The following is a 70,237-nucleotide window of genomic DNA, read 5'->3' as shown; positions in this document are numbered from 1 at the left end:
TTTGGTTTGGTTTGTTTCTTTTCATGGTCTCGGTTTCTATGATTCTGAATAGCCTACTTAAGAGAGATATGCATATCGTTTCTTTTAGAAGAATTCAAAGCTTGAGGCTTGGGAGTCATTGATCATATCAGGTCTGGACTGTGTTGTAATGGCAGAAAGCCAAGGGGGGAAATATTCTGTGTTTGTTGAAATCTGGAGTAGGTCCATCTGGAAAAGTAGGTCAGAGGGAAATTATGATTACTTCTGTAGAGGAGTAGCTCTATGCCACGTGCACGAATAAGGAGGGAACAACATCTGTGGCAAGTGCTGGATGTGCTGTGTTTTCCTTCTTTGCTAACTGAAAGAGATTATGGGTGCATGTGGTGCATGCCAGCAAAAATGCAGCATAAGTTATGTCCATGTGATTGAAGAGTAATCCTGGGTACAGTGGGAGTAGATTAATATTTCTTGAATTACTACATTGGGTATCACTGGCAGGGGTCAGAAGGAAAAAGCTAAAACCCTTGTGGCTGACTGACAACTTATGACACATGGCAAAAAAAATCTGGAAAACACTCAACTTATCGAATAGGTGTTAGACTCCCAGGAAGACACCTTGCAGGAACTTGTCTGGCAAAATGTAACAGTCCCTGATGGGACTTCTTGCAAGAAGGTGAGCAATAGCTGCTGGTAACTCCATGAAAAAAAGACAGATAAAGCCAACAGCACAATGATAATAGGACAGCATGCTACAATTTTGCTGTACTTGGTAGACATGAATGCTGATCTTTTCCACTGGAGAAGCAGCCAGGAAGACCCCAAATCGACAACATAAGAAGAATGTAGGAAAAATATTGTTTAAACTTGGTGGATGGAACACATAAGGTGTCAAAGAATTTAAAGAAATATTTCTCTGCTTGTCTCTGAAAGCTAGGGTTTGAGAAACAAGAATAATTAAAAAAATTGCAATTCTTGATGATAAAAAGAATTTTTATATAACTGACAATGCTGAAATGTCAGAATGATTCTCATGACTGGAATGTTGAGGATTCACATAACCTGTGTAAGAAGGAAGGCATGTTATAATTCCATGAAATTTGAAGTTCTGACAAGCATTTCACAATGACCACAACATTAAAAGAATGTTAAAAATTCTCCTGAAAGAAACTTAGTATTTTTGCTTATATTTGAAGAAGTTAACATATGCCAGAGAGAGATACAGCTCTGAATTCCACTGGGACACCTATAGACATATATAGGCCTTGAATATACTCAACAACAGATCCCCTTACACCACAACCAAATCTATCTCATTCAGTTAGGAGAAACAAGCAAGCAAGCAAGCAAACAAACAAACAAAACCAAACCCCAAACAAGAATCGATTTAAAACATTTTGCCTAATAACTAGTTCTCATCCAACTGCCAAAGAAGAAAACCATCTTTACAGGTATAGGTTTTCCCCTTCCTCTTTGAGTCTTTGTCATTTTCCTTACAAATATTCTGGAAAATTTATTCCTTTCACATATCAATAGGATACAAGTGAGTATCAAAACCAAGTCTTTAATGGTTTTATTCAATAATATTTTCCCAATATCAGCTTCTAAAGATGAAGATCAGTTAGCATATGTGGGCAGGAAACATTAACAATACCACTGTACTTGTATCCATTCAGAACCCCAAACAAACCCCCCAAATTCGTTAATGGTAATTATGTAAACAGAAAATAAATGATTTCCATGGTACATAAATATCTTAACTAAAGTGGTATCCACTGACAGCTGAGTTCAGAGCTTTTTAAAATGATAATAAAATTTGTATGAACTTATTAAAACTCATAGATTTCTTTTTACTATCTTTTATATCCAAATGAAGATAGTATAATTCTTTATTTTAGGCACACAATAAAACTGTATCAAAATCTTCCTTTCCATAGCGTGTACCTATATACATGTATCTTCACTTTTCCTGCAAGTCCCTTGAATTAAATTCTGAATTATGTGGGCATTTACCCACAGCTAAAATTACTTTTCATCTCTGGGCTGTTTTGCTGAAAATCTGAATATTAAACCCTTCATCCTCACTCCAAGATACTAATCAGAACATGTGTCAAAGAAACTGAGAAAAATTTCTACAGGGTTGATCAATCTTTTCAGTAACTCAGTTCTTCAATATTTCAATTTGACAATGTGCATATTTATGAGAATTCCACCATATTCCTAATTTCTATGTGGGTTTAAGGTTTGATTCTTAACATTTTTTAAATTCTGTAAAGTTACACATTGTTATTACTGTCAGCTCTCCTTTAGGCATCCTTGAGATTCAAGATTTCTCCTTATTAGTTGAAATTATAAAATGAACACTCTGCCAAGTGATTTTTACTGATAACAACACACTTGGGAAATTCTGAACCTCTGTGAGTATAACTGAACAAATGTAAGCAGTGCTGGTCTAAGCAGTAACCTCTAACCTCTAACCTTTTACATTTTTTTCTTGCCCCTCAGTTGTGTTCTTAAATGTTTCTGGATGAGTACACAGACCCATGTTAGGAAATGGATACATCTGGAAAATAGTCTAAGAAAAAAAAGGATGCAATTCTTCACCTGGATGAGGTTCCTGGTCTTGTTCATTGTGCATTTCCACAAACTATTGTCCTGACATCTGTCAGAAATCAGTCATGGGCAAGGACAGCATAAAGCAGCACTGCCAGCAGATGAAAAGTTTGTCAACTGGCACCCTTGAACACTTACACAACCTGCTGAGAAGACCAGGTTAGATCTCTTCATAAAGCTTATGTAAACCTTCTGGTTATGCTTAGGCAGTTCCTTCAACCGTCTTACATGGCTGTAAAATCCCCCTGTCTCTAAATCTGAGCACAGGCCAATGATCAGCATGCATAAACACCCCAGCTCTTCAAGACAGCCTTTTTCACTTCCATGGTTCTCAATTTAGCACTTAACTGTGTCTGTTGAAATAAGCTACCAGTCTGCATGTGTGATAAGTCAACAGAACACAGTCATAAAGTCTCATTTCTTGAGTGATGATTTCTTTACTATTTTTGATTTCAAAGAGTGCTGGAAAATAGCAGCGTCCTCTTTCCTTTCCCTGTTAAAGCTAACTTTGATTGAACCTCAGATCTTCATAACAAAGTCCAAGGCATTCACTACATGTATGTTTCTGAAAAGAATTGGTGATCAGAGGGCAGCACTGTCCCTGACTCATTAAAAAAGTGAAAAGTATATATTTTGAGGATGTATTATATATTTGGAAACCACCTTCTCTGTCATTCTTGAGACTTAGGTGCTATGGAAGATGCCTCCAAGTCAGTTTTATCACTCAAAATGTATTTTTCCTTCAAAAAATTTCCTACACAACTGCCATCTGTGCTAAGTTATATGTATTTAAGTCAAAAGGCAAAAGAAACTACTTTTGTCTTTCCATCTATGCCAGCTCCTTTGTCTGCAAACAATGAGCTTTGCTATTTGAATAAAAATATTTTCCTGATATTCAGATCTCTAGTTGAAATCACAGAATGAACTTAACACACATTCCATTTTTTATAATTTATAGGTAATTTTCTTTTCTTGTTACTCCTTGAAGGAAAAATATTAAAGTACAAACTGTATTCAATTTTCATCTAAAAACCTGACATAGGTGGAAACTGTCATCATGCCCTACTTTCTTTGCAACTCTGCCCCTACTCCCTGCTTCTCCATAGTAAAAGGAAGCTTGATCAGATTTCTTCTATTTGGTAGTTTCTACCTCTGTAAATACTGTTTCCTTGCATTAATGTATTTAGAACATTTACAGTTCTTCTCAAGATCCCAAACCTTCACATTCTAATTTGTAACTCCTTATCCAGTATACTCCAATTCCCCTGATGTCTCACATGTGAATCATGCAGTCTGACATTGTTTTTGATACAATTTTCTAAGCAATTTAGACATGCAGAGATTGCGTACAAAGAAGTGATAGAAATGATAGTGTATGTACTTTTACTGTGTGCTGCACAAAGTGACAGAGAACCTGGTATTCCTTCAGAATGCTAAGTACTTAATATTAGATAAACTGGATGTTTATTATAAGCTTTTTATCAGTAAAAATTCAGTTTCTCCTAAAAAATGACTGATACCTTGAAAGAAACCTTTTCTGCATTATGGCCATTCTAGATGACATATCTTGGACACCTGCATTCCTGTTAATTGTTTGGAAATTAATTTAATTTCCCATTATCTACCTTCTCTGGATGCATCTTTATTATACATAAAGATTTATCCAGACACAAGCATTCAGCCCAAAAACTCATGTTTGTATACCCTAAAGCTAAATTATTTTAAGGCAAATTTGTTCTACTACACTAAAAAATACCCAACTTAATGTATACAATGAAGTGTAGATGCAAAGCTACGCATACTACTCCAACCAAGACTTTTTATAGGCCGGCTTCAATGTTTCTTCCTGATTGTCAACATGCTCTAAACGTAGCTTCCCCTATAACACTTCAAATTATTGTTCCAAATTACTTAAATAGAATGGCCCATAAAGCTCAGCGTCCCAGCCCAAATGTCTCCAGTGAATTAAAAGCCGTCCCCACAGTAGCAATCAAAAGTCTCCCGTGCCTACTCATCACAGGAAGCAAAGTCATCCATGATGAATTCTATCAAGCTATAGCAATCAGAAGCTTCTTTCTCATCATTCAGCTGTACTTCTGTTAAAATTCCTGTCAGTTATATAAAAGCCTCTCTCCCCCTCTCCAGGGTGTAGGTGTATCAAAATTCAGATTAAAACAAAACACATTCAGTTCTTTAATATTTGTCTCTCCAGTTCCATGGCTGAAGGCAACCTCCCTCTGTGTTTTCTCAATCATTCCATCTTCTTTTAGATTTCTGTAAAACGTTTTTTCCTCTCCTGCTTCACAGAGACAAGCACAGAGCAGAGGAACCCAAGTACTTCTGTTAAGTGCTTCAGGTCCTTACCTCACAGGACATTGTGGTAGGACCTTACTTGGATTGTTAGAGATAAGTGTTCAATGCTTATCAATAATGTAAAGTAACATACGCAGGTATCCCCAGAAATGTCAAGGCAGTGGAAAGAATTCAGAAGTTTATTTAGAAGGCCAGAACACGAGAAACTTACAAATACCTGACAGTGCTATTTAAGCACCAGGCCCAGAGAGAAAAAGGCAAGTTCCCGCCCTCTCCAGGGCCTTTTTATCCTCTCTGTTTCTCCCCTACCTTCCTAAGGCCTCTGTACATGTCTGTTAGGGTTACCTCTCTCCGACGTAGCAGAAAGAGAGAACACAGCTCTCTCCGCAACATCCCCTGGACTGCAGAGAGGAAAAAAACCATCTAATTCTCCTGAGAAGGCACGTTTCAGGCTTCCTAGGCAAAAACAAGTTTCTAGCTTTCCTGTTACAAATTCTTCCGAAAGCACAACTATTCCTACAATACGAATTATCATGTACTTCAGGGATTTACCTCTAACATTAATGTAGTGTCTTTGCTACACTTGTATAAAGTTCCAGACTCACGTCACAAAACCAGATTTGAAGCAGGTTTCTGGCCAGGCAAATGATTCTTCTTCAAGAGAAAAGATGTGTTGTTGGCTGAAGCACTGTGCTTTCTCTATTCCTCTCTTACTTCCTCCTCTTCTCCTTAAGCATGGTGACTAAGGTGTGTTTGTTGATGACTGATGCCAGGGAAACAGAAGAAGATGGCGTGACTCCTGTGTGTTCTCTGTTCAATTTGCCTGCTTGTTGATTTCATGTTTTCCTTCATTTTAATGACACAACTGTGCCTGTATGATTTAGAGGACTAAATATGCTTCCGCTGAAGTGTTTTGTGCTGATTTACTTGTAAGCTTTGGAACTTTTTCTCCAGTTGTTAGCCTAAGGACGCAATCCCTAAGGCCTAGACCTTGAATCCTGCATGTCCTGTCTACTTCATGCCCCAGCTGATGGTTGGGCAGCCTATTCTTAGATCTCCTCTAGCTAAACTCTTGCAATACAATTATCAGTAATGGGTTTCACCTGTCCTTGAGCCTGCTGCAGAGTGACATAGGAAGCTTCAACTTTCTCATATAACTCAGCCCTCCTGGGGGGAAAAAGGTATAAGAAAAGCCAAATGGTCTAATTAGTCTCAGACTCACAGTCTGGAAAGGACAGACAGCAGCCTTCTGCACTGCAGGAAGCAAGAAGGATCTTTCTCCGTCTCCTCAGGGGCCCATACTTTTCCCAAAGGAGCAGAGTTAAAAAAAAGAGACAGAAAAAGAAATAAAGGACAAAGAAAGACAGCTCAATTTCCTCTTTTGTACTTTTTATTTTCTCCTCAGAAGTTGAGATTTGGTCCTCTTGGCTCTTCTCCTTCTAGTAGTGCAACAATTCAGCAATCGCGTAACAGCTGCAACAGGATCCAGAGACTGGAAGGACCATAAATGCTAGTCTCCCAGCGTAGGAGAAATAGTCACTAGTGCCTAGCTTCTGGAGAAGTCTGGCTATGATCCCACCATTTCAGAGAATGAGATCAAGGCTGGAGCAAGCAGAGAAAATTCAAGTTTTTTTCCTGCAGCCAGTTTGGAAAACCTATTCTTCATACCCTACATTCCTTTCAGAAGAAAAATATAAACAATGTCTATAAATGCTATGTAGGCACTGTCACTCTGTTTGAAAAATCTTGGACTCTGATATATATGATTAGTAGCATTCTCATTCTTCAAGTAATTCCAAATGCCTCTGTGGATGCTTCTTGTGAAATTAGGAGCCAGTCTCACTGAGTAAGAAAATCAGAATATGTTGCAAAATAGAAGTGATAATAAAACTTCCTTTCATAGTCTATAATTAAGGTATGGTTACACTAGAGAAAGCTGAAGATCCTGAAAGATTCATGGAAACTCAGTCCCGTCTTTCTCATTATATACATGAATGGTATATTTCCCCTCCCAGTTTTTGTCTTTTTAGTGAAAAGACTTGGCTTAAATTATTTACTGCAGACTGAAAACAGAAATAAATGCTCAACATAGCAGAAAACTTAATGCTGTATCTTACAAAATATGAGTAAAGAGATGGTAAATATAGCCAAAATGGTCATACGTATATCAAACACACTGGAATGTCAGAGGGTTATGAAAGATTGGTAAGTAGGTACTTGGAAGGGTCAACCTTTAGTAATAAAACTTCTTCAGAAAAACAACTCATCCTTACACTCAGAATCACACATATTAGGAAAGAGAAGAATTAAAGAGGACAATTGAAAAAAAATTTTAAATGCCTGGTTCGTGACAGAACTACATCTTGCAGCTGGGCATCTTTCCTCTAATTAAAATTGAACACAGAACAGTTTGTAATACATTAGCATCATCTGCTGGATAGTACAGGGAATACAGTTTGGAAACTGCAATACTAAGTATGATACATACCATTATTGTATTAGGCAAGCCATCCAGAATAGGTAGAACAGTTCAGACTCCTTCTTTTTTAGAACATTTCACATTTTCTTTAGTTTCTGGGACTTTTTGTCTGGTAAAACATGGGATTTAAATGGGGATTTTCTGCCTAAATAGTTCTAGCTTCATGCAGCAGAAAGTACTGTAGGAACAGGAGATGTTCTAAAGTAGCAATATGTAATTTAATTATAAATGTAACATTTACTAAAAGGGCTTATTTATTTTAGCTGTAGAACAATTTGAACATTTGAAACCCCGAAAAATAATTTACAGTCAGAAGGCAGCAGTCCAAGTCACCTTATGGAGGTAAAAGGAATTTGAGTTGTGCCAGAAAAACATAAAGCACGGTCGGAAGTAGAAGTCTTGAATGTCCTGGCTCTAAGGGGTGTCAGACATTAATTTGACAGATTCAAAGAGGGATGCACCTGATATGCATGGAAAAGACTTGTCAAAATAACACTAGCAGAACTCTACAGTGACTGTTTTAAATCTCTCTGAAAAGATGTTGAGAAACATGAACAGCTATAATGACACAGATCAGTTACTAGTTTAGTTACAGGCTACATTTTCTTTGCTAGGGCAATGCTGTGTTCTCACAGAAGGCGCTGTGCCTTGCAGCAGGGTAGCCGTGCAGTGGGCTGAACAAGAGTCACCACCCTGTGGTGCTGCCAGCCCCACTGGAGCACAGCAGAGCCTGCACGAGCTGAGCCTGCTGCAACATGAGGGTCTTCTGATATTACTGAGGAGCCAATGGAGCCTTGGTACTGCTGATTCTTGTAAGAAGAACTCTCATTCTTAGGATTTTTCATAAACCACCTGTCTAAAAATCAGGAAATTCTGAGGGTTGGGGCATTTCCTTCTTCCTCATGGACAGACAGTTGCTCAGAACTGAGAAGCTTTTCTTTTGACTTCTCCTTATGCCCATATTGTGATGGCTTATGGGTGTTCAGACAGCAGAAAAATGTAATTTCAGGAACACAGGGTTGTTATCATAGAACAGATGAGGACCTCTGTAGTCTACTATCCTCTGTGACAGAAGAAAATTAGTATTGCTATATTTTATACTGAGATCGTGTCTAGTATGTCCTACACAGTGTAAAAAAACCCTATAAAGTAAGTGTTTCTTTGAAATACTCTACTTTCTAAACACAGAAAAAAGGAAATCCATAAATACTGGAAAGCAAAATGACATCTTACGAAGTCATAAACTTGCATTATATAACACTGCACCACAGCCCCAGCTACTGATCAGCTGCATCTTGAGATGAAGCACTGTGGTCCTTTTAAATGCCTTTAATATATATATTGTATATATATATATACATATACATATATATGTATATATATATATAATAATGCCTTTACATATACATAAACAAATGCATAGCCTTTTTCTGCTTCTTACAGCAGGAAGTTTGAATATATGCTGTAATAAATGATTTTTTGGTATGGTTTTAACTTTTATTTCTAATAATGTTTTCTTATATTTTATGGTTTATTTGTATTTATGTATGCTGTTATTAACAGCTAAAACTATAAACTGTAGGAGTTTAGAATGATGGGTATCCAAATTCTGGTCCCCTATTAAGTTTAACAGAGATTCTTGTAAGCCTCCCCAGCCTTGATTGACTTAAAGAATTGCTCTTCTTCAGCACCTTTTCCACTCCTTCTATTTATGCCTTCCTTCCAAAATTCATAGCAGCTTCACAGAGCTGTTTATATACAGCAATATAGCAGGCAGACAGTCCCAGTCCTAAAACACTTATAGCCTGTGAAGTCCCAGCCCTAAGGGAAAAGGGATCACCCAGGATTCCTAGATGCTTGTGGTGGAAAGGAACTACTAAAGTCAGAGATCCGCAAAAAACCTACAAGGTTTTATTAGTAAATTACACACTTGGCATGGAAATTGGTGTGTTAGTCCCTGACCTACTATATAAGCACTTGGCAGTGGGTTTTGGATAAAAGGGTAAAACGAAAAGGAAGGAAGGAAGGAAGAAAGGAAGACAGGAAGGAAAAAGAAGAAAAAGAAAAAGAAAAAGAAAGGGAAAAAGGAAGTGGAAAAAGAAAAAGAAAGAGAAAAAAAGAAAAAGAAAAAGAAAAAGAAAAAAGAAAAAAAAAGAAGAAAAAGAAAAAGAAAAAAAAAGAAAATAAAAGAGAGATCAACAGTCCTGATTCTAGCATTGATCTGGCCGATGGGATGTCCAGGATCCTGGGGCACGCACCTGGGCTTGGCGGGGGGTACCTTTTTGTAGATAGGTTTTCCCCTCCTTGAAGAGGTTTCTTGCTTTCTACACAAATTACTTATCATGCGCAGTCCGTTCTTTCAGATCTTTCTGGGAATGGGTCAGAGGGCTTTGGGAGTCTTTGGTGGTCTTGATCGCCCCCTACAGTCCATGTCCACTTCTTGGTCTTGCACTTGCGCTGTACTGTGTTGTGTTTATCTCCAGGATCTACAAGAAGGATGTTAGTCCCAGAAAAGTGCTACCCTATCTCCATCTGGCCCTTCTTCTCCAGCCACATCTTGTTCTTCCTCATGGTGCGTTATTTCCAACAATCCTTGTCTGTTATTACCAATGATCCTTGGTTGGCTCCACAGCCAAGCCAGGCTATCAGTGTTTGAAACGTACACATTATCCCCTTATCTTTTGGGATTCTACAGACTGCTTTTGACAATGCAGACTGGCAATACTGAAGGGAGCTCAACAAACAATTGGTTAGATGCGAAGAGTAAGGAAGGTCAAGTAATAATAGCATGAGCAAGTTCTGGTGATTGTCTGTGGTTCTATGAAGTTTTCTAGTTGCCTAAGTATACTTAGATGCTACTGTTTCACATAAGGTGTGTCCTCATTTCAGATGGAGTAGAGTTAATTTTCTTTCTGGTAGATGGTGCAGTGCCATGTTTTGGATTTATTATGAGAATAATGTTGATAACACACTGATGTTATTACTTAGTTGTTGCTAAGCAGCGCTTACTCTAAGTTAAGGACTTTTCAGTTTCCCAGGCTCTGTCAGTGAGGAACTGCACAAGAAGCTGGGAGACAGCACAGCCAGCTGACTCGCACGAAGGAAGATTTCATATCATGGAATGCCATGACCAGTATATAAACTGGGGGAGTTGTCTTGGGTCCTGAAAATTGCTGCTCAGGGACGGGCTGGGCATCAGTCAGTAGGTGATGTGCAGTTGTATTGAGGATCACTTGTTTCTCCTTTTTCCATCCCTCTCTCTCTCTTTTAAAATTATTATTATTACAATTTGTACTATTATAATATTTCATTTCATTTCAATTCACTGTTCTTGTCTCAGCCCCAGAGGTTTATCTTTTCTTTTTGATTCCCTTCCCACCAGGGTGGGTGGTGCAGTGAGGTGAAGTGAGGGACTGGTGTGTGGCAGTTAGTTGCTGGCTGGGATTAAACCATGACAGGTGACAGAGGTGAGTTGCAAAAAAGGAGCTAAAGGAGATATTCTCTACTTTTTCCATAACCCATCTATCATGTATCAAGGTCAGTGTAACAAAACACCAAGATACCAGTAGTACAAGTTGTGAAATAAAATAACAGAAGCTGGAGATGATGAAATAATAAGCTCTGAGCACATGTGGCCCAGGAGCAGAGGCTCTAGCTCTAGTGGAAAAGAGAAAGACTCATATGACAAGTTCTGACATTTGGTCAAAGAATAGGAAGCTAGATCTTAGAGATATTATGATGGTAAACAGAGCATGTCATTTTGCATGTCAGAGCCACACAAAAATCATGGTGTCTGTGTAAATCATAACTGTATATCAGCCTCACTGAATCAGTGTGATTGAGAGTGAAGAAACTTTTAAGTCGCAATCATCTCAGGTTGTGAGCAAGCCACAGGGAGGCCAAAGAAAGGACTGCATGGAAGGAGGTCGGTGAGAACATGGGAGATTTTTGAGTCCCTGAGCTGAAAACATGTCACGAAGAGAAGAGGTGGTGTTATGAAAAAGAATCATTTTGGATAATAGCTGCAAAAGAAGGAAAGGAGAAAAATTATTCATGTGGTTCAGACTGTGAACTAGCAGGAAGAATCATTAGAGAAGTAAATTAAGGTGAACAAGAAATGGAAAGATTTCAAGAAGCAGGGAACAGCGGACTTAAAGACTCAAGATAAGATGAATGGGGTAGGAGTCAAGATCCCAAGATTTCCTTAGCACAGTTGATCATTTGAGGCTAAAACACAAGGGCTCCCCTTAAGCACCAGCTGACACCTCTCTCTTTTCTGAGGGCAAAACCTTACTGTTCAGTTCTTCCTTTTCTTCAGAAAGGAAATTAGCCTGAGAGAAGAAAAAGAAAAATAGCTAAAAATATACAGTGAATCATGGAAAATTATATCTACTAAATTTCACAGTGTACTGCTATTGCCATAGTAACCCTGGTTGGTAGATTACTGCAAGCTGTTCTTTGCTAAATTTTCCTGGAAGTTTCGCCAATTCTCAGTTTGGTTTCAACATGAAGTTTAATAAAGAGTAACTCTGAGACCTCACATTGTCTCCTTCTATTTCTCTTTTGCCATGTCTCCCTTTTATCCCTTTTGTAAGAGATAAGTCCTTTAGGGAAGAGTTTTCAAAGGTCTCTTTTGCCAAAGTTGTAAATGGACTTGTACCAGGATTTGTGCAATATGTTTGGTTTCTGACTCTTGATTTCCAACTCAGCAAAATGTAATCCTTTGTTGGAAAATGAAGTATTACTTACTTCTACTTTCTTTGTTTGTTTTTCTCATTCCATCTAACAGAAAAGTGCAGCTTGTTGGTGGTGCAGCACCATATATGACAGAGCAAGAAAGCAAAAAATAACATGAGAGGGAAAATGTGAAAAGGGACTTTACCTCTTTGTCCTGTTTCTGAAACTGACAGCTTCCAGCTGTGATAACAATCCCCAACCTGAGAGAAGGGGAGGAACTATAAAGAAGGCAACTCAACTAATGGATTTATTTGGTGAGAGTTTCTTTCTCAGGTATTGCAGAGCTGCATTTTACACGTGCTTTGAGAAACAGTGCTTTGTATTATGCCTCTGGGTATGTATAACCAGCCTCCTTTTTTCCTCTTACCTTGTGGAAATTTCGGAAAACTAGGACAGGTAATGTATAGTGCCAAAATAGAAGATGAACTGACTAAAAATACTGGGAAAACATTATGAGTTTAGTTCACCATTGCTGTTGATGCCTGCTTGGTAACACACAATCACAAAATGCAACACATACTGTGTGTTTGCAGAGCAATGCTGTTGGCCTTTTCCATCCGGAATTGGAAATGTGTCCAAAAGAACGGTATCCTTCTGGCAGATGTACAGGCTCATGAGCATGTGATGTCCTCTAATTGCCATCCTTTGGCCAATGAGTCATGAAACCATGATGGTTGGAACAGACCGTATTTTAGATTTTGGAAGTAGGCAGATGATCGTTTTGGCTGTCTCATATAGCTCATTAGAATGTAAAAATTGAATTAATCTCATTATTCTTTTAAGAGGAAAAATAGTATAATTGTGAACATGTAGAAGGACCAATGATGTACTCACATGGAAGAACAAAATTATTTAGGGGAAAACTCTTGTGACAATTGATGTATCAGCTTATAAGAGAAAAGGGGAAAAAACCCACTGGTGTAAACAGGAAGTTCCTGTTTGGCTTGATTCTTGAGCATATCAAGCCAAAGGCTGACCAGTCAAAGAAACAACTTCATGAGTCATCAGATGCAGGAAGATACTTTCATGTTTGCCATCAGCAAACGCAGAAATGCAAGAAGGATATACGAGGGATGTACAATCTCTTTTGCTTTGAGAGAAAAAAATACTAAGTTAAAAATAAAGCTGAAGGTAGTGCTTCTGGTACAAAAAGCTTTTGGAGTCAAAGCTCTTAACCTTTTAAAATATGATTCAGTCATTTACATAAACTTATCTTGGGCAATGAAAATTTAGTTCTTGTTGCTACATCATACTTTAGAAGACCCTGTGGTTAAATCATAAACTACCGTGTTTCATCTACAGTAATTTCCTTTTGTTGCTGCTCCATCCTTCTAGATGGTAAAGAGGAACTCAGTAAGTTCTCTGAAAATAGAGATGTATTTTCTTCTTAAAAAAATACACACGGACCTGTACCAGAAATAAGTATCAGGGAAGATCTGGCAGAATCAAAGAGTGTGAAATAAAACAGGAAGAGCGGCTGTACAAAATAAATGTATAGCGTCCCTTGGTCCCTTGAAATATTCTCTATATGAGTGCTCCTTTTGGTGAGGGAGTTGTAGACTGAGAGAAACAATGGAGAGTAGGATATGATCGGAGACTGATGGAGCTCTGGGACAGGTTACAAAAATTCATAAAATACTGGAAAGATTTAGAAAAGAAAGATCTCAAAAGTTGTAAGCAAGAAGATATTCAAAAGTTGTAAGGAAGGAGCATATTCAAATGTGAGCTCTTTTGAAGGAAAAATATGGTATACCACCACAATTAGGTCATCTCTGAATCACTAAATTAATAGTCAGCATTGGGTTAGGAAAAAATATTTCATATTTTTCATATTTACTAATGTCTCTCTAAACATAGTATAAAAATCAGTTTTGAATGATCTGTCTCAAATCTCTTGAAGAAAGTTCAGTTACCCTTGAGCAGCTGATATACAATGGCTTATTTTTCCAGTGCCTACATACACAGGCTCCCTCCTAGGAATAAAGTCTAAGAAACATCTTAACACAGGAATCTGAAATGAGCCATCTTTACTTAACAAACATATAAGAAAATTGGAGAAACATGTCAGATGTGAATATTTCAAAGCCTATTACAAGTGAAAGACCAAGATTCTCACATACTTTGATAGTCTGTGCCTTCTTCCTGCCCTATGCAGACACATAAAATTGTTGCAATCCATCCCACATAATGTCTCCTTTAATTAATATTGCTCATCAAACCATGTGGCTAGATGACACACAGTGTATTGTAAAAGAAAAGGAAGGTTTCCAAGATAATTATTGAGCTGATATATCAACACTTTTCCTTCGTCTTTTAGAATTGTGGTGACTTTGAGGGGGAAATCCTATTCATAGGATTTCTCAAATCACACATTGTGAGCATTATGAAGGATAGAAATGAGGGCTTGCCTCATTGGAATTCTCCCTAGTACACCCCAAATCTAAAATGGTGTGGTGACCTTCCCTGCAAGTTACTGGAAAGAGACGAAAAAGAGAACCAGTAATGTTTCTTCCTTTGACACAACAGGGCCAAATTCCAGGGCGGGAGTAATTCAAATAGAAGCCTTCAACTTAGTGACTGCTCTGGGGCTTTTAATCTGGTTTTCTTATGCAACAAAGATCATGTGGTCATGAGGAGAGAGATATCCCCTTACCCGTTTAAGAGGTATTAGCTGGCAAGGGAGACAGCCTGGAGGTTCTGAGCAGAGAGTTGGCTCAAATGTAATTGCAAACTGGTAACCCAGCAAACCATGCTGCCCTTTGTTCAGCCAAGCAAATAGAAACTGGGGGAACAATCCATCTGGAGGTACTGAGAGAGTGGAAGAAACGAGGAAATCCAGAGACAAAGTTCTGTAGGTCACTAGGCCCCATTATTTCTGCTACTGATTAAATAACCAATTTGCTAAAAGATAGCAAGCCAAGGAATTTTTTCTTGGCACTTCTCTCACACTTTAGAGTTCTTTGTTGCAGAGGAGAGAATAAAATTACAAAGCATGTTCTCTGCTTAATGGATGGCCCTTATTGACACCCAAACCCATGTAGAAATCCAAAGCAACCAGATTACCTCCTGAACTGCGGGACAATTAATGTGAACTACATTTGACATTGCAACTTGTATTTTGTTCCTTTCAGTCCCTCAGTTCCTTGGGCAAATGGGTTGCAAATATATGAGACTTGACCTGATTCAAAATGCTCCCATCATTAGGGGACAGCCCTACTTTCATGAAGACAGATCTGCACAGATATACACATTCTATTCAGCACTAACAAATATATACTCTTTTGACATCATTCTTGTTTGAATTTCATACACTGAAACAAAGCAGTTTCTAACTTCTGAGTTATATTACAATTTTTATCATGCTGGTGGCTTTTAAATTGATTTTCCTAGTAGTGACCAGTTCCCAACTACATAAAGTTAATCAGTAAGACTTAAGACAAACTCCAACAATGCTTTTTGAATTGCTATTCATTTTAAACAGTTACAGAATTTATAGGGTTTATAGGCTGTTAAATACTCAAAATGCTGACATTTTAAGAACACTATGCAAAAGGGACCTTTTCATAATTTTTATAAAAAGGGACCTTTTTATAAATACCAAAATTTCATCTAAGAAACTTTAATCGGGGGAGGTCCTTGCAAGTTTGGATGTTAGAAATGATTCAGTATTGGATTTCTCATTTAGAAACTCATTTAACTAAGAAAAGTCTACTGTTAATCAACTACCTAAAATTTATTCTGAAATGCCATTTCATGGCAAAGAGAATTCAAAATATAGAGGAAACTGGGAGGTAAGAAATTCTAATCTTTTCCTCTTCCTTACTCTTGAGAGAACTGTAGCTTATTCATAGGATTTTCTGACAAGGCCATGAGCAATAGCAAAGACGTGATGAGCCTTAAGACCTTTTTTTGTCCTATGCACACAGGGATCTGACTTTTCCAGAGTCAGGGGACAAAATGGAGCCTTTAACGGAGTCTTAATCTTGACTCAAGGAGAACCACATCCGTAGCTGTTTCCAGACAGTAGCCCTTTTTAACTGAATCTGTTGTCTAGGGGATGTAATCAGTCAAAATATGTTAAAATTTCATCCACAGACTTAGAGCAAGTTTTTAGAGAAGGCATCTGCAGCAGAAGAGCTAATGTCGATAGGCGATATCATCACTGACTATATCCATCATATGTAATGTAATTTAACAGAAAGTTAGGGGAGAATTTCCTGAGCTCCGAGTTGAAGAAATCAAGCTACAAGTTGAAGAATCATAGAATGGTTTGGATTGGAAGGGACCTTAACAAGCGTTTTTTCGTCCTTTGAACTTCGAAAAGGAGATGCTGATTTCCCTCATTCCCTGATGGGAATGGGCAGCAAGGTTTGGCATGGCGGTGTCAGAGGACTTGTGCACCCTGTGCAGTGCAGCGAGGCCAACCTTGGCCCAGAGGGCAGCAAGGGCTGCTTGTTCCCCACAGATAGGGGATGGGACACCAAGACACAGGCAGGCCAGGGGCAGAGGCCAGGGCCACCAGGGTCATCCCATCTGGGCAGATCCAGGCAAAACAGCCAGGGACAGCTGACCCCAAATGATGGCTGGGAGGCCAGAGCACTGAGAGAACTCTCAGTAATGTGACAGGCCCAAAGCAGAGCTGGAAACCTGCCTGAGCAGGGCCTGGAACAATGGTGCCCATGGGCACAGCAATGGCAAAAGTGGGAATAGGCACACCTACAACACAGCTCGGGCCAGGGCTGAGTTTAAATGCAGACCCCGGGTCCAACACAGGCTCCAAGTGAAGCCAGTCAGAACCATTAAGGCTGTTAGTGCACTATAACAAACAGTGCACCAGCCTTGAATCTCCTCAACACTGGAGATACCTGGGTCATAATGTATTTCCCTGGAAACAAGTGTCTTTTTATCAGCCCTTTGCATGCAGGCAAGAGAGATTCTAGTATGTCTTTCTGCCTCTTTGTCTGGGAGGTTATCAGCCTACCAGCCTTGAAAACCATTTACTGACTTTCTCAGGGATCATCAGTTAAAGCTGGTTGAAGGTGAGCAGGTGTCGCATAAGGACAGTTATGGAAAGGCTGCTCACAAGAATATGAAAATCTGCTGAGGGGTAGCATATTTAGGCTGGATCACCATCAACTAAATTACAGAAAAAATGTTAAAATGAATCCTGGATGCCTAAGGCAAACACCATTTGTTTTAATAGCGCGAGTCTAAACAGAACACAGATGTTGCCCTCTTTACTAAAAATAAAATTCACCAGGGCAATCATTTCTGAACAAAACAATGCTAACTGATCTTACAGGTGCTTCCCTTAGTAGTTGATGCATTTCTAAGACAGATAGTGTGCAGCATGAGAGCTTGCTTAGAGCAATATTTCTGAAATTAAACTTCATTAGCTTGCTGAACAAAAGAAGTAGACTCCTCCTTCACCTGTGCTCTCTGTCTTCAGCGCCAAAAAGAACAGATGTAGCTGTAAGTGGCCTCACTACACCAAGGTATCGTTCTGCCTTCAGGACAACTTTGTCCAGACTACACTACTAATTTACAGTGGGAAGGAGATCAGGTGCAGTCAGTCTGCAAAGCTTTGGGCCATGAGCATAATCCGAGGTGACTGCTGTTCTCCCTGTGCAATGAGTTTCTTATTCTTTCCTCAGCCTTTACATGGTTTCCCTCAGCTGCACCTCGCATCACAGTACCATTGATGCACTCAATGAATGATACAGTGGAAAACTATTTTCTGAATACACAGAGATAAGGAAAGCATGTTGTACAGGGTATTTCAGATTCAAAAATATTAGAAATGAGGGGCTATTTCTGTTACATGGAACCGTCAGCAAATACACTTGCGGTTTTCACATTTCTCTGCTGCATTTCCTACACCATGCAGTAGATGGCAGGAGCCAATAAAAAAATTTCGGTGCAATTTTCATAGGAAGAACTAAGTTGATCAGACTTATCTTTGTTAGATTCTCATGTTTAATTTAAAATAATTTTACAGCAGCACTTTTATGTTTTTGGACATTATTAATGCATATAATATTTCTCCTGTTGCAAGGTTTATTTCTTTTTAATGTAACTTTTATTATTAAAAGATTAGTCTTTCAAGATTGCGTTGATATTTGAGATTTTTTTGACGAGCTCTGAGATTTACTAGACAAGTTTCATAAGATTCTGAACTTAAATTCCACTTAAGGTTCTGTTATGACAAGTGAATTATTTACTTCCATGTTATTTGCATTTGAATCCATCAGTCATACTGCAAACAACAGAAGAGGAACATGCTCAAGGCATTAAAAAAAAAAAAAAGAAATAAACCCCATACAAGAACTGATCAAAACAAGCATAAGTTCAAATATTCAGTTGCAAAAGATGACCCCCCTAAATTGCCCCTCCCAAATTTTAATAAAAAAGAAAATATTTTACTTTTTGACTGTCAACCAAGATTCCTTATGAAATATTTAAATTTTTTTTTAAAGAAAGTGATGAGCTAACCTGTAGCTATGAGGACCATAACATTCTACTGTCAGAATTAGTTGCTCACTATATCTTGCAATCCAAAGGGACCAGGCAGAGTAACATAAACAAGGATTATGAGGATTTCTTCTTTGAATTCAGCATGGTCCAGCTGGCACTCTGGGGAGTATGCAGTACACCCAGCCCATCTCTGCTTCCTGAGAGGAGACAAGTGTCTGTTTGACAGTGTGTGCTCTTTGCCTAACCAGCTGAACATCTCAGCTTGTGCTTGAAGAAGTCAGGGGCTTTAAGACTGAATTTCCATGGGAGAAGAAAGACAGACTGCAGCCATGCTTCCTCTCATATAGGAGAGTGGCTCCACACTTACAACCCTTGTGTGGCCTGTGAAGCTGCCATCTGTCCTGTGTTGCTGGAGGAAATGAACTGTGTTGCTTTAAGATATCAGAGAACAGGCAGTTAGAGGTGCAAATGTGGAACCAGGCAGGTATTAAAATTACTATTACTTTAACTGAATCTGGAAGTCCTGTAATACTACTATTTCCAGCTATCACTGTCTGGATTATTAATTATCTCAGGTATGATCCATAAACACCTGGCCAAAAGGAAGAGCTGCCAACACACACTTTTTTTCTGTGGTTAAACAAAAGTTCCTATCAAAGTGGATTACTTGGAGATTGACTGTTACTGTAAATTTTTCAGTGCAAGCTTAACTGATAAATCTGGTTTAAGGTGAATGAGGAACTCAAAAGAAACGATTTCTGTCTCTGTTAAGCATACTTGCAATCCTTGCAGATAAACAAACCCTCTCTTATCAACCCTCCTGGGCCTCAGTTGTCAGAGCCCAGGGACAGCCTTTGCCCCCTTCAAGGGCTTTGGCTGCCTATGAACATGGTCAGCTCTGATTCAGGCTGATCTGCAAGAAGATCTGTAAGACTGGGAAGAACATCTTCTTAGGCTCAAGCCCTACCTCAGTCCTTACCTGAGTTACATTGCAGTTATGTAGTCTGGCTATGTTGGGACAGATCCCCTGATCTCAATCTCTGAGTTGCCTTTGATCTGTTACACCCCTGAAGACTTGTCTAGCAAGTACTGGATTTTCTGCTGACCCTGCTTAGTGCCTTCAGACCTGTTTGTGTAGGGTTGGACTGCACCCTTTTTTGTGAGGGCACTGCCTTGCTGCCTTGCTATCACCCTCGGCTCCCAGATCACCTTCCCTTGCAGAGCAGCTCTCTTCTGCTCCCTCACACCAGGTCACTGGATCCAGTTCTTGAGTAAGACTCTTTTCTAGTGACCCAGTGAAATGCAAATATGATCCCAGATCCTTACACAAAGTGTAGTTACTTATATTTAGTAGCTGACATAGTTTCAACAGTGCACCAGAGCAAACCGATGTTAGTACTAACACTTGAGAACCTGCTAGAAGTGCTCATCTTGAGCTGAGTCTGCTAAACCCCTGTGGTAAACTGAAAAACTCTGGACTGCATTGTTTTCCAAACAGAATCCCAGTATTGTTTTGGTTATTTTGTTGTTCGGCTGCTGAAGGCAGAAGTGTGTTTTGTTTACATTCTCTCTTGCCTAGGAAGGTACCTGTTCTCGTTTATATGTTGTAAAGAAGAAGTAATGTATTTCATCAAGGCAAAGGGGAATAAAATATGAATGTCTGAAGCCATGACTACTCTTCTTCTAACCTTTTTGGATGTGTAAAGAGGAATTTTCTTTAAATACCATATGGTAAATTTATTAGTCCCTCAGTGTATTATTAGCAATATTAATTTTATCAAGAGAATATAGGCTATTTTGGAAGAGAAGAGAATGATCTGAGGAAAAATTGATATCAACATGATACAGTGAACTAGAATGGAAGGGAGACCTTAAAAGACTATGGTACACACTGATGGTATTTATTCTGGAATGTGTAATCAGTTTATCACGTTTATTGTACTATTAAACTTCTATTAATTTTTGAATTACTTATAAGCTCAGAAAGCTACTGGCCACTGCCTGGTACACTGAGTCGTACAGGCAGGCAGTGATTAAAATTACTTCTCTCATCTCTGCAGCTCCTCTGTTCTGATGAAACTGTACAGGTCTCTGGCCATAGTACTTTCAAAGTCTAGAGCTTATCCCTCAAAATCAAGAAAATATACACATACTCCCTTTTTGGTCCTATGCACATAGGGATCTGATTCTACCAGAGCCAGGGGACAAAATGGAGCCTTCAAAAGAGTCTAACCTTGAACCCAGGGAGAACCATATCTGTAGCTGTTTCTAGACCATAGCCCTTTCTAACTGAATCTAAGTTAATCCCTTGTCTAAGGGATGTAGTCAGTCAAAATATGTTAAAATTTCGTCTGCAGACTTAGAGTAAGTTTGCTCAAACATGGGATTTTTCTCCCCCAAAACCTCACTATTGCTCACATAGGATCTATTGCAACTGTAAACATGTAATTGAGGCCACCATGATGGGAGCACCTGTGAGACTTGAGACACTATGAAGTCTCAAAATTCCAACTAGGCTGTTCATCTGCTGACAATGGAAGTTCAAGCATACATCACACCTGTTATATAAGACTTCAGAGTGTGAGTGTGATGCCATTTTGGGTTGGGGGCCACTGCCTTGGTTCTTTTTTTTTCAAGATTAAGATAGCCTGGATTGAGAGCTGTTTGATGCCTTCCTCAGGGGTCTGTGTTACGACTGGTGCTGTTTAGCATCTTTGTCAGTGACATGAACAGTGGGCTGAGCACACTCTCAGCAAGTCTGCTGACAACACCAAGCTGTGTGGTGCAGTTGACATGCTGTAGGGAAGGGATGCCATCCCGAGGGGCCTTGACAGGCTTGAGATGTGGGCCTGTCAAACCTCATGAAGTTCAACAAGGTCAATTGCAAGATCCTGCACCTGGGCAATTGCAAAGGCAAATACAGGCTAGTTGGAGAATTGACTGAGAGCAGCCCTGAGAAGAAGGACTGGGGGATTGGTTGATGAGAAGCTCAACATGACCCAGCAATGTGTGCTCACAGCCCAGAAAGCCAACCGCATCCTGGACTGCAACAAAAGAAGCGTGGCCAGCAGATTGAGGAATTCTCTCCTTCCACTCCGCCGTCGTGAGACCCCACCTGGAGTACCCCTGCAGCTCTGGGGTCCCCAACATAACAAGGACATGGACCCATTTGATTGGGTCCAGAGTAGGGCCACGAAGATGAACAGAAGGCTGGAGCACCCCTCTGGTGAAGACAGACTGAGAGAGTTGAGGTTGTTCAGTCTGGAGAAGAGAAGGCTCCAGGGAAGCCTTACACCAGCCTTCCAGTACCTAAAGTGGGCCCACAAGAAGGATGAGGAGGGATTGTTTATTGGGGAGCCTAGTGATAGCACAAGAGATAACAGTATTAAGCTGAAGGAGAGTATGTTTAGACTAGATATTAGGAAGAAACTCTGTATTGTGAGGATGTGGTGAGGCACTGGAACAGACTGCTCCACAGAGTTGTGGATGCCCCATCCCTGGAAGTGTTCAAGGCCAGATTGGATAGGACTTTGAGCAACCTACTTCAGTGAAAGTTGTCCCTGCTCGTGGCAGGGGGGTTTGAATTAAGTGATCCTTAATGTCCCTTCCAACCCATACCTTCTATAATTCCATGAGGAAGGCTGGAAATGAAGTGGACATCTTGTCCAGACCTCTAGCCCCTGGTGCATAACAGCTGTTTGTAGGACCTTCAGCATGGGCCAGATGAGTGTGGTCCAAAGGATTACTTCTCACATATGAAAACCAGCCCATTTTGGCCTGACCTGATGGATTTTACCGATTTGCAGATTTGGTGCCAGTTGTCTGATTCCTTCTAATAATTACAGACTGGGTACTGTTATCTCAGTTTTACTATTTTATGCAACTATATCAAGAAAATAGATATTACAAAACCTTTTTTTTCCTTAACTAAACCAAGCAGTCTTGTGATATGATTTGGTGTGAACCAAACATAATGTTCCACATATAGGCCTTTAGGCTACAGATCCCCTCCAAACCCATACATATGTATTTAGTTTCCTTCCTTTGGCACTCTGTGAAATACCCTCTACTCTACAGCTTCTTCTTCTGCTACTTTCACAAAACTACATTTTGCCTGAACATAAGATATATTTTTAAAGAGCTTTTTCAAAGCTCTTAGCTTCCTAAAGTCCCAGTGGAAGTGACGAAAACTATTTTTAATGAGTCCTGAAGGCAACCTAGAGGCTGCACTGACTGAAACATCAAATTTTTATCACAATTTACTTCCTTAGTCTAGCTGTGATCTCTCCATCCTAAACCTTCCTCACCTATACTCAGGCACTGTCTCTCTCTCTCCCTTTCTCTCTCCATTGATCTACCTTCATAGTTCCATCAATTTCAATTGCAAAACAATAGTTACAAATTTAGCCCAACAGCTACAATTTTGTATTCAACTGCCTATTATAAAAGTTTTGTGACAGACTGACAGAATTTCTAGTGTTACATCACGAGATCTACTGGAAAATCTTAAAAATTTAGGAAGACATTGTTTGGGAGGGTTATGAGTCATTAGGTATGGCTCAGATCCTGTGAACTTCAGGGAAAAAATTACGGAAGAAAGCAGGGCCATGTGCAATGTGTTTGTATTACCGATTATAGATAGAACTTTGTAGAAGCAAAACTAAAACACACTACATTATTTTCAGATAAAAAATTATTTCTGATTTAAAATGGTTTCTTAAATCTCTCTCTAGAAAGAGGATGAATTTTATCTTATGCTTCCACCAGGTGACTGCTATTCACACAGAAAGAGAATGAATAGAAGACTCACTATCTCCACTTCAGACATTTTTGTATTTCTGTCATTAAAATGTCACAATCCCACTGCAGTCCTGTTCACTTCAGGATTTTCTCTCTTATCGCAGCAGTCGGTAGGTTTGGGCTCTTTGCTTTTCTTGCCATTGTGCACAATTTAATACTACCATCAGAGGAGGATAATGATTGCACATCACAGAAAGTTTTTGTGTTTTCAGCTTCATATGCCAGGGTGTAACTGAACCTGTTGGTGATTTAAATTATTACCATAACTTTTTGAGGTGTCTGCTCTTCCTCCAGTAATAATTACAGGCTGTGGCAAATAAGTTCACTTTCTCTGAGTGGACCAGAAAGGCCATATTGACAGACAAATGCAAGAGAGAAAGGACTGATAAATTTCTGTTAAATTTTCACAACTCAGTGCTCAGACTAGTCACTGCCCGAATTCTAAATTGAAATCCATCATCGAAGTTGGTATTAATTAATCATATATCAGCCCCTGACAGAGGCCGGAAGCTTAACAGATCTTGGAGAACAAACTTCCTTCATGCTCTTACAGTGGTCTGTCCAGATCAGTGCAAAGGCTGAATAAGGCTGATGTGGGGACTTGCCATCCTGAGGGCCAAACAGAATAACCTGGGGAAGAGCTGGGCAGGCATATTCAGTAAAACTATAAGCACCAATCTGAGATTCAAGCTAGCTTGCTTGGGAGCAGCATTGGGAGCAGCCAGAATAATTTTAGGGAACTGGGAGATATTTGCTTAAATGTTCCCTATGCCATTATCTTGCCTTATCAGAAGACATCGGACACCTTCTCAACACCAAGGTGGCAGGGAGCATTCAGAAGACTTCTCACAAGATTTGTAGGTGCTGTTCTGACATGGCGAGACAGGAATTTTACAGTTGCTTCTCTACTCTTTGGAGGAAATGGGAAGTCCACGCTATGTCACAGGAGTATGCCAAGGATGCATCAGCTTGAAATTCCTGTTCTCTATTTCAGTGGCAGGAGAAGCCCAAGCTTTCCTGGTGGGGCATTCTGGGGATGCCATTCCCTCTTCTGTCATTTTCAAAGCTGTGAAACACTTCCATCCTTTTCTGTGGTGGACAAACACAGGAAAGCAGCAGACTGAATAGTTTGCAGGAAGGTACTGTTCTGCAACTTGTTGTACAAAGGCAGCAAGGTGCAGCAGAGACCAGAGATATGTGTAGGGGCAAAAGAACACCACAGTGCATCTGAGAGCTTTCCTGTCAGTAAACGGACTTTTTGTGTCTGTGCACTTAATGTGTCCAAGACTGAGGCTAAATATAGCTCATGAGCAATTTCCCGTCTCTGAGACAAGGAAGCATGCTGTGACATTTCTTGCCTTGTGTCTATACTGCAGGTATCTGAAAAACAAAAACCTCTAAGGCTTTCTAGTTGCAGTCTTTTTTTGGCACAATTTAATTCTAAATGTGAGAGTCTTTAAATAATAATTTGGAATTATTTTTATATGTTGAACAGGAATAAGAAGCATTATCTATGGATGTGAGTTTGAACACAGGGCGTGGAGGCAGGACCAGCCATGGAGGCAGGACTGACAAGTTGTTTAAGGAGTTTGACATGATCCACACGCCCAACCAGTCAAGTGCTTCTGCTCCTGATGCAGATGACCCAGAGGCTTTCCCAGCTCTGTCCTAAACTGGATGTCATAAGCCAACCCTGCCCTGGTCGGGCCCTCCTCTCCGAGGCTTGCATGCTTAAGGATCCTAAAACAACTAAGAAACTTAAAAAACCAAAACAAATGTGTCCTGATTCTGGACGCATCTGTGGCCTAGTTTGGATCCATGAGGTCATAATGTTTTCCAACTCTACGTTTTGCTAGTAAATTTATGTTTTTTTCTGAGTATAAGACTACTTAACTAGAGCTTGAGAGGTTTGTTCTCTGTGTTGTCAAGTTATCTTTGCTTCACACCTGAAACCTACGAATCTATCTACTTCCCCGGATTTCTTCTCCTATAAGCCTCTCTCTCTCTCTCTTTTCTCTCCAACAGATCAGGACAAACTCACTGTTGTCCAAAGACTTTTTCAGAACTCATCTCCAGTTCAGTTATGATAATGATGTGCAGGTTTACCCACATTTAATTTTTATTTCCAATTCCAAGCTCTAACTAATCTCTCACAAAACCTTCAGACACCTAGTTAGATGCAAACACTTGCGTTTGCTTGCTGATAATCACAGATTATTCCTGGAGTTCTGGTTACTGGAAGGAACTCTCCATTCCTTTAGTGTCTACTCTCCACAGCTTAGACTGTGACTCCTCCACAGTGAACACCTGCCATATGGAGGTGAAGTGACCTCTAGCAAGTTGACATTTGTTTCCTGTAAGCCTAAACTCTGATTACTCAAAAAACCCTTTCATTCTTTCCACCCTCATCAACCACTCCTCTCACATCAAATGAGTTTATTTATTTCCACTAAAGACTAAAGCTTCAGCTCTATGAGGATCTGGTTCAACAAACTCTTCTACAAGCATTTTTTTATCCAATGGGTTTGATACAAATGCACGCTCTATGCAATGGATTCAATCTCCTCTCCTTTTCCTCCACCTTGTAGCAACTTAACAAAATGGTACAGATCAACCTCTTGCTGTACATTTTTTTCTCCTTACTTCCTATGCACACAGAAATATGGGGCCATTGAATTTTTATGTATATTTTTATGGACACATTTACATTCTTAATTGAGCTATTATTTTATTTTAAGAGGATGCCATCACTATAAAAAATCATAATAAAATGTTCAAGTTACCAGCTGAAAGTTACTACTGAAAGAATGAAAATTATTTACTTTTCACCATTAGCAGTGTTTGGCTTTTCACTCATCTTGGGGCATGGATGCTGAAAATAGACCAGTAAGTTTCACTTCTGCTTAAGACTTTTTTGCATTAGAACAAGGCTGCTTTGAATAGGCTGAAAACACAGCAGAAAATTATATTCATATTAGATTCTCCACAGAATTACAGAGGAAGAGCTAGTTCCCAAAGACTGTTTTGTATATTTTGGATTTTACGGAACCAAAGACTTGGCATTCTGCCAGAACACTGAGATTTGAATTACCCTCCAAAAAGTGCAGCCAGCTGCCTGTAGCTATTTTTTCTGTTGTACCAGAGGAAAGAAAAGGTGAAGTGTATTATAAAAGTATCGCTGACTTCTTGTATTTGTCTGAGTTGCAAGGTCAAGTGCCTATATAAGAAGTTCCTCTTCCTTTAGATGTTAAGTACAAGTTTGTACCTCATTCAGAATAATCTCTGCCTCTATCTATGTTGGTATTAATTATACTTTCAATCTGGTTTGCAGATGCTAAACCTTGGGCAGCAACTTGGATGTATGTAGGATCTTATCCAGCCAAGTAAACCAAGGGACAATAACACCTGTGTGTTTTGGGCAGTTACAAATGGCTCATTAGATATTTGATTTTGTTGAAATGCATTTCTGATCTTAAGAAAAAGATGGGACTTAGATTGATGTTGCAGATATAGATTTGATCTAAAGTTAACCATGTTGGGGGCTACCTGGAGCAGCATTTCTTCTCTTAGGTCTGCTGGATGCTCTCTGCATGCTGTGAAGAAAAAATAATAAAGCACTACAGGTAAGAGAAATCTTTTTCTCTGATTTGTTAGTTTTGCATATCTTCTCACTTGCTCCCCTGCCTGTCCTGAAGCTGGCCTTGATGTCTTTGCAGCTGAGTTTCTTCCTGCAACAAGGACAGCACCACAGAAACTGTTTTGAATCACCTCCATTCAACGATGGTCACTCAAGTGACCATGGAATCCAAGGAACCAAAGTAGCTTTAAAAGCTTCTCTGTAGTTGATCAGCAACTAAACCCCCTGGTGCTCAAAAATTTTGCTTGTGAAAATAAAAATCCCCCCACAAAAGTAATATTGAAACAGATTTGGCTGTGCAGGGTTATTGTGATCTTAGTGACAGTCTCACATGGTATTCAAACCAGTGATGGAAGTGCTAAGTGACCCCCCCCATTTTTTTTCTGCTAAGATTATGTATTTGCCCTTCCGTATAGTCTACTGGAAGGGTGAGCTTACTTACCTGATCCATCTTATGAACTGGATGTTCATAAACGCATTTAATAAATTAATTCTTCACGGTCTTGTATAGAATGGAGACATCACATGCTGTATTAGGAGTTTTGTTGCTATTCAGAATCAGATGAAAGACTTAATTAACACACTGGCAAATAGCAAATGAATAGGATCTGCTCCGGTCAGGTATATTCCCACCAAAGGCATCTTCCAGAAATACAGATCTGAGTGTTCTCAAGAAGTCAGTTGTATATTCCCTGAGATCTCTTTTGCTGTGGAAGAAAATATTTTAAGTTTGAAAAGGAATTAGTTAGAACTGGTTCCATTTTGGTTGTTTGAAGTCTACCTATCAAACCTGCAAGAGTTCCAGATTTGCTCACATTGTAGAAACTTTTCCGTTTACCACCAACTAAAGTTGTACATCTGATGCTGAAGCTACAGGGACATGATTTTTCTGTAGAATATAAATAAGGGAGGAAATATGGATTTCTTGTGTAGAGTGATAAACAGATCAATACTACATGAAAGAGATATCGATGGGTATGAAACTTATGTAGTGAAGCATGCTGCTTTTATAATTTCAAAATTAACAGAATTTCACAGTGGGACTTACATAGTTTTTTTAGCATAAACAGAAATCGTGCAAGGATGGTTAGAAGAAAGGAGAGATTTCGAGCATGAACTGGTACAACGTCAGCACTTTAAGAAAGAATTTATTAAGATGAGCATTTTACTAATAGAAGAGTGAGTGATTATCCTAGTAGAACAGAAAAAAGAAGTAACTGCTGACATGTAAACTAGTCATCTAGGAAAAGAAAAATGTAATCAAATGAGAAGTAGTATTTCATTCCACTTGGAAGGAGCATTCACATAAAATACAGGGCAATTCAATATGATACACATAATTGCTTCTGAAGAGAATAAACAAACAACTAATTTATAGTAATGAATACCTGCACAAATCATAGCAAAATCTGGAGAGGGATGTTCATTTTGAGTATGATAGAGAAAAGTATCTATGGTTAATTGAATTATATTCTAAAGTCATGAAGCCATCAAAAGTACTGAATGCTGATTTCTGAGATAAAATCAAAGTTTGCAAGGCAGGAAAACTGGAAGGTTTTGAGGAGTGACAGTAAGCATCAACTCTCAGGGAGTTTCAGACATGCAGTAAGATTTGCTGGTTCCAGCACAGCCTTTCCTTGTCGAGGTATCCTAAGAATAATGAGAAAGCTGAGAGAAATGCCACTGAAAGAAAACTATACAATACAAAATTCAGAGTTACTACTGTGTAGATCTGCCAGATGAAAGAAGATTTTACTTTGCAAGAGACTTCCAAATACTAGATGTGCACATAAAAATGGAGGAGAGACAAAAATCTCACCTAGCAGATACACCAACCTTTTAGTAAAACACAGAGCTAGAAAAGGTTTTCCAAGAGGTACAGAATAAGTAGAGTAAGTCTGATTTCTCATGGATCTATATATTTTGTCTCCCTAAGTACTATCTCTTCTCCCAACAATAGCCCTAGATGGCCCCAAGGTCTGCATCTGGTCCTGAGCCTGGCTGGCTTTGAGCCATTTGCTGACAAAGAAAATGTACAATGTATCAGTTCTTCCTCCCTTGTGTTTCACCTGCCTAGCACAAAACACAAAGGCAATTATCCTTAATACCTCCACCATTCTTTTAGATATAGATTATACCAAACCTGAGTCCCAATTTACATAATAATTGGTGGGAGATGGGTTAAAAGACATAGAAACAGTTTAGGGAAGGAGTTAAAAAAAAATCTTGGATCATCATAAATCTTGTAACATCAGCTATTGTTCCTGTTGTTAACTGAGAATGCCAAGGATTATTAGGTTCCCAGGGAATAAGAATTGATTCCTCAGAAAAAACCCAACAGGAAAAAACCCAACAGCCTGCTTTTCAAACTCCTGAGATTCTTGGAACACACTGTAGGAACAGCAGTGAAAATGCTTACTATATAACTACATAACCATATGAAAAGCTATAATAAGTGCCAATGGTCTGTGTTTGTCTTTTCACATTCTTGCCAAAGATAACTTTTCACTCCAAGGACATTACTGAAAAAAGTTGACTATGAATCTTAAGTCCCTACAGCTACTGCTTGGAGGAACAGGCAGAGTAGGAAAGAAAGAGTTTAACATAATCAGTCAATGCCTTGGCTATTACTCCTACAGAAATTTAAGGAATTTTGTAGTGGGATGCATACATCATCCTATCACACTTTCATAACATTGCTTGACTGACTTAAGACTTTTGTAACATTGCTTAACTTTCAGTTATACTGAGGACTATTATGACTTACATGGTATTTGACATCCCAAAAATTCATGTTAATAAATTACAATTCTGCTGTCCACAGATCAGTACTTGTGAATCTTCTACAGATGATTCAGTTTCTTATTTTATTTAACTGAAAAAGCCTTTTCTCTGGAATTTCTTCCAATTACTCCTGAATTTCCCAAAAAGAAAAAGACTCAGGATTTACCAGGTGTGTCAGCAGTGAATATAAAAGAAGTTCACGACTGGTCAACGTTATACAAGAGAGACTTCTATATTAAAAACTTCAGCCATTAGTAGTTTGCATTAATGAAGGACCCTAATACCTGAGTTGATAACAGACTGGTCCCAGGCAGATTTTGTAGAAGTGGTATATGTACTTTTACATGTCTTGCCATATATCATGGAGCTAAGCTTTGTATTTCAAGAGCTGAAATTTGACATTGCAATTGTACATGTGTTAGTAAATCATTGCCTGTCATCTCCATAGAGATGTACAGATGACAGGCACCATGGGATGGGGAACAGCCCCCTGTATGTTACATATAGTGAATGCAAACTGCATTGAAAACTACTTGAGTGGTGGAGGTACTTTTCATTCCTGCCTTCTACAAAGAATGGTACATCTATAGGAGAATTGTCATGAGATGTTCAAATCTAGAATCATAGAATTATAAGGTTGGAAAAGACCTCCCAGACCATCAAGTCCAGCCTTTGATCAAACACCACCATGTCCATTAAACCATATCATGAAGTGCCACATCTACTCATTTTCGAACGCTTCTAGGCATGGTGACTCTGCCACTTAATTGGGCAGCCTGTTCCAACACTTAACCACCCTTTCAGTGAAGAAATTTTTCCCGATATCCAACCTGAACTTCCCCTGGTGCAACTTGATGTCATTTCCCCTTATCCTGTCACTAGTTGCCTGAGAGAGGATGCGAAGGAGCAAGATTCAGGATGGGAACAGTTCCAGGCATGGAGGAAAGCATACAGCAATTGGTAGGACTTTATTATATGGACCTTACAGTTATCATATGGACTTTACTGTTATTATGTGGTTTCATTGTATTCACACTACACAGTGCACAACCTGGTCGTGCCCAGGCTTGCCATGAGTTTGCCTGCTGCCTGCTCCCTGCTTCCTCCACTCCTCCCCCTTTTGTCCATGTCCCTATCTTGGTTTGTTCCCCTGCTTGTCTGTCTCATGCTCCGCCCTATGTTCTGGCCTTTTCCCCGCCCGAGTTGACAAAAGACAGGGTGCACGTGTGAATAGGGCATTCTACTTACACCTTTCCTCGTGTCCCATCCCCTCTTCGGACAGCGGCAAGAGGAGACCAAGCCCCATCTTGCACAACCTCCTTTCAAGTAGTTGTAGAGAGCAATAACATCCCTCTGAGCCTTTTTTATTCCAGACTAAACAACTTTGGCTCCCTCAGCCAGTCCTCGTAAGGCTTATGTGCCAGCCCCTTCACCAGCTTCATTGCTCTTCTCTAAATATGCTCAAGGACCTCAATGTTTTTCTTGAAGTGATGGACCCAAAACTGGACACAGGATTTGAAGTGTGGCCTCACCAGTGCTGAGTACTGGGGAGGAGATAATCAGTTCCCTAGTCCTGCTGGCCACACTATTTCTGATACAATCCAGGATATCATTTGCCTTCTGTCACCTGCGCACATTACTAGTTCATGTTCTGCTGCTGTCAACTCACACACGCAGATCCTTTTCTACCAGGCAGCTCTCCAGCCACTCTTGCTCCAAGCACATAGCATGGCATGGGGTTTTGTGACCACAGTTCACAACTTCACCTTGTTGAACCTCATGCGGTTGTCCTTAGCCCATTGATCCAGCCTTTCCAGATCCCTCTGCAGAGCTTCCATATGCTCCATGAGATCAATACTCCTACCCAACTTAGCATCGTCTGCAAATGACAGTAATATCAACTATTAGAGCAGGGTGCCCATGTACCCTGTATAACAAAGCTGAAAAGCTTCCTGAGTCTGCATAGGATACCCAGGTGACATGACACAGCTAGGGCTGGCTGGGGGAGAGATTCCCTTTGCAAATGGAGGCCACTGGGTTACTCAGAGACTTAAAATGGGATTCCCCACACATGGAAAATTCCTACATAGTTTAAAAAAACCCAACAATGAATCCAAATAATGACAAAGAGTTGCTATTGTGTATATTTTCACTGGAACAGTACAATCCAGAACACACTGGTGAGGGTTGAGGGTGGCAGGGTTCTACACTCAGACAAGTACAGCAGCTAAGGTAGCATCAGCCCCTGCCATGTACTCATATGAGACCAAGCCATGTCAATCCCTTTATGGGACTTCCTCATAGTGGACCTTTCATATTCCTCCCAGCTCTCCAAATTCATTGACCCTATGCTGTGCTCTCCCCATATTCGCTTGGCTCAGTTGGCACAGCCATTCATGGTGTGCTGCCAACAAAATATATTTTTACCTCTCTTCTTCCCATTGTCTGTCTAATGTCCATGGTGCACCTGGTGTGAGCTGTCCCAATTGCTTGACACTGCTGTGGTGGGAGTTCACACCCCTCAGGCCTAGCTGTAGGGCTGGGCTGGGCTGGGAGTGAGGGAGGGGAATGCAGATGCTCCTTCTTAGTGGCATGGCGGTGTGAGGGAAGGAAGAGGCAAGGATGAAGAGGCAATGAGAGAGAGAGAAGAGCCAACCCCTTCTTACCAGAGGAGAGAGAGCGAAGCACTCCCCTGAGCAACAAGACAGTTTCTGCTCCCCTTCCCTTAAGATTAGGGTGGAAATGCTCCTCTGCCATTTGGGGGAGGCAGGACAAGGCTGGAGCAGGGAGAGATCCCTGTGGAAACGCTAAAAGAACTGTCTTGTTTAGGGGGAGGTCTGGCAAAGCTGGTGTGTGCACTCTGTGCCCTCCGGAGGCAGGGAGGGCAGGAGGGGAGAAGTCACTTCCTAGACCCACTGTCTAGCCCCTCTACCTCATTTAGCCTCTCGACCCCTTCCCTTCCTGGCAGATCTGAAACCTTTACTTTGGCAAAGAGCACCAAGAAAGAGAGGGACTGACATATTTGAAGGTACAAAGTTTCATCGCTGTTCCTCCCCTCTTTGCAGTGTTCCTGGAGCACAGGTGTCTCTGAGAAAAGCTTGAAAACAGATGTGCCTGGACACTCTCCTGCCTCCAAGTGCCTTGCAGATTACTCCTGGGCACCAGGATTTGCAGTTCACAAATTCTGAGGATACGTCTTTTCCTTGCTATTCCTGAGACAATGAGATCAAAACAGTGTCCCTGCCCCTGCTGCCCTTGTAGCAGGTTAGTGGTGTCTGGCTGAAACAGGTCCCCCTCTCCTGGCTGCTGCTGAGCACCCTGGGCCAGTGTTAAATAAGCTTTGTTAATTCAGTATGGCAGGCACATTTCCCCAGCTAGAAGGAAAATTGGAATGTGCTGTAATTATTTGTGCTAAGAAAGAATGGTGAGAGTGGGTAGAGAGTTTGAAATGGATTTGGTTGGGCTACTGCAAATCTGTGAATAAAACGAAGCCCAGCAAGAGAGTAGTTCTAAATAATATGAGATTAAGAGAGGTAGCTGCTTCTTACTAAATGAGTTTCTATAAAAAAGGTAATTGTTATGTGTTTTCTGCTGCTTTCCTACAGAGAGGAAAACGTGGCAGTGCTATGGTACAAAGCAAAAGAGGTTTCCTGACCGAGGTGAAGGTTTGATTGCAAACTTTGTGCAGCTGATTGGCACAGACAATGCCATGCTTTGCACTGTGTTTGCAAAAAACATGCAATTGATGATTTACAATCCAGATCCATCTGTCAGCACAATTTACTTTGCTTGCAACCACATCCCTGGTATTTCCTTCCTGAGGACCCCTTGCCCCACTTTATGCTATGGAGAGGTAAAACCCACTTAGCAAAAACACATAAGGACATGGACGCGAATGTTTGTCGTGTGAATGGGGTATGTCTGGACTGCGTTCAATGTGCTGGAGACATCCATGCCATGGGAAGATTGACTTCTAGACAAAGGTGGGCGAGCTGTATATTGATTTTCATTGGTAGAGGCTAGTAACTTCACTTCAGCAAAAAGACCCGATCCAGTTATGGCATCCTGTGTCTGGATGTGTAGTATGAGTCTACCTTTTCTTTGGTTTTCAGCTCTCCTGTCAGCCCAGTTGCAGGCATATATTTAGTTATTTGTGGAGAAGAAGGAGAAACCAAAAGTGATTGGACAAGCTGGTAGCTAAAATGGTCCCTTCTGTGCTACTGGCTGTAAAAACCAGTGCATCTCAACTATTGCACTGCTTGGGCACAGGATGCGCCTCCAAAGAAGAAGAACAAGTAGATTATGATCTCATTTGAGCCTGATGAACATTCATGTCTTAGACATATGACAATTTAGTCCAATTTTTAGAATTACCTCAAAAAATGCAAAGTCTTTGAGGCAACGTAGCGAGTGAATTGTTTTCTTGCCTCTGAAGCTACTTCTGTCAAATGACAGGTGAGGTTCTCTGACAGGGGCAAATTTATAGTCCTGTAATTCCTACTGTGACTAGAAGCCTGCAATCTCAATTATTTTATTCCTGTGTTGTTTATGGCAATGAGAGTGCTCTGTGCAGGCACAGGAAGACTTTACCTTCTGTGCTGGTTTAGGCTGGGATAGAGTTAATTTTCTTGCCAGTAGCTAGTATGTGGCTGTTTGGATTTGTGCTGCACACAGTGTTGATAACACAAGGATGTTTTTTTTTACCGCTGAGCAGTGCTCACACAGAGTCAAGGCCTTTTCTGCTCCTCACCCCACCCCACCAGTGAGAAGGCTGGGAGTGTGCAAGGTAGATGAGAGGGGACACAGATAGGACAGCTGACCCCAACTGACATAAGGGATATCCCGTACCGTTTGGCAACATGCTCAGGATATAAAATTGGGTGAAGAGGAAGAAAGACAGGGACATTTGGAGTTGTCTTCCCAAGTAACTGTTATGTGTGATGCAGCCCTGCTTTCCTAGAGATGGCTGAACACCTGACTGTGGATGGGAAGCAGTGAATTAATTCCTTGTTTTGCATTGCTTAAGTGTGCAGCTTTTGCTATACATATTGAACTGTCTTTATCTCAACCCACCAGTTTTCTCACTTCTACTCTTTTGATTCTTTCCCCCATCCCACCAAGGGGGGTGTATGTGAACAAGTGGCTGTATGGGACTTGGTTGCTGCCTGGGGTTAAACCACACACCTCCATGGATTCCCCTGTAAGCTGTGCTTTTGGGCTGCTGTCACCCACACTAAGCTTCCTGTAGGCCTGTTGGAACAGGGAATTACTGCAATACTATATTCTCTCACCTTGACCACATTCTGTCTCCCAACCTAAGTCAAAGGAGCTGGCGAAGATTTAGCAGGCCAGGCTTACACTGATTGTGGAGACTTTTTACACAGAAAGCATTTTTGTCCTTTTCTACCCATCATTGTGGTCCCACCAAAGATGAACTGCAGCTGTCAGCAGGCCCCAAAGCTATAAGATTAGCACTTTCCACCCATTCCAAGGTTTAGGATGGAAAAGTTGAGAGAAGCATGATACTTACCATGATATCTCAGATACATGGATTAATTTTCTGCCTTTGTTTTCAGTTAAGACAAAAACCCATCTGTGAGATTTTGATTCTACTCCATGTGTCAAAGACATTTTTTGTAACACTCAAAGAGCTGCCACGAGCATGATTGAATGTTTAACTCAAAAAGATCTGTATTTCTGTTCTGCTTTTTGTATTTTCAGGCATATAGGATTGCTTGCCAATTTGTACTAAGAGACCTCTCCACATTCAGCTGAAGTAAGACACGATCACATATTTACTAGGTCATGCCCACTTGGCAGTATGATGTTCAGTGTCGTCCTCTGGGCATTGCTGTGCCACCCACCTGACTGCCCTCAGGGTGCTCTCAGGGGTGGAGGGGCTCTGATCTTGGTGCCTGGCAGCCAGGGAGGCAGCATGTACAACAAAAAGATTGCCCATGGCACCCTGCTGACACAGGGATTTGGAGCACTGGAGATACAGGGTGTAATTTGCAATATTTACTTTCTATTGGGTGAGTAAGGCAACAGGGGGCGATCAGTGTTCTTTGCCTGACATATTCTCATGTCCATGTGCCAGCAGCCTGTCTTTTACCATTCTGACAAGAATGGAATCATTATTTGCAGAACTTCATCAAATAAGTTTCTTAAAGGTGAATAGCTTGCTGTCATACATCCTTCTGATACCTGCCTGTTGCATGATTTAAAAAAAGTATCCATACATTTGTGCAAGAATTTGAGCAAATGAGAGATCACCCAGACTGACACATTTTCTTGGGAAATCTCTGCTGATGGAGTTTTCCATGTATCAGACATTTTGTCTTCCCACTGCAATACTGTATCCATCCCTTGCCCTGACTTTTTCAAGGTAAAGGACTCAGAAAGTGCTTAGAAGAAGCAGTCTAGAAGATATTGGAGGGTAGAACAGTCTAGAAATGTTAACCAAGTAATTGTAAAATATTGCAATGTACTTTATTGAAAATCCACATTAAATTCATATTTCTTGTCCTTTCTTTCAAGGCTGTAAACAGCTCTGCCCACACAGCTTTCTGCCCACAAATCCACATGCTGTTTTTGCCAATCTTGTCTCTCAACTGCTCCTTTTGTGTCTCTCCCACACAGAACTTTGTGCTGGGATTCCTCTCTACCCCCAGACTTCCAACATCTGTGAAAAATATGTATGTATATATTATATATTATTCTATTTTATATTCTTTGTATTATCATATGCATATGCAAAATGTGATCTCCCTTTTAACTGTTCCTTAAAATTGACATCTTTCCCCAAAGATGAAGGTTCCACTGCTCCCTTCACTTCCTTTGTGATATATGACTTTACTCCTGAATGATAATTTCACATGGGTGCTGCCTGACTCTGGAGAAAGGATTGCATTTAGTTTTTCTAAACTATCACACATGCTTACAGTGACATGTATATGATAAGGCATAATAACACATGCAAGTGAGTTGCTCACAGTCCCTGAACTTGGAAGGACAATTCCAGCAGCCTGAAGCTAAAAACCAAACTGCTTAGGCTACCTGTCAGAGAAAGTCCTTGACAGATGTTTCAAAGTTGTATGTAACATTTTGGGCATATAGAGAGCATGATGGCAAATGCTCCAGGAGGAATTTATAGAATGAGAAACTTGAGTGCAAGAATCTGTGGAGTACTTTGCCAGTGACGTGCTGGTGATGCCAATCCTAATGGAACATACTGGCAGAGAGACTACCAAGACGTTATCATTATTTCCTCACATACACCCCTTATATGAAACTGAAAGAACTGCTGACTGCTCGTTGAGGGTTTTTTTAATTTCTCTTGTATGGGAGCAAAGTGATCTGGGGTTTCCCACTGCAAGACCATTGGGTTGCACAGTTCTACCCGAACACTTTCACCTGATGCTAAAAGTAATGCACAAATTTACTGAAAGAGTATTACTAAAAAGTACTTCCTCTCTCTAACCTTTTCCTCTTCTGGTAACACTTAAAAGGTAATTATCTTTACTGTTTGACATCTACAGTAATTTGTCTTTATGACTCAAAAAAGCTATTGCTTTTTCATTTGTGTGAGCCTCTAAAGGTAGTGAAAGAAATGACAGTAAAGCCAGGAGTTAGAAAAGGAGACTGAGGAACCAGTGAAATAGCTGAAATATATCTGATCTTGCAGCATGAAGTTCATTGGAGACAAGGATGACAGTCTCCCTTTAAGGGCATTGAGAAATGCTCTAAATACGTTGTGTTAGAGAGGATATTGTGTTTTCAGCTTTTGCAGAACCATAATTGGTTTTGGTTTTTCTTGTGAAATGACAACCATGTGGAAGTCTGAAGCTGAGTTCCTTTGTGTTACTGTCCTCAATTTTTTTTGTAGACTATTTTAAAATTACAAATCGGTTTTGGTCCCTTTAATTTACATTTTTTTCCCCTGCCATCATGCTTTAGTACAGTTTCACAACAAGATCTGTGCATATGCAATCTTTGTTTTAATGTCCATTTTCAATGAAAAATAATTTTAGAATTGCAAACCTAAGCAGAACTAGAAAGTGTAAGATCAAATTAACAAATTATTTTTCCAGAAATGAGTCTCCTCTGCTGTCCCTATTTACTCTCAAGATCTCTTCCTTTTAAATTATGTGTGGAACATGCTCTGACTCTGTGAGGAAAGATGTGTAGCCCTGTGGAGCTGCAGTGTGTCACTCTCAAGGAAAAGTGTGCACAGGTCTCCTAAAAATATGACATCTGTTTTTGTATAGGGTAGAGAAATTAGAATGAACTGAAAATGTTAATGTGAGAAAGTACATTGTAAAAGGTGTGTCCTTCTTTTTGGAAAATTGGAGGAAATTCTGGTATAGTTAAAAGGATCCTGTGCAGTGTTTGCAGAGGACATTATGCAGCAGTGCATGCTGCATTTCTGGCACAGGGGGTTTCTGTAGTGATGTAAGGTGCTGCAGTTTCACCCAGTCCACTCACAGAGGTGCACGTTGCAGTAGCTGTGTTATGTTGCAAGGCAAAGGCTTGGTTTTGTACCAATTGGTTCTCTGCCCCCAGCATTCAAGACAGATGTTTCATGTTCCACTATGGCTTAAGAATAGTTTCACTTAAAGAAGCTGTCATGTGTACCAAAAGGCAGAAAGACAGGAAATGTAAAGGATAGGTATCTAACAGTAGCCAAGCTGCTAAACTGGAATATTGAAAAGGTTGGCTTTCTTGCATGTGCCAAAAAGATGAATATATAATCCTCTGAGGTACTAAAGAGTATTATTATTAAATAACGTGAAAGGACTTAAATTTCCTGCAGTGCCAGGCAATGGAAGAAAGGAAACCCACAACCCACCTCATCAGAGCCATCAGGGGTATCATTTTCTGCAAGGGTAGTCAGAAGAGATCGAAATTTGACTTTTTCCTGGAGGTTTCCACTGCCTCTTAATGTATAAATTTATCTCCAACTGGCAGGTGTAAACAGTCTGGCAGAGCTGAGTTTCAGTACTCTCACCAAGAGGTTTCCACAATTTGTAAAGCTAATATCTTAGAAGCAGGTACTAATGTGGTTGCACTGTGGTGCAAAGCAGAAAACAGTCTGTCAAAGGACGCATGGTTTGTTATACTGTTCTGAAAGTAACAAAGGAAAAATATACAGATTCTCTTGAGCACATTTGTTTTCTTTTTGTCTTGTTACTTGAGCCAATCAGCAATTGACTGGAAGGTTCCATATTTCAGTGACATTTCTGTAGCTAACCAAAGACCTCCTCAGGGCCTGTCTTTGGGGAAGGCATAAGCATTGGATCACAAAGTTACTTTGTATGCCTCAGAAGACAATTCTTTCTTGCCAGTACCTGAAACATTTAACTGAAAGGTGAAAGAGGGAGTCAGATATTTCAATGTGTCTTGAAGTCTGTCCATCCAAAATCTGCAACAGTCAGTAGTGGTGACTGCCACTGTGACCACTGCTGTTGCTGTCTGACATCAAAGATTTTACATTTTTATACAGATGAATATCGTCACAATGCAACTACTTTACAATGTGGTTACAGACAGTAATGATCTGTGCCTCTGTTTTCTAACACTGCAATAGGGTTTTCTGTACTTTGTCAGCTTGCTGTGAAGTGAAATTCATTCTTTGTCTGAAGAACTTTGGAATAACTGAAAAAACGCCAGGTATTAGAAATACTTATGTGAATTACTTTATCACACCATTGCACTGCCAGTTTGGTTGCTGAATGTGGTCTATACCTAATGATTTGGAAAGCAAGGGGTAATAGAATCATAGAATTGTTTAGGTTGGAATGACTCTGTAAAATGTAAATGGAGAATGGTGTGAGATCTGCCTGCTTCTCTGGCTCAGATATGTCTGGAAATTATTTAATTAGTCTATGAATGGTATTTTCAGCTTGCCTTTATGGTGAGGCAATTTAAAGCATTCATTTTTTTGTATTCCTTCCTTTCTTTCATCAGGTTTTTCTATAATCAACACTGTTTTGAGTGTAATTCCTGCTTCTTACATGAAATGGCAGTCCATTTGGCCCTGAGGTATCAGAAAGGTGTCTCAGCTAAAAGTCAGGATGCTCCTGCGTAGTAGTTTTACTGACTTGGTCAGAAAGCCTGATCTTTTGTGACTTATGAGCTGTGGTTACACAGCCTGTTCAAGTTAGCACAGGAGAGTGCTAACACAAGCTAGCTTGACATGGAGAGTGGCAAGCTAACTTGTGTTATTCTCTGCTTCTGGAAGTTTTTCACTGTGAGTTTTGATAAGGCACCAATATTTGTACAACCTCATACGCTAAATCAGGAAAATCATCTAGTTAAAGTCTTCTTCCTCTCATCCTACTTCACTCTTCCCTCTCTCTTCTGTTTCCTTTCCTTTGTTTTGCCTTGCCATGACTTTCTTTGTCCCTTTTTTCTGGCAAACCAGGTACCTGATCTAGCTCTCTGTGAACCTGTGGGGACTCTTAATCCAAGGCAAGGGACATAGTGGAAGTGTTTAGTAATGTGGAAGTGGACAGGACCATTACATTCACCACTGGCATGGATTGAGATTACAATCTGTGTAATCTCTGTGTAATCAGAGATTGAGATTACAATCTGTGTAATCACAGAGAGAATCATTATAGGACTAATGCTTTTCCATGTCTTAGCTCTGCAGAAAAAGCAGAAATCTGTAGGAAATGTGATCACTAGGGTCAGGAACCAAGAGGTTCTTGCTTTGAAAAACCAGAAGACCAGGAGTTTTCAGGATACTGTGGAAAAGACATATTGATTTAACCCTGATTTTGTCAAACTGCAAAGATAAACCTAAAAGGAGGATGTCTAGGCTCAGCTGGGATGATTGTGATGGTGTGAAGGTGAGCAGCCATTTTAAAATCAGATAATGATGCATCCAATATGCATTGACTGCCTTCTTCAGGTTTCCAGATTCAAAGGCAAAGTTACCTGCTTCAAGCACAAGACAATGATGAAGGCATGTGTTGCACAGGAGAACATTAAATAGCACCTAGAAGAATGGGTTGGAGCCTAGTCATAGCCTTGAAGGATGACACTGAGGATCTTAACCTTCTCATTGCCTTTTATTGTTTCAGGATTATTTATTAAATTTTCAGTGGTGTGTGGGTAGATGTGCATGTATTGTCAAAGGAGCATCAAGGACTGGGGAAAAATGAGGGCACTACCACAACAGTCACTAAGGAAAACTGTGAAAAATTAGAGATCTTCTTGCCCATGAAATGCTGAAACATTTCATGCTTCTAAACTTAAACACCTAGAGTTATAGTGAACCTGATGGAGTAATTAAGAGAGCATTTAGGGTGTTTACATACCAGAATGATGTGTATATACAGCTCAAAAGACTAGAACTGTTTCCAGAGTGGGAGAGACTGCGGGGAAACTCAATTAAGAAGAAATACTTGGGCTGGCTGTCTTTCCTGATGAGCTCTGCTGTGTTAGAAGGAGTGCTTGAAGGAAGGCATTGTTCCTTATATATAGGACTTAAAAAGCTGCAGTGGCCTGGAGGGATCAATTGAAAATGTACAATAGAGAGTAATTTCACAGTAGCAGGAAGGTGGAATACATCAGCTAATGATTGTTTTCTGTCTTTCTGAAATTACAAACTGCCCACAAATTTTTGGAGAGATTATTAAACGATCCCTAATAGAGTGGTTCCCTTTGCAGTTGGTTGGTTTGCTCATTTAATGATGAGAAAGGGATGAAGGAATTAAATCCTCAGCTATATGTCTGATATTTCTCAGCTAGCATGCAGGAATATAAGTTTTTGCCTTAGTACTACCATTGCTACAAGAACTGTAGTGACAAAGAGAAGTCTAACACTTGGGGTACTAATCCCCAAATATTTAAGTGGATTTTTCATAAAAGGAGTATATCTAACCTACCTCACTTCCTCTTGTTCTGCAATCATAACATTTTTATTCTGTAATTGGAAACAAACACTTGAAATTCTACATAATGCTTAAAGAACTAATTGACCTGACACTGTGGACTTCCCGTGTGCTTTTCCGAGCTATGCTTTTGAATAATTTACCAAAAGAATGGTAATAAACCATAAAATATTAATCAGGTTTTCTACAGAACATAAGTTGGAGGGTTTTATTTAAGCTGCGAGTCTGTTAACTTCTCTATCAGTGTAACTCTGTCAACATGACCAAACCTGATTTGCAAGTCAGCTGTCTTTCATCTCAAAGAGGCTCTTTGTTGATATAGTATATTACAGCAGTCCAGCACTAATGTTACACCTGCTCCACTGGGATGGAACCTGCTGTGTCTGAATAGAAAGTGTTCAGTCTAATAAGGTAATATAAGAACACAAGCCCAGTTGTACCTGGTCAGACCAATAGACAATACAGATCAATATCCTGTCCTCAACAGTGGTCACAGATAATTGTTAGGCCAAAACTCAAGGCCAGTGATTTTGGAGGCAGTAGGTGAATGAATATGTAAATGGCTTACAGTGATACATTAAAAGAATCTTTCCTCTATTTAGACAACTATTTTTGGTAGAGTAGCAGAGCATCTTTTATTATGTTTTCCTATTAGGGGAAAACACGGTTTTAATTGTGATCACAAATGGATGGATCATTGAAAACCTGTACAATCGGTAGTTCACTGGAATGTTCCCCTTTAATTCTTAAATGCATGTAGAACTCTCCTTTTATAGAGATAGTAGTCAGTTTTTGTGGTTTGAAATAGAGGTGGGATGCTAAGAGCATTTTTGGAGAGACCAGTGACTAGTGACTGTTGGAAAAAAGTGTCTTGCAATCCCAGTCTCCAAAATTATTAAAAGCAGTTCTTCATGAATTTGCTTTTTGTGTGAGCTCCCAAAAACAACAACTGTGAGATGAATGCATGTATGTGTTTAGTTAAAAGACAGTGCTATCAAAAGAAGTCCAAGCAACCTTTTGCCTTCCGTTTGTGAAATTTTGAGAAGGGCATCTGCTTTCTCAGCAAGATAACTGATCCTAGGGATGGAAGGCATCATAACCTCAAAAATTACTATTCTATTTAGGAGGCTGAATCAACAGTCTTTAGTAGACATCTCCTAGGACTCTTAAAATTGAATAATACTGAAGAATACTAAAAGTAATACAGGTTTTATTTATTTGGTTTATAATATTATTTGGTTTATAATATTATATAATATTATATTATACAATATTATAATCCCTGTCCTTTACATATATCCACTTTCACCTGTCATTTTTGTATAGTCAGATACTTTGCCCATATTCTATTTCCTACCCATTCTTTCTCAGGTCCCATAGGAACAGAGCTACGGTACCAACACTCTTGATTCTGAGCTTAAACCTCATAACCAATAAAAAATTTCTCTCATTTCATACATGTAGTCTGAAAGCTCAGCTTCTCTACCAGTAGCAATCACTCCCACTGAATGCAAGCCTTAGAGTCCTCTTAGCCTGTACTGCACAAGCAATAGCTTCGGAGGTGAAAAACGTTAATTATTGTCTGTGGCTGGCAAGGAGATTGTGCTGGGTCCTATTAATTTTAAACTGGCCAGTGTGACTGATGTAGTTACAAGACACAGACGGGAACTATTGTGAGTGTTAATATATAGGAATAATTTGTTATGGAATGACATGAAGAGACTGAAAAGGGCACAAATTTTTGAATATACAAAAATTTGCAACATGAGGAGACTGTTGCATATCTCTTAAAATTGTGATAAAAAGTTATTGTCATGGAAGAACCAGCTTGGAGGGAGATTAGCGGTGGAGGTTTGGAAGGATCAGTTCTGGGACCAATCCAATTTATAATTTTTTATGATATTGACACAAAACCAAAATTATGCTGATAAAATTATGGCTTGCCCAAAGTAGGGAGACACAATCAGATAACAAACTGGGATATGGCACAGAAAGTACCAAATGACCTTAAACATCTGAGTCTGAGAAACAGGTTGACTTTTAATATTTCCAAGTATTAAGATCATGTATAGAATAAATAACCAGAAATTTTGGGACATGCTCAGAGTTCATGAGTTGGAAATGACAAAGGAGGAGAATGACACAGGATATCTGTCAGTTGTCAGTGTAATAGAACCATGAAAAAGTAAGTGTAATCTTAGAACTTGTATCAAGAATGTGAAAGAAGAAATAAAGCACTAACAGTAAGGTATAATGCATGGCTTGTAGACATCTGAGCAAGCATGTTCAGGAAAGAAGAACTAAAGCAGAACAGATGATGATAGGAATGGACAGTTTGTAATACAAAGGGTATTAACAGAATTTGTCTGGTTTAGCCTTGGTAAGAAAAGGGTAAGAGGGCAGAGGTTCTGGAAATTAACAGTGGAGTCTGGGGAAGGCAGATGGGAGAGAAGAAGAGGTCTTCCAGATAAAGAGCAATGTTGGCTTTAGAGTAGAGCCAAGAAACAGTGAACTTCTTTCTAACTTTCAGACTTCTGACAGTCAGAGCAGTGACATTCTGAGACAGCCTTTCAAACAGAATTGTGGGACAGGAAACACAAGTGGTTTTATGATGGACTGTGGTCAGTTTAAGAGAAGGCTGTATTATATGTTTTGTGCAATAACAGGGATCATTAACAGCCTTTTTATCTCTCACTTGACATTAAAAGCTAAAATAAATGTTTTCAGCGGAAGTTGAACCAATGAAACCTGTTTTCCCAGAGGTTTTTTTCTTGGGGCTGGACTCTTCTGTAGACCCTTAGATGTTTGAAGAGCAGCTACTTACTGCACATCCCCCAGTTGAGGTATTACTGCATTTCCCTATCTGACTGCCTAGTTTCACATTAGTGAGGAACCTATATCCTCTCACAAATTTGGTTCAAACAGGCTAACAGGTTTTTGGAAGAGATGTCTAATAGCATGAAGATATTGACTTGCTTCTTTTGAAAAACAGACCAAAACTGCAATGCTGTTGGGGGAATACATTTCTTATGTTAGCAGTGACTCCAGCAGTGACTTCCAGCTTAAGCTGGAAGGCTTAAGCAACATCAGACCCAACTTGCTTTCCAGTAGAATAAACACCTCACTGCTCTGACAGACTCTCTGGTAATAGGAAATTGTGTAAGCAGCCTACTGCTCCACTGGAGTCCTTGTTCTGTCAACCTTGTTGCTCTTCAGATACACAGGAAGAAGAAAACTATTCCATAAAAAAGATGAGTAGCTTACTTTCTTGACAGAGGAGGAATGGTACTGTTTCTTCTCTGGCTCGCATTTTATCTTCAGGCCTACGAAAGACAAAATCCAGGAAATAAAATGTGGAAGAAGAAGGAATTAATAAAGTACTGTAGTTGACACAAGTTATTACTTATAAGTGGAGGTTCATGAATGAAGCTGCCCAGAATCTGGCTCTATTTTCATTCTGAACAAAAAATAACTCCTTAAAAAAAATTATTTTGCTGTTTTTCTGCTCCTTGTCCCCTCTGATTTACAAAGGACTGGTTGCAATTTATGTTTACGTAGTCCTAGCCTAACCCACAGGTTGTAATTTTTTGTGCTGTTAAATGAAGTCTCTGTTATTTTTCAAATCTTCTGGACTACGTATCAAGGGGAGCAGATGGATAAAACATCACTTCAAAAGTACCGACATCCAGCACAGACACTGAAATGTTGAATCTTGAAGGCATTTACATTTACTTTTTCAGTTTGCTGCCCAACCTGTCTTCCTGCCTTCTTATTTATCCCTGTGGTGAGCACTCTCAACCATAAACTCATAAAAGTACGACTGTTATGAGAGTATGGAAGGAAGGAGTGGTTAAAGGAGGTGTTTCAAGGGACCTAAATTTATTCTTTTGTTGGTGTAACTGTGGAATGTAGGAATGGTAGATTAATGTCAAATTATAACAGGAAAGAATGTAGGTGGAAAACCAAATGGATTTGGAAGGAATGGTTGTGAATACAGGCTGCATGTCCCTGGTTTGCAGATTACCAAGCATCCTGAAGTCTTGTTTAGTTAGGGTCTTGTAATCTGGGAATGCAACTGATCACCTGTGCCCTGAGCAGGCAATGACACCAGGCATACAGCACGCAGAAATGCTGTATGCATGACAGCTGGTGTAACGTTTGGTGCTGGTTGTGAGCAAAAGCAAAATAAATATTTCTGCTAGCACCGCAAGGGTACTATGCAAATGGAGATGACATGCATGTTTTAGACTTCAGTTTTAAAGCCTCTGTCCATAGGACCTGTTCCTGTTCCCAGTGTAATTGTGATAAAAACTCCACTGACTTCCTTGATGTAGGAACAATAACATTTTCTAAGGACAATAAGAACTTTTAGTGAATTTGCACTCAAAGCAATATAACCAGATATTATTAATGTTTAATTTGGCACGTCCTGTTAACACAACAATCCAAACAATTCTGAGATGTTAAGCAGCAACAAGTCTTTTAGTTATTCTTTTCTGTCGTTCATTTGGAATCTTGTTGGAGCAAAACAATCTAGTTGTGGAAGAGCTAAGAGATACTGCAAAATAACTTACAGACACAATAGACTACACTGGTTCCAGTTGGTGCCAGAATCTGATGTTGTCTGAATGCCCCTAGCTAAGGCCTGTTCATGTTCCTTAATTCTAGTACCTTTAATAACAGCTCCAGGATACAGCTTTGTACCCACATTTTGTCCTTGCATATCAGCTCCCCCAGAAATGCGTTTTAATCAAAGGCTCTTCTCAAAAAAAAAAAAAGAGTCATTTTTTTTCAAAGATAATTGCCTGCATATAGGCTGTAAAATGTCACATTACCATACAAAAACCCTTTAAGAAAACACTGAGCCCTGTTGAAAGCACATTCTGTTAAGGAATTCAGCTGTCTTCTGTGTTTAATAATATTTAAACCTAGTTCCATGAGTCTGAAAATGTTTTAGCAGTGCCCAACTTAAAAGCTCTGTCTTCAGATGGAAACAGAACACCCTTGTCAGGAGTATTTTGTCCCTGCTTTGCAGCTGAGAAGCCTGAGAGATGGCAAAGCTAAATGACTTGGTCAAAGTGCTGTGACAGCACTGGGTAGACAAATTTGGGATACTGCCTGCAAATTCTGTGGTTTTGGACATTCCTTCCCACTGATTTCTCAGCATTCCTCTGTCTTTCTTGAAGGACTCTGCATGGAAATAAACTAATCTTTTCAAATTCATTCATTCCTGCCACTGGGCACTACCCGCTGCCAGAACTTTCCTGGTCACATAATTATCCCTGCAACTGCCAGCAGTGTGCTGCAGAGGATTATGCAGCAGGCACAGATGAACTGCTAAACAAATCCTGTTTTCCTATACATAGCATCAGAAAGGAAGGACAAAGGGTAAAACAGGGGAATATCACAGAAAGAGGAATAGCTGCTCTGGAGCTTAAATGTCTTTTGCTGGTTTTGAGATGATGGCTGCAGTGCTGTAGGTGTAGCTCAGAATTGGAATTAACTCCCCAGAGCTGTAAACGAACATTAATTAGAGCTCCTTTGCAACAAAACAGGATCTCCTCATTCAGTTTAAAACTGCATGAGTCAAAGAAAATAAATAATCCTTTCTTTGGAAGACATATAGGTAGGATGTGAATTAACAGGGTTTGTAATTTTCATGACAGTGTCCTTCAAACCCCTTTCAGGTTTAATTGGCCTGTAGTCATATTGCTTGGGAGACTTACAGAATACTTCTACTGTATATGCTGTAGCCAGGAGGGAATGTCCAGATGTAAATACTTCATCACCAAGTTGTGAATACTGCACTCTTGGTTTTGATTCTGCTTCTTGAATTTTCAATCTGAGGTCAATATTTTTCAAGTCAGAAACTAACATTAAGTAACCTACATTCATTTTCTGAGAATTCTGTTACATGGAAATCTGACTACTTTTATGTAGGAGCCTTTCATATAGATTGAAAGACCAACACTATGTACTTAGGTGTTGGCATAAGACTTTTTTTCCCCACAGTCCACTTAGGTTAATGATGACATTACTTGAATATTTACCATTATATATATTTAGGGCTGGAGAAATAATCTGCTACCCTGGCTTGGACAACTCAAGGGTATTAGGAGCTTCCAGGCATTAAGGGTTTCTCCTCTCAATGATGACTCTTCTTGAATTAATAAACCCAACAAGAATGAGAGTACTCCATGTGCTGTACGAGATCCCCTTCAATAAGCTTTTAATGGTATGTACACACCCATCAACAGACTGTGATGCAGAGATCCCCAGCTGATAACCATAACTGTTCTAACCCTGGAACTGGAAGAGGTGTAGCTCCACCTAATAAAACCTGCTAAGTTAGAAAGACTCTACAAGGTTCTACAGTTCCAGAGAGACCTCTCTGCAAACATATAATAAAACCAATTTTCTAGTCATACTTGCGCCAGATCTCTGTCCTGTGGGGCAAGTGGTGTGAAGTGACCCAGGAGGAGCAAGGAAGATGGAACTTTCTCAAATCACGTGTGCATCTGTGTGTGAGAGGGGGAGGAGTTGAAGTCTCTTTGTCCTTTGGGTGTACCTCAGCCAGGATATGTCTATACTACCCTCAAATAAGTGACATGTTCAGAGATACATCCTAGCTAGATTTAGACTGCCTCATTTTGCAATTGGTTCAGTGCAGCACAGAGCCCAGCATAAGCTCATTTTCTTCATCTCCTTAGCTGGATTTTGCTCCCGTTCTGACCTTCCCTCTTGAGAGATCAATATTGCACACTGTACCCAGTGTAGCTAATTTTAAACTTGGACATATCTCTGTGCTATACAATAGTCAGTTGGATGACTGTATACTCAGCATGGCAAGAATACCTTCCTGTTGTCACTTGCCATGCCCAAATCTTTCCACAAGAACTGAATCTATCACAACCAGGAGGCAATCAAAGCTCTGTTGTGGTTCATCAGTAACAACAAGCCCTGCCGTGCCCACATCACATCTGGTGTGTTGCTCTTGTGTTCTTGTTGTTTTCTGTTTCATTTCCTCTACACTGCTTCCTGCCTCTTTGCTGTACCTGATGCAGTGTACAGCCAAAACCTCTGGAGCACAGGGTCAGTGCTGTGAGATGCCCAGCACAGTTTGGGGCATGATCAGATACTGTGCTTGAGATAAGTCCTTCTTATGGTAAGAAGCTCTTCTGATCACTGTTTGTTTGATCCCAGCAGCATGAAGATTGATCTAGGTAAGAAATCTTTCCACCAGGAAATACTGTATTTCAGAAGTGAATTATACTTGAAAATGAAGGGCAGGATTTTCAGTCCCCAACAAGATCCCTTTGAACAAACGGAGTGACACGGATATGCTCTCCATACCAGCCTCAGCTGTGGTTCCTGTGCTGTCATTGCTTGAATAAGCATGGTAGACTTAACTTCTAATTGCTGCCTTTGCCTTGAGGAATATATTGAAGATAGTAGTGGGGGTAGCTAGGACCCAGTGGGGTCCATCAGTCCCAGTTTAGAGAATGGTTTGAAAGGAATTTGTGGAGAGAGCACCCTGAAGCTTTTTGAACAGGAGCTGACCCCTGCTCACTCCAGAGTTAAAAGCTAGAAAGGACATTATCTGCCTTTGATTCCCTTGCCAAAGTGAAAACTCATGCACTCAGACAGAGCCTTTAACTTCAGAACCAGGTCCCTATTTTGTGCAGAACAGCACCTGCAGAGTCAATAGTTTGACTAAAATGGCAGGGACTCTCATTGCCTATACTTGTCTATAAATATATCATCAACTAGAGCTGGGTTATTTCCCAGGTTACATTTTCCTACTTAAAGGACCGAATGTGTTGAAGTGATTGTTTAAAAAGTTATTCTGATGGGGGATAGCTTGTTGTTTTATATGCTTTAAAAATATCTGGTTGAATGAAAACTTGGATCTGTACAAATGAAACAAACCCACAATCCTCTTCTTCATATCTCTTTCCCTCCAACAGAAGCCAGTGCATTCTTTGGTGTACAGCATTTCTGCAGCGAGGTAGGTCCTAGTAGTTTTCCTTTCTTTGGATCTGGACTGAGAGCTGAGATAAAGTATCTGACTAAGTTATACAGAGAGGGAGGGAAAATCCCTCAAAGCTAATGGTAAAGATGAATGAGATGGACTAAGCCTTTTCTCATAAAGGATCGGACTTATTCTCAAAATGTTGTACTAGTGTCTTCTACAAGCTAGATTCAGCAATGAATGGGGATAGCATCCTGAAGACAACAGTACTTTCAGAAACAGCGTATCTGTTACTGTGCTATCAGGAAGCTGCTAAAAAGTTTGGATTTTTTTTTACAGTAAATGCTGGAGTTGTTTTGGCCTTGACTCACAGCTTAAATAGATGCAGAAATCTTGGTCTCACTTTATAGTTGAAGATCATTCAGATGTATATGAAGATGAATGCAGATAACATTTCTCTTTGCATGATAGTGCCAGCCATTTAGAGACTCCAAAAAGATGATGGTGTGGGAAGCTATTGTCTAAGAACTTCCCTCTTCTCTACCTTTTTATGGAGCAGTGGACAGCATATACACAAATATTTTACTTTGCAAGAATTAGTGCTTTTAAAAAATAATGCAGATGGCAACATTCGCTGTGTTTATGAAGTGCAGTTTACAAAGACTACAGTTTCCAGTATGAGATATCACATACATATTGAAGTGTAGGATCTTTATAGCATAGCAGAGAAGCAGCAGCCGCATTCACCAGACATTAAGCACAGAGACACTTTTTCCATAATTTCAATGGAAGTTTACAAGCTCGTTTTCAAACAAGGAAGAGTGAGCTAAATACTCTGTGTGCAAATAGCTTGATGCATTGGTAAAGCAACCTGTCCTGTTCTATCCTGTCCTATTCCCCAGCTTAGCAGTTAACGCCCATATCTAAATATGGTGGAAATAACAAAATTTATTTTGCTAGAAATAACAAAATTAATCTAGGACTCAAATAGAAAATCTAAGGGAAACATCTGATGGAGAAAGAGGTTTCAGCCAAACAGAGTTGCTAAGAGTTTCTTTTTGCAGACAGCTTTCACTGAGATGAAAGAAACTCTGATTGAATATTTTTCAAGACATAAAATAGATTTGGAAAGCTATTTGTGTGTCAAACTTGATGCTACCTGCATTATGGAAAAGAGCAAGAAGGGAGGTCACCGTGCCTCACAGAAGGTGCAAGCTGAAGGGAGCTCAGCCTTCAGGGAATGAGGCATATGCCAATCTAGGGAGTTGTGATTTGGTATTGTGCTGAGACAGAGTCTGCTTCAGTTTCATGTATTGGAACCTAAGATTTTACTTTGGGAACACTAAAACATTTAATATTTTCATCTTTAGGGGAAAAAAATACAGAAATATTGTTAGTCTGACAATTCTGAAAGTCCCAGTCCTCCAAGGAAAAAACTCAAACCCCAGTATGTTTGTAGAAAATGATCCAAAGAGAAAAGAATGCTTTGTCCAGCCTTTATTCCAGTGAGAGACTGTTATGTTACCTTGTGTTCAAGAGAATAAGAGATGAGCTAAAGGTCTTTTAACTTTCAAAAAGGGTTTCTGCAACTTGGACAAAAGCACTATGGGAAAATCTCTAGAACTAATAGGCAAATCTTAGAAAAAACCTGATAACTTTGGATCCCATACCCATTCTTCACCCCCTGCCAAAAAAAAAAAAAAAGAGAAAAAGAGAGAAATTTTAAAGGTAAAAGGAAAAAGGTCTGTGATCAGGTTTTGTCTCCATGGGATGAAATCTTGTAGATGCTGGCGGAGTGTCAGCATAGTAACCAAAACCCAATGGGGCTGTTTTTCTGTGAACAAAGTTCCTTTCAGAGGGCTATTGTTTTCATTCAAGAGTATTGCGCTCTGGCAATGAAATCTTCATATGTTTGATGCATTCTGCTGTTTGACAGTGAAAGTGCTGCGTCAGGCATTTGTCACATGGCAGGATTCAGGCCCAGATCTCCTCTAAGTGACTAATGCTATCACCTTTCAGGCTGCAACTGACAAACTCACAAGCCTGTATTACTGTCAGCATTGTGGGCATGCTGAAGTATTAAAAGCTCTTTCTTGTTCCATCAAAGGAAGAATTAACCTTTTGATCTATTTTGCAGCATTCTGAACCCTGGGTTGTTTGTTTCATGTTAATGAAATTCCATCTTTGTGCAACAACAGTGACTTCTTAAGTCTTACAATTCTTCAGCCAAGGCTGGGAATGGAAACCTGATCTCACGAGCGTAGTCTGGAGACTTGTTGTCAAGGTCATTCAGCCTTTCCTGAACAGAAAGGAACTTCAGGGGAAAAAAAAGAATATAAACTGTTTTTTGGTTTATTTTTGACTATTTGTTGGACAAAATATGTTTTTTCCCCTTCCTCTTTAATATTAGGTCTCTATCAGTCCTATAAACAGCCTCTTGTCAAACAATTGTCTGTCTCAAAGCAGTCCTGTAAAAATGTCTTCTATTCTTAAATCTGAGTTGGAAAATAGCTGGGAGATCAGTGCTGAATTAATTATATTAGAGATTATTCTAGATATTTATTAGCTGTGTATGAATTTGGTTCTGCTCTGTATATCAAGAACATGTGTAGAACAGAATTACTGGTAGCTTCTTTGAAGGATACTGATAGATGGTCTTTAGTCCAAGAGTTGAGGATGACATAGTGGAAGAGTGATGATGACACTAGATTCTGTCACTGATCATTAAAATAGTAGAGCTGGGCAGTAAAGATGTAAGCACAGTCCAGTTGGTAGGGCAGAGTTGTTTTTCAAAGCATAGTTCACAGTGTTAAGCCATGTAATACAACACATGAGGAAAAGAGGCTGGCTTCCAGTAATTTTCCACAGCCATTTTACTTTCTTGGTTCCCTTGCACAGGAGACATGCAATTTCCATGACTCCAGAGCATGAGTTTCACTGCTTGAAGTAGATCAGTTCTGTGCTGAGGTGGGGAATGCATTATGATTGCAGAACGGTGATATCATAAATCTTTTTGATTCCTTTTTGTTTTTGACAGGCAGCTTGCAGTTTATGCACATATAACTCTTTGCACTTGTAACAAAACTATTGATATGAATCTTTCATAAGATATCGTTCAGATAATACCAGGAAAATTTCACAGAAACTTTCTTAGAACTTCCCTTTGATTGCCAGACTGGTAGAGACAGGTGGCTTAGTGTGCATGTGTGTGAGAGGGGCAGAGTTTTTTCATATGTTTCTAGGTATCACCTAGTTCTATACAGGCTGGCAATGCTGAGAGATTAGCTTGCATCCTGATATATTGGCACTTGCACTGCAGGCTCTAAGAACAAATACAGAGACACAGCAGACAACAAAATCTTTTGAATAGCTGCAAGACAAAAAATAGGGTTGTTTTTGTGTCTACATGAACAAGCAGCAAGACTCAGAGCTTGCTTTACAATTTAAAATGAAATAAATTGTACAAAGCTGGGTATGACTGTCATATTAGCCTTTGGATACCGACAGAAATTGAGGCTACAGAGAGGGAAAGTGACTGGCTTGAGATGATACAGCAGTTCTTCAGCAGAGTCTGGGAATGGAAACTTCATCTCACAAATATGGTTTGGAGTCTTAATGTCAAGGTTACTTAGCCTTGTCTGAACAGAAAGAAACTGCAGAAAAGAGAACATAAACTACTTCCCATTTAATTTTGAACTGTTTATTGGACAGAAGTTCATTTTTTTTTGTTTTACCATTAATTTACCATTTACCAGCAATTTACCATTGCTCCTTCATCAGTGCTTTGAAACACACAGTACTTCAAGACGTGGAAACTGTCTGAAGTTGATAAATGTTTTGTTATCTAGTCCCACACTGTATCACTATTCTTTTCTTCTTCTTGGTTTCTTTCTGTGTGAAAAGAGACATTTAGATGCTGGTATTGGTGCTTAATTTGTAGACAGCAAGACATATTTGGAAGGCTACGATACTGCGTGGGATTGTGTTGTTCCCAGTGCAGTTTGTTCTTATACAGAAAGCTAGACTTGAAATTTCTTGTTTCATTGATGACAAGATTTTGTAGCCATCTTAATAGCATGGCATTTAGCCTGCAAGGACCAGAGCTGCAGCGCAGAGGGGCCTCACCTGTTTTAATTTCTCTTCATGCCTTTGTAGTGGGTTTTTTTGGCTAGGTTTTGGTAGCGGTGGGGCTACAGAGGTGGCTTCTGTTAGAAGCTGCTACAAGCTTCCCCTGGCTGGTGGAGCCAATGCCAGCTGGCTCCAGGACGGGCTTCCTGCCGCTGGCCAAGGCTGAGCCAATCAAGAGAGATAGTAATGCCTCCATGATAACACATTTAAGAACAAAAAGCTATTGCGCAATGAAAATTCCAACCAGGGAAGAGCAGAGTGAGAACAACATGCAGACACCAAGGTCATTGCAGAAGGAGAGAGAGGAGGTGCTCCAGGTGCTGGAGCTGAGGCCCCTGCAGCCCGTGGTGCAGACAATGGTGGAGCAGCTGTGCCCCTGCAGCCCATGGAGCACCATCAGGGCGCAGAGACCCACCTGCAGCCCATGGAGGAGCCCATGCTGGAGCAGGTGGATGCATGAAGGAGGCTGAGACCCTGTGGAAGGCCCCAGATGGAACAGGGTTCTGCCAGAGACCTGCAGCCTGTGAAGAGAGTGGCCACGCTGGAGCAGGTTTCTCCCGGGTAGGACTCGTGGCCCCTGTGGGGGACCCACACAAGTACAGTTCATTCATGAAGGACTGCACCCCATGGAGGAGTGACCCACGGGACAGCAGTTTCATGAAGAACTGTTGCCTGTGGGATGGACTCACGCCAGAGAGGTCCACCAAGGACTGTCTCCCGTGGGAGGGCCCCCACGGGAGCAGGGGAAGGACTCCTCTCCCTGAGCAGCGGCAGAAACAACAACTGACCGCAACCCCCATTCCCCGTCCCCCTGCACCGCTGGGGGGAGGAGGGAGAACATGGAAGGAAGGAACGGTGGTGTTTTTAAGATATTTTACTTCTCACTCCTTTGCTCTGACCCTGTTAGTAATAAATTCAATTAATATCCCCACTTTGAGTCTGTTTTGCCTGTGATGGTGATCAGTGAGTGACCTCTCCCAGCTCTTATCTCAGCTCATGAATCCTTCAATGTTTTTTTTTCTCTCCTCTGTCCCGTTGAAGAGAGGAGTGAGAGAGTGCCTGCAGTGAGCACCTGGCGTCCAGCCAGAGTCAGCCCACTACAGCCTTTGTGAAGCAAATTCACAGGTAGAAGGTCTGGATGTGGTACAAAGGGCTTCAACTCATTTCTGCTCTTATTCCAGTCACAGAAATTAGAGTTTTCTTTTTGCTGACATGTGTCTAGTTTTCTGACCAGGTTGTGTTTGCTTCTTTATTTTCATCTAACATCTCAATTTCTTAAATAATGATAGAACTTTTACTGACTTGACTTGTACTTAACTACTTTGAGTGTATATACACAGCTGCAACTTACACCTGCAAACATCACTGTAAATAAGGATGTTGTGCCTCTGAACAGTTCCATCCATGTGATAACACAGTCCTAAACTAATCTGAGTAGCCAGGATGCTGAAGGAAGGAAGTTGGGTTTTATCTGCCCTACTAAACTCATTTTCCTTTGTATCTCTTTGCAGATTAACTATCTATTTGTCCCCTGTAAATTGAAATACTTGAGTAGGAAAAAGAAACAGAGAAACCAAGAAAAGAATGTTTTAGTAAAAAAAATTTTAAAATGTTATCAAAAAGAAAAGTATTTATTTTTAGCCATTTGCAACAAAACCCTTTCAATTGTGGTTACTGTGGTAGGCATTAAGAAAACTTTTCACATGATTGAGAATACATAACTGCATATTAAGTACAGCTGTCCTCTATTTTAAAATTATATGAATATTTAACTTTTTCTAGTAGCTTATACTGTGAAGCTGAATATTTGCTAGTATGGAGGAGGTGAAAATTATTTGGAAAGAAGGTGGTATAGAAGATTAGAGAAGGAGAACTATCCAATTCAATTATTTTTTCCCTTGGGATGTTCTTTTCTTCTTTTGTTTTCACAAGATTATACTGTCTGTATCAAAGCTTCTCCAAAAGCTCAGTTTTTCCACTGTGTCATATTTCCTTTGCAAGGTATACCACCTCTTTTGTCCATTTTGGAGAATTTGCTTGACATTATTCTCACAGAATATGTCAAGTTTTCCATTATTAGATGCTGTACTAATAGCTTTTTCCCAGCAATACATAGTGGAAGCTGTTGCTTGGGTCCATGGTTTTTAGATTGCTTTTTTTTTCCTACAAAAAGCAACAACAAGAGTAGCTTCCTCATGCCTATCTTAAATCTTCTGAATGGACCGAATCCCAGTACACATATCTATAAGTTCACTTTAAGTTCTGTCTCTAGCAATTTTTTATTGCTTTCAAGGTGGATTTTCAAAATATTTTTACCATCTAGTATTCCCATATTGTATGTATGAAGGAAAAACAGGCTGTTTTGCATTTCATACAAACATCTGGGGCAATATTATGTATTTTGTGAGATAACAATGGAGAAATATACATTCTGTAAACTAGATAGTACTGGATCCTGTCTGACAGTTGGTTTTGGAGGAAGTATTTATCATGTGCAAGATCTCATCTCAGCCTTCCACTGTTATTTCATATTTACAGTCGAGACTAAATAACTTAATAGTTTTTATGCAGTTTGTCTTTTAAAAACAGCTATGAATCATATATTCTAGACATAATCTTGATCATGGAAACTTCAGCCTTGGCATTATACTTTCTAATGAATCTAGCTTAGTTTGTGTCTTGTCTGGAAATGTTATAAATAACATAAGAAAACAGTATGCATTTATATTGAATGACCCCCTTTCTCCTTCCCTAGCTTTTTCCCTTCCTCCTAGTAAGAAATCATGTATTTAATACAGTTTCTTTCAATGAAGATGTAAGTATTTTTATTTTCCTTTTGACTGAGATACATTTCTGAGCTCTGATTTTTTTTTTTACTCAGTAGCTTGTCTCTGATGTGTCCAATTAGTAAATATAGTTTTAATTATCAGGTGATATTTCATGGGTGCCAGAATTTTGGGGGAAAAGTCTTGTAATTGCTATAATGACAGAAAGTTTACTGTTTTATGATCCAGTCATAATTACCTTCTAATACCCCATCCCACTAAGGTTGTGATACACATGGCCCTTACATATTGTTTGAAATATGCTGCCACTGGGTTTTCCATCCTATCTACCCTCCTTTCATGTTTTCTAAGTTACTGTGTTTTATTCTTGGCCATTGGAATTTTTTCTGAAATATTTCTTTTTGCTTTTGGCTTTGTTTACTTGTTTTGGTCAGAGAAGGACAACAAGTTTCTGGATTTTACCGGATAATTCCACCTGCTTGAGCTACTACACAGGGTTCTAATGAATGTCTTAATTTATCCACAATGATTTGTGTTTACTTTTTTAACTTTTTTTCCCCTCTATGATAAGCCAGAGGATTTCTGTAGAAAATTTTTATTCATTTGAAAATGACTCACAAAATAATTTGTCCAAAATATGAAGAACTTAGCATTGATAGCTAAAATGTTAAAGTTTTCTTCTTCGTACTCTGTGTTATTCCATATGGAAAAATCCTCTTTTATATCATTATATTTATATATACCAAAACGCTTCTTTTTTTATAAAGCCTTTTGGGTGCTGCTTCACCTGTGTAAGTATTACTGTTTACAATCCTCAACAGCAGCATTTTAAACTTTTCTTTTGCTTTAAAGAAGAAGGTCTGTAAGACTCTGGATTAAAAAAAAAACAAAACCAAAAATGCTTGGTTTAAGCTTTAAAATTGCATCTTTCTGACAAGTTGATGATCAACAAATCTTCTGTCACCAAAGAGTGAATTGTTCTTACAAGCAGGAAATCGACTGTATCTCAAATGCTTTACAGCATTTAACAGCATACCCATTTGTTCAATAGTCTTCCTAATTTTTAAGAATTTCATTGTCTTGCTGAGGTCACCAGGTAGCTCTTTCACTATATTAGAATCAGACATTTTCAAATCTGTTTCATGCTAGCTCTTGCAGCAAGACAAATCTTCTTGATTTGCTTGTTCACTAGAGTTTATTTCCTAAAATGTTCTGAAGTTGTAAATAGCCTTGTTTTCTTAATATACCATTTTTGTCTTTCAAGTATAGTGTGGTTGGCTGGACACATTCATTTGAAATCACTCAAACTCATAACCTCTGTGACTTCTTCCCTGATTACCGAGTCTATCTTTGCCAAATAGTAGAGCTGTCAGGGATTTTCATGATATCAGTGTTTTAGATGCTATTCTCATGTTCTTAGTCTCTTGGAATAAGCCTGTATCATTCGGTAGTCATCTTTCATTTTTAGGCAATGCATAGTGAGGTACTGGGAGGTCCTCAGACAGCACCTCTCTCCCCAGCTAGAGAAACGAAATGGGACAACATTAAGAAAAGCCATACCAAATACTGATATATGTGAGGTTTAAATTAAGTCCTACTGTTTATCTGAGAAAATATTGAATTTTCTTGCATATTGACAATGAAATAATTTTTGTGGATCTTTATGTATGATACAGTGGTGAAGCTTTATTTAAGTAGGATTTGTGAGTGACGGAAAAAAAAGGTGTTTATGAACAGGAAACACTTGAGTTCATTGGTATCTAGTATTTTGGAACAAATATCTAGTTCATCATGATTCATAAAGACCATCAAAATCATCCAGAAGGCTGGAATTAAAATATTTAGCATTAATCGGTAATCACTGTAGCGATAATTAAGTGATTATGTCTTCAAGTGACAGTTAAAAGGGCATGTGGCAAAAGCTATCCACTACTTTCTTTGTATTATCTTCTCTGTGCCTCTGTAGGCTAGCTCATATGAACGAAGAATTTGCTTTTCTTAACTAAATATGATTTCAAATGAAAAGTGCACCTGCTTTGTTATGCAGCTGTGGATTTGTCCATCAGTTACTGTCAGATTTCTTCGGGAAGTTCAAACATGAAGCACATTAAGCTTCATGTAAAGACCAAATCGGGATAATCAGTTTGGGTGAATCAGAAGAGCTCATTTGACTTCAGCTAAAAATCTTGTTGTCTAGGTCTGATTCTCAGCGATACTCTTGTTTTTACATATTTAAAAGCTGGGAGTTGCAGAAACCTAACTTATCATGATAGCAGCATTTTTCCCCTGTTAAACGCAAAGCACTGGGGAATGAGGTCCTAGCTTCCAGTCAAATTTGGAAAAATGGAACAGCAGTGGGAGATAGCTTCTAAATGTATTACAAAGTAAAAAAAAGCTATAATACACTTTTCATTTATTTTTCATCACCTTCCTTGTATGCGTGAATAGTCACACTGAGGCACAACTATATTTAATCTTTGTTTAAGTCAGTTTCTGTCAATGTAAGCTGTAGATCAAGGCTAAGTCAGTAAAACCTCACCCAGGAGCAGAAGCAATTGTATCATGAATTACACCACCTCCCTGCGTCTCAGGGCACAATCCAAGACCAGTGCTGCAGTGCCTCGAATATGACCAGGGCCATGGCTGGAGGTAACAAGAAGGGCATCCTTCACTGGACTTTTGGTTCCTAAGACAATGTCCTCTCCCAGCAGAAAGCCAGATAACAAAGCAAACTCTCTCTTGTAAGGTCAAAACCCTGTAGATGACCAGTGCACTGTTGACAGAAGGAACTACAACTCATATTTTGTCTTCAGTAAACTGGAATACCAGCAGGACGATTGTGGAATTGTATTACTGCTGTTCCTACCACAGAAGAGACTCAAAGTGTCAGCAGCTGTTTAGGTCTAAGTAACATTTTTATTGTCGCACACTAGTAAATGTAATAGAGATGTTAGGAAATGAAAGTAAGTAGTTCTTGACCCAAATAGGTAAATGGTAAATTAGATAGCTATGGAAGCAGTGTAATAGATCCTCAATACAATGTGAAATTATTATATGATATATAAAGAATAATTGACCATCTTAAATTTGTGCCTTTGTTCTTCATGTTCCCCTACATGAAATAGCATGAAAAACAATTATCTGGTGAATGAGAAATTAACTTAAAGAAAATTTCATAGGTCTGAGAGGGATGTTTGAATTACTGGTCTAATGCTGCTGCATTTACACAGAGCTTCTCACATCCCGACTGCTGTAATTAAGTTACATCATAATGGAACATTACATAATGTTATTTTAAATACTGTCAGGTCCAACACTAGTCATACACTAGCAGAGAATAAACCTCAGTCCTTTTTTTCCAAAGAGTTCCTGTGGAAAAGATCCTTTCAGCTCTGTTTGTGACTTTCTTCCTAGTTTCCTCTTCTCATAGTGGGGATAATGTTTTCCCTAGCCCACCACAAGCTGGTGAAAATGCTACTTAGTGTATTAATACAGTTCTGAGGACACAAATTGGTGAATGTTATTATGATGAAATTACTTGGCATCATCTTACTCTTTTATTTTTTAGATTGCTGAGTTTGTCTTCTGCAAGACTCTCCCAAAATGGTTAAAGGCATGAGTGCCTCTGTGCCCTTACGCAATTCTGCCATTGTTTCTCTAAAGGTCATTACATTAAATAGAAGCTGCAGTGATCTTTTTGAAGGCAAGAGAGCCTGCCTAAAAATGATAAAATAGCAGCCACACACAGAGCCTTTGGTAACTCTGCTATTGAGTGAATGAGTTCCTTGACCTCTTGGGTTTACTTCAGTGTATTTTTGCCTTGGATTGAGGCTCAGTTTAAACCATAAATTAGTTTTGTCAGCATAGTTGCTCAAAATTAGAAAAAAAGTCAGACACATATCCCAGTCAAAGAACCTTCATAGAGGTACACTTCTCTGTAAGGGGGAAGATGCCCGTTCTCTTCAGCTGCTGCTAAGGCTGCTGAGATTGTGGTTGGCTGCCCCGAAAATAGCCCAAAGCTTAAAATCATTAGGCTCTCTACTCCTTGTTCGTATGGATCTCCAAATAGGCCAGGAGTCTGCAGAACTCAGTATCTCTTGTCTGACCTGTGAGACTGCTGTGAAACCTAGGACCCTGATCCATGGCTTCAGGCTTTTCAGGCTAGGACAAGCACTAGGACAGCTTTCTGCTTCCATACCTATGAATCTGGGACTGCTGAGGCCACTTGAAGGCCTCCAGAAGTACGGACATTGATTGCTGTAGGGCCTAAAATATTTATAAGCAACTCTTTGGGGATCAAAATTATCAAAATGATAATTTTTCAATTTAAATATTGTTTTGTAATGAAAATTCTGCCCTGCTGAAGGGAAGTCAACCAGACTGCTCATGTTAAGGGTCTGAGTTGTCCCACACTAGATACAATCCCTTAGAGCTCAGATATATCTGAAGCTTGTTTGCTTTCCTGACATCCCACATTGACCAGGTATTAAGGTAGATACAAGTAGGCAGGAGCAGGTCTCCTGAATCCCATCTTGTCTGCCACTTGCCCTGACATTTAGACTCTTGTTTACTGTTTAGGCAGCTTGAGTGCACTTTTTGGAGAAGACATGAAGACAGTTGCTCTATTCCAGCTGCAAGAGATACTAAATTTGGAAATCTCTTGCAAAGAGAACACTAATCTTTTAAACTTCCGTAATTTCAGAATGATGTTTACCACCTCAGAAGGGTAATTACTTTATGCCTCAGTTTACCTCCAGTACAGATCATCCACCTGTGCTAAGGGAAGGGTGCTAAGGGAAGTATAGAGTCATACTTCAAATGGTACAGAGCAGAGCTGCTCCAGAAGCAAGGGCTGGAAGCTTCACCATCTTCAGAGTAGTGTTTGTAGATAGTAGAGGCTTTCCAGTACCTGGATTTGAACTTGGCACAAGACAAGAGATGCTACTGATCATTGGATCAGTAGGAGTCAAAAATGCCATTGAGCTTCTAGTTACATGCCTTAACCTCTAAGTTTAAAACAGCTGATTTTAATACAACTAGGAAGCTGAATGAGGATTTCTCCACTTCCATCCAGAATGGGACACTTCAATAAGGATCTGTAAAGTAAAATACCAGAAAAACTTATGGAAGTATAACATTGGCCAGAAAGTGTAATTGAAACAACTTGGCAGGAAAATGTTTCTAAATAATATTTTTTGTGAACTTCCGACTTTCAGTTAATATTCCTCAGGAAAATGCAATAAAATGAAAACTATTCTTGAACAAATTAATTTCAGAATTTTGGCATTTCCACTTAGCATTTGTTGTTTCCTAAATTTTAACTAGTGAGCATTTTATGTTACTACTGCCATATGCCATCATAAAAGAGCTGTGTTTATTTCAAAGATAAAGAATTGAGTTTGCTACTTTGTAATGGTTGAAATATTTTATCTGTTTGCCAGATCAGAGTATCTTGTTTGTATCATAATGAAGGTAGTAATAAAAATAGACAGCACTTTGATCCAGAAAAAGTACTTGTTTCAACGAGTAATGACTTACTGTTCTTACAGATTGTTAAAATGAAGGAGTATCTGTGTTTCTTAGGGAAACTTTTCTTGATTTCCTTTAGAATTAAACTGCAAAATAAATATATTTTTCTAGCACAGCATAAGGCAAATAGGACAAAAGTTAAAAAGGATTTTGCACTGGCACAATTGCTGCATTTGCAGCTCCACTCAGCATTCCTGCAGGAGGCAGTTAGCAGGCAGATGGAACGCCAATGTCTTTTCCTGGTCAGACGCATGTGACCAAAGCCGAAGTGTCTTGCACTTTGACAACCTGCCTGCTGTTGTGACACACGGAGTGTGCTGCATGTCTGACTCAAACTTTGCTGCCCAGCTTCCCTCAGCCCCAAGATGGAGTTGTGGAAGGGTGGGGGTTGTTTATGAATTAGCACAACTGGCTGACTATGGTGTTGAATACAAAAGGTTTTCTTTTTTACTTGGTACTACAAGTACAGCTGGCCAGAATTTGCTTGCCCTATTCCACTGACTCGGAACGCAGCCTGCTGCAATATAGGAAAGGGAGCAAGAGGGCTGAATAGGGTAAGAAAGAGAAAGGGATTTCTGAACTGACCCCCAATGGGGTAAGAGCCAAATGTTACTGCTGTTTTGATGAAGGAGAAAGTAATTCCTGAAGCATCACCTAGACGAAATGCAAACTGAAACTTTTGTATCTTTGGGGTGAAGGGAATAATGTTGCTAAGGAAAAACTTAGCTTTAAAGAGGTTCGTGGTTCCTGACAACAATGGCTATCAGAGAACGATTAGGGCATCTTGTGTGGAGATGAATAAGAGACCCAACTAAGCAGAAGAATCACAAAAAGTGCTGGTAGAAAAAATATGTGCAAGATTAAAAGTAAACACTGATTTTTTTTTTCTGGAAAATTTTTGCAAGCTGGTGAGAGTGGTTCCCTATCCCTGCTGGAAAATACCTCAGTACATTCTCAACTGCTTCATTTTCTTCCAGCAAGTTAGATTACTTAAGGGCATATATTTGTCTTGATATGATTATGAAATGCAATTTCTCGTGGCTAAGATGGTAAGATTTATAGGTATATCTTTCACCTGCAGAGTTCTCTCATACAGATCAACATAGAAGAACAATAAAGGCAAAGCCTGGAGGGAAGCTTGTACCGTTGATGTCACAGGTCTGTGGTTATGTGGAAGATTTCAACCCCAGTAACCACCAACTGTCACCAGCATCCTCTCCACCATTACACAACACATCTTTTCTGTTGTTCAGATCAACCTGAGCAAGGTACTTTGCGAAGAATTGTGTGTGCTATTTGTAGGTAAAGGACTTGCACAGTTTAATCTATTTATAGATAATACAGTTAATCTCACCTTGAAAACAAGGAGAAAAGCATTATAGGCAGTAGCAGCTGTGACACTAATATATTATATTTAACCATCGCATTGTCTTCTAAGGGACTGTTTACTGAATGTCATGACTACACACAATTAGTCACCATTTCATTGTTACTGGCTTGTGTGGTCCCCTATTCCCCGTTTAACTTTGCAGACTTGTTAGTAGTTACTTGTGATTTTCTTCAAAGAGCTTAACCCAGTTTATTCAAATATCGTAACTGTATTTAGATGGGAGTTTTATATTGTTTCACCTCGAGTTCCTGCACAGCTGTACGTGCTTCTTGCAGACAAAAGATCTGTACAGTCCTATTTACTTATTGATTACAAGATTCACACTGCTTGGGAACAGGAAGAAAACAGCAGGTGGAACACTTTCATCCAATTACAGTTGAAAAGTTTTTGTCATTAGTCCAGTTATACCCATCAGACCTCTCCTTGAGCATTCTGGACTGACCCCATCCAAGGCTGTGTACTGATCAAGATTGTCAAGACTGCATCCAGCCTTGTATGTTTCTGAGCTATCCAACCAACAGTTAATACTAGGGTTTTTTCTGTGTTAAACACCTCTTCCGTATATGTACAATTAGAATTGACCGTAAGACCCACAAGAGAAAACAGAAATGGTTGTTTCAGCAAATTGATCTCTTTCAGATGGCCCCTTTTGAGCAAGGAGATGTAAAATCATAGAATGTCCATGATTCCACAGTCCCTTGCTCAGAAAGTGCTTGGTCATTGTTTTTGTTTTATCATAGACCAGAAACTTCCTATATAAACCTTGTCCCAGAGCTCATCTATATATAACATGATACATATAAATAATAAAGGGGAAATGTTTATATCTAGAAGTATGACTATATCTTATAGATACCTGAAATGTGAGACAGTAATGGTACTAGTAAAGATAAGCTTACAGTTATGTAGTAATCACAGTTAAGGGTGGAATATTTTTCTATATTTTCCATTTTGTGCTTACACCCTAAAAACAGATAAAGAAGGCCATTTCTTTCCTGTAATAGAAATATTTCTTTCTAAACTACAACACGTGACATGATAAGGCGACATTTTAGACTTGGTCTATGTCAGGAAGATACTAAAAGAGCAGTTAAGACAGCAGCAAGGAGAGTTCATGTTAAAGGTAGCTAACTTCTTTCTGATAAGTAACAAGGAGAGGAGCTTGTGCCAGCTTGTCACTACAAGAAACAAACCCCATGATCTTAAACCATTTTCAACATCTGTGTTTCAGCAGGGGCTGACAGGGAAGCAAATCTGGGTTTTATCATCCTCATACAGGCTGCTGTAACATCACTGTGGCTAACCTCTGATTGTGTGAAGGACAAGACACTGCAGTAACCTCAGAGAACATGACAGAGAAAGCCAAGAAACTGGATACCATAAATAGGGAGAGGGAGGAAAAAATAACTGAAAAAGGCTTTTTCATTTTGTGTCATCTTTTTGTGTTCAGAAATCTTGGTTTTTAGTGAAGTTGCGTCCAAACAAAAAAAGAATGATTTTTTTTCTCTTCTGTGCTGTCTCTAAGAAAAGATCCATAGGCATCTTCTGGCCTATGTGCACACTAAAATGGTTGGGATTGCATCTCAGAGTATGGAAGCCTGTTTCCCATTTACAGATGGTGAGATTGAAGGGCAGTAAGTCATAGGTTGAAATTTTTTAAACTTCTCTTAAGTTGAGATACAAATATTCACTCACAAAACATCAGTGATTCATGCTGGCAGCTTCTTTACTCAGTTTGTATTTGCATCTGTTCTGCACTTTTGCTGAGATGGTCCAGTCAACAGAGGGTCTCTTCCCCTTTACATGAACTGCATTTGAGAAGATTTGAGTCATACCAGAAAGATTTTATGTCCATTTTCAAATCAGTGATAGATGTTGAAAGATGATGCACAAATTGCCAAGTGCAAAAACCTTTTAAAGATCCACCATTACTAGGAAACCAGTGATGCTGCAAGTAGCAAATATATGTGGCAAACAAAATTGGCCAAATCTTAGAAATACAAATATGTTTTATTCAGACCGGGAAAGACAGTATTTTCTGATTTTTCCTGTAAGCTGGAATTTCTGTTGAAAACATAGTCTGCAAATACCAACACGTGGTATTTCTGAAATGAAATATGACCCCTGGCAGCTGCTGGTTGAAATTGGTATGGTGCTCACTGGGCTCAGTGCTGTCTACCTCCTGAACAGCAGCTGTGACTTTCATGATTGTGTTAATTTTGCTCAGTGTCTGATCCTTTCCCAGGTCTGGATTGCTGGGATGTGTCTGCCCTCTGGATGTAGTTTCAGAGTTTCTAGGCCCCCAAGCCAGCTGGCTCTCTTGCTTGCAGGGGCTGGATGCCTGGTCGTCCCCTGGAATCCCACTTCATGATTCATCAAGGATGCTATTCCCGGTGCTGATACCAGCCTGCTGTGATGAAGCCATGTCTTGTTGGAGAGTTCACAACCAGCTTTAGCTAGTACGATGATTAATTGATACTCCTAGAGGCACTGATGGACAGACACATCATTATCTTTAGTTCCCTTGCTGTATAATTACCAGACAATTCAATATTTCTCCCATGAACAAAGTACCTGTTATGCTCCACCTGCCCTTTTGCAGTGTCCATAACACAGAATAGCTGAGCAGGCCTGCCAGCCCCTTCCAGCCTTCCTCCTCAAGCCCTGGCACACAGTTGCAAAGTAGAAGTGATCTAGTGCCCATTGCTCAATTTTCTTCACACAGTTCATCCTTATGTCAGCTTATCCTTTCTCCACATCTCTGTCCTTGCCTGCCTGTGTCCACTGCCTTCTGTTACTTTTCTCATTATCTCCTCCTTCAGTTTACTGAACTCTCTTCTGTTTTCAAAGCCCTTTTTTCATATTACCTGTCACTGGGGAGCCACAGTTTCCTCTTCCCTTCCTACTTCAGACTGTCAGCCACAGCCTTTTCACATCCTATCCCTTCCTCTCCTGCTTTTCAATAAATCTCTCTCTTCTGGCTTCTTCCTAGTTCTGTTTCTATTAAACACTGTCTTGATATATTTTACCTCCTCTTTCACCATTTGTCCTGAAGCCATGACAAAGTCAGCTTTCTCTTTGTCTTGCCTCATTCATCTCCTTTACACTCAATAACCCCAGCTCTTCTTCCTCTAGGATTTGTTCCACCCAATTTATCTTATTTCTTAAGGCTTATTTGATTCAGCTATGCGTGTGTTTATGTTAGCATCTAAATCTAATGACCTGTTTTTTAACCCATTGGTAAGCTGAAACCTCAGCGATAACAAAGGGAAGGTCTTAAAAATACCAGCTTCCTGCAGTTTTCATGAAGATTGATGACTGGGTGAAGAAAAAAGATCTGCATTTGCCTATACTGCTGGAAAGGCTGAAGCATGTGGTCCTTCCAGTGAATGCACAATTATTAATTATTATTAATGGTCAACACTAGGAAGAAAATTCATTCAGAGTTCACATTTTCCTGGACAAAAGAAAATAAAATCACAACAAATTTGTAAGAAACCAGACAACAGGAATTCTGTTGCTCACAGAACTGCTCTTTTTCACTCTTTCACTCAGTGTTTCATTATTTAACTTTGAGGTCTTTCTCTTTTATTTCATATCTAGTTTTAGCTACTTTTATCTTGGTTGACTTCTTTTGTCAAAATGTCTCATACAAATTTTTAGTCACCCAGATTTCTGGTTTGACCTCCATTTGTGAACCCATTCTTTCTGCATCTTGACTTCATCTTGTTAAAGGTGTCCCTCTTCATGTCTCCAAGTCCTCCTTTACGCTATTTTCTCCCTTAATGTTTCTCCCATTTCTCTTGTTTTCTATCTGAGCACTCTTCTCATGAATGTCAGTTCCTTAGCTTTGTAGCTGCTGGTGACTGCCACTGTGCCTGAGCATTCTCTTTATAATCCATCCCGCTGTAATTGACAAAATTGCCTTTTAAATGCAGAAGTAAAAGAAGAAAAAAGCCTTGATTTTTCTGGAAGAGAAAGGAAGAATATAATATCTTTCTGAAACTTCATAAATTAATTCATAGCCACAGTGAAAACTGAGCTGCCCTTTTATCAGCCTTGATAAATTTTCATGTAAATGTTCACAGTTCTCTCACATACACAAGAAATCTTTCTCTTGTTACAAGTTGAGATGCAAATTTATTTCTGAGGCATGTAAAGTTATTCTGCACTACAGTTCATGCAATGAGAAGTCTATATGGCTTTCAAGTCATACAAATCTTATTTTGCTTATTTTATTCTCAATGACCTTTCATTAGTAACTAATATTTAAAAAAAAATAGAGGGCAATGATTTCGGGACCTTCTGAATAGAAGAATATCAATACTTGGCATGGAAATACTTCCATTAAAACCCAACAAGAATAAAAATTAAAAAAAAAAGAGCAGAATAAATTGTCCTTTCACCATAGGATATCAGCTGAATTGTTTCAGAAATACCAGCAATGAGTTAAATTCAACATTTCAGAGGTAAGATCCTAAATCATATACTTGCAGAGAGAATTTCTTACAACCCAAAATAAAAATATAACTGAGGCAAGAAATAAAGGATAGAGGTCTTTTATAATTGAGTGACAGATAATGAGAGGCAGCAGAGAAGAAATACTCTCTAGTGGGCCTGGTTATGAGGGATGCTCCTCATTTTCAATTCAGGAGCATATAGAGCCATCTCTCCAGCAGAGTTTTCAATCACTGTATTTCATAAATCCCAGAGACCACACACAACTGCCTGCATAGGATTGAAATTAGGATCCTGTACTAAGTGAGAATTTGATTTTGCCTTGAGCAATTTCTGCTGAAAATTTTGTTAGTACTTCAGTTTATGAAGTACTGCAGGTAAGCATTACAACAGACAGCTTCATTTCCACAAGCAGTAACAGCTCCTCAGTGACAGTAGGTTCAGCTCCCAGTTTCAGACCTAAATCAAGCAAAAAGAAATCAAGTAAATAGGAGCAAGGAAATTGCAGCTTACTTATGTACCATCAGATCAGACCATGGCTCTTACAGTAACATGAGATAAATGGGCACATCATACTTGACAGGCAATAACCTCAGTTCTGACCAATACGTGGAGAGTTTTGAAACATGGATTTTAGCCTTTGTGTCATGCCTAGACTAGAACAAGAAAGCTTCTCAAAAATATTATTTAATATGTGTGTCAAAACCTATTCTGGATATAGTGGTTTATGCTTTAAATTTGTAATAGCTGGCTGCCATGTAATGTACTACTGTTCATGTAATTGCCATCAAATTTTAGTGTTTTGGTTGAATAGTTATTTGCTGTTAAGTTGCAATCTGCTTCTTATGCACTGCTTGTAGAGAACTATGAAATTATCCGTCTATGATAAAATAGCTTATGGAAGTGGGTTGCAGTTGAGGTTAATAGTAATGGCTATATAATTGCAGTGAAGCCTAGACAGCTTCTTCAGGCCACTGTTTTTCTAGAGACTGTACAATAGTACAGTAGTACAGTTTCAACAAGTAGTTAAAAAGTGCCTACTTCAGTTACAGGAAACTAACTATATGAACAGGCAGGAGAAAGAGGAATCAAATATGGGTACATATAAACATAGTTGAACAAAAATAAAAATAGCCCTACATATTTTGTCACTGAGAATCTTCTAAATATGAACATTCTAAGTTAAATCCACTAGATATTGCAGATAGACAGAATCAACTACTGTGAAAAAAGAGTAAATTGCTTCATATCATCTCAATAACATTGATTTTGTACCTCAGATATCACTATGTTCATTTTTTCCTCCAGACCATTTTGGTGAAAACACTTAGAAGCATTCTTACATTATTGTCTTAAATTCTTAAGTCTTCCCAAAACCTCCCTTGCCCCTGGATTGCATGCCAAACCTTCCCACACTTAATTTATTTTGCTTTCCTTCTGTTGTCTGTTTCTTGTTGATTACAGTTTTCCAGCATTTCTCTTTAAATTTGTGGGATTTTACTCAATAAAATTTCTCCAGGAAGTCGATTGTAATGCAACCACTTAGGTATAGTATTTTCCCCCAGATTTTCAGTAGCAGAAAATAAAAGCAGTGTAACTCTCTGCCATTATCTCATTTAAATCTGTTTCAGCTTATAACCTTACTAAATTAGCATTAGAGGAACAGACCTTTATGTTAAATTCATTGCAGGGTTGTGCCAGCAGGACTAGTTGCATTTTAGTGGTCCCTCATTGCTGGTTTGCACAAAATTATAGCAAAGCCCTGAACAGTAAATTAAAATGGAACACAACCTTTTTATGTTGAACTTAGAGTAGTTGAAAGCTTAAGCTTCTGTAGAACTCCATTACTATTGCATAAAGCATGTTTTCCGTATTTAAAATTCTGATTAAGTGGAAACACTCTCAGTAATTAATATGCATGCTAAAGGAAGCCAGAAATTATCCATACAAAATTGCTTGTGGTTTATTTTAGTGTACATACAAGAAAACTTGGTGTACAGACTAACACTGGGTGCCTGATTTTAAATTATTCGTTGCAGTAGGTTTTTCTCTTACGAGTTTCTTACAAGCCTCTTCAAGTAGATCTCTGCCTTGTGTGTATTTCATCTCCCTAGTTTGTGACCCACCAGTTTGTGACCATGTTCTTTTCTATACCAGCTCCATATTTTTTTTGTCCATGAGCCTTCTTTGTCTTCTTCACATGTATTAATGTATTAATGTATTAATGTATTAATGTATTAATGTATTAATGTATTAATGTA

At 39.4% G+C, this 70,237-nt stretch overlaps 1 long non-coding RNA gene across 1 annotated transcript; it reads left to right on the top strand.

The window, feature by feature from the left end:
* The first annotated feature begins 24,931 nt into the window (after positions 1 to 24,931).
* On the top strand, positions 24,932 to 37,457 carry LOC113963289. The gene is made up of 3 exons (XR_003532714.1): positions 24,932 to 25,169; positions 28,234 to 28,242; positions 37,446 to 37,457. It is a non-coding gene; the product is annotated as an uncharacterized LOC113963289 (long non-coding RNA).
* The last annotated feature ends 32,780 nt before the right edge of the window (positions 37,458 to 70,237 follow it).

The sequence above is a fragment of the Neopelma chrysocephalum genome, unplaced genomic scaffold (genome assembly GCF_003984885.1).
Source record: "Neopelma chrysocephalum unplaced genomic scaffold, ASM398488v2 Primary Assembly neopelma1_24, whole genome shotgun sequence".
Classification (NCBI taxonomy): Eukaryota; Metazoa; Chordata; class Aves; order Passeriformes; family Pipridae; genus Neopelma; species Neopelma chrysocephalum.
This window is presented reverse-complemented; position numbering and strand designations above follow the sequence as displayed.